This window comes from Aphelocoma coerulescens, chromosome 4, assembly GCF_041296385.1.
Source record: "Aphelocoma coerulescens isolate FSJ_1873_10779 chromosome 4, UR_Acoe_1.0, whole genome shotgun sequence".
Taxonomy (NCBI): domain Eukaryota; kingdom Metazoa; phylum Chordata; class Aves; order Passeriformes; family Corvidae; genus Aphelocoma; species Aphelocoma coerulescens.
The window spans coordinates 25,845,369-25,908,484 of NC_091017.1; the positions used below are offsets into that span (position 1 = coordinate 25,845,369).

Sequence of the window (63,116 nt, forward strand, 5' to 3'; positions counted from 1 at the left end):
CATCCTGTTACCTCTTACATAACAGCAAGGGCAGTTTTCAGTGTAGCAGAAGCACAGCATGAATCGGGGGCGGGGGGGGCAGCAGCACCTGTGAATGAGATACACACCCTACATCATAGTGCAGGAACTATTATTGTATTTCCTAATTCCCAGCTGCGTACACTCCTCTGCTCCAGAAGCCGTGGACACCAGCCACGGCTGCCTCAGGCCTTGCAAAAGTAACACACCCAATTTTCCGGTTTGCTCTGACCACCGTTTGCATCCCTGTGGCAAAAGACAACAGGTTGGGGTTTTTTTTTGCTTGATGCAGGAAAACACTGGCCTGAGGAAACCCTTTAGAGTTCCCTTTCCTCTTGCATTTGTTCAGCATAGAGGCACAGGGTACTTATGTTGGTGAGAGCAGGGAAAACCAGATTTGGGCAGAGGGGAAGACAGCAAGAGACTACAAATTTTCTAAGCCTCAGCAGAAGCATCATGTGGTTACAATGACTCTTCCCTCAGTAAAGGCAAGTGGCAAATGTCTTTTGACTATCTACCTTTGAATAAAGGTGCTGCAAGAGGAGGCCTGTGCTTGTGTCTGCTCTCTAAATAAACCAGCCTGAATGTATAGTTTACATTGCAGGGTCACAGAGCATGGGCTTTTCCCAGATGAGGGCATTTTATTAACTAAAGAAATGCCATGAGACCAACAGTAATCCACCCAGGATGCCTGGAGCAAACTCTTCTTTTGTAAATGGATAAGGAAGTTACAGGTGCTTTAATGCCCACAGCTATAGAGAGAGCACCTGGTTGCCTGTGGCCCAGGCATTCTGGTACCAGAAATCTGGGATGTGTCTGTAAAACTGATACAGCAGTGGCTGAAACTGCAAACAGACTTTGGGCACAAAGGAGACACAGGAGAGGGTACCCCAACAAGTCCCCTCTGAAGTCTGAAACTCAGGGAACTGTAAAGGCTGTTCTGACCATTCAGGTACTCATCTTTCAGTGCAAGTAATCTGTTCACACACAACAGCTATCAGAGGCACCAGGAACAGATACATCCATAGGTCCTTTCTCCCTCACAGGTACACCTGGCTGAAGGACCTCTGCTGAGAGGCAGGGACCCTGCTGATGTCACATTTCATTACTTGGATCTCCTGGTCACCTCTTTCAGCCTGGTTTTCCTCCTCCAATCCCATTAACCAGCCCACTGCCATACCTAAGAGAAGTCTCTAAAGCCGTAGCATGGCAGGATGTCATTTTGAGAAGAAAAAGCAGCGTGAAGGCCCAGTTTCTTGAACTGCTCTACCAGCAGGTTGCAGGGTAGATGCTCCTGCACAGGGAAGCCCTTTAAGAACATTACCTCATCTTTAAGACAATGAGTAGGGGATGAGTGCAGTGAATGTTGGAATTTCAGGAGAGTTTTTCTCTGCTTGATGTTCTGTTTGCCAAAAGAGAGGTGATGGGTGGTTCCTACCTTGGCAATGTATTGTTTCTGTCTTGTGAGCAAATCTCTCTTCTTTCCTCCTTTCTGATGGGCAAGGGCCATCGTGTCCTGCCCTCTCCAGAGGATGAGGAAATGAATTCAGTGTGAGAAGGTAACTGAAGGGCCACCTCATCCTGGTAGCCAGCTCAAACAACAGGATTTGTTTCTCACTTCATGGCATGAGGGTGCCTCATGCTGGTTTCTGCTCTCCAGTTCTGAGCAGGCTAATGTACTTCAAACTGAAGTAGGCTCCTCCAAGCTTCGCATGGCTCTGATTACATAGCCTCTGCAATCTTGAGTAATTATTATTGCCAAGGGCTCCTCAGAGTTCAGCACGAGGACTGCCAAAATTGCAGTGCTGCAGAGGAGTCCCCTCCCTCAAAACTCTTTCTGACCCCAAGTGCTGCTGGGAGAGTTGGGAAGGGAAGATCAGCTCAAAATAAGAAGGCTGGATAAAGAAAGAAGGCCTTTCTTCAGTTTCAAGGGTGCAGCACTAACACACCATTTTTTCGTGTTGCTTGCAGCACATCTCAACTCCACTGTTCATGAAGCAGCTTGACAAGGGAGGAGTTGTTGTCCCCACTGGCTGGGACTATGAAGCACGTCCTTGGTAGTGAGCAGGATTTCACACTGCAGACACCCTCTGTTGAAAACTAAAAGTGTAGTCTCAAGTGTCAACACAGACAAGTTCATTTCTTGAATCTAAGGGTAGGGCTATGCCAGCAAGCATAGAAATGAGGGTGGCAGAGGAGGCTAACAATTCATGGCAGTGCAAAGATCCAGCCCCTGCCAATGATATCCCACTTGAAGACACTGCTTGACACTAAAACCTACTTGCACTGGGGGCTGGGGTGGGGAGTGGGCACAGGATATTTTCCCATAGCTTGAACCACAGCTCAGCTATGACTCTTTTGCAGCAGCTCAGGAGAAAAAGGAGAATTGCTGGATATTTCAAAAAAATTGAAGAGAGAAGACAAAAAAAATCAGACACTGGTTTGGGGACAAAACCATTAGCTTGAGCTGTCAAAGAAGAACAGAGAAACCAACAGGGAGGCTCTGGAAAAAGCCAACAGAGGAAAGGTCAAAATACTGATGCTCTGCAGTGGAGCTAAGGGATGGATGCCCAGGGCAAAGCCACAGACATGCCTCAAGGCCAGAAGGCTTAATCCCTCTGCCACAGGAGCCGCCTTACACTTAGTCCTGTCCCTGAGCAGTGACAGGGAAAACTGCAGGGTCAGGAATGCCCCTCTCGCGAAGGGCATTCCTCTGATGCTGCCCCTCCATTCAGTGTCACTCCATGCCTACGGAAGCACCACTGCAGGAGTCTGCAGAGCCCTCCCACTGCCTGCGTCCTCCACTGCCCTCCGCACAGCATGCTGGAGCTAACTCGCCTTTGAACTGCACTTTGTTGAGCTGTGCTTCAGCAAATTAAACTATTTATTAGTCCAGGCTTAATGAAGCCATTCACCACTCAAAAGGTTCACCTGGAAAGCCCACAGCGTTACTCTTGTGGTGGGGAGGCTGTAGTCAGTGCTGAGAGCATCCCTGTGCAAGACCCAAAACACAAGCAGTGGCTGTGCCACTGCAGGCAGGGTTGCCACTGTCCTGGGTGCAATGCTCAGGCCCCATAGACATATTTGGGTTCTTCTGGTTGACTGGGGTTTTCTACAGGGTTCTTTCCTGAAAGTCTTTAGGCAGCCTGATGATTTGTAAATATTTTTCCACTGAGAGCCATTGGGGTAGATGGGTGGCCAGAATAGCTCCAAAAGAATAAAAAATACTAGTCCATGGCTCATTAAACTAACATTGCTGCTCATCTGGAGCACAGGAAACTGCTCCTCCAGACCAGGAAGAGAAAAATCCTCATTTTAAGCACCAAAAGGCTTTCCATGTTTTTTTTCTGGAATAACTGCAGCCACTAAGGAGTAAATTCACTTCCAGGAGAAAACACTCAGGAGCCCACAGGGATTCACAACTGCATTATAGGGAAACAAGTGCCTCAAAAATTTACAGGTTTTTAGGAAAGTAAATGTTTGTTTTGCCTCTCTCTTGAAGAGAGAGAGAGAGAGAGAGAAAAAAAAACAAACCCAAACATTCAGGCAAACAAGTCTATTAATATTTACATAGAACATAGGCATATATTTGCTCCATAATGTGTTAGCTAGAGAACAAACCATCTGCAGCCCTCCACCCAAAAAAAAAAAAAAAAGGACTCCCAGGTGCGAGTACCAAAAAGTCCTGCTAAAAGCCTCCTGACCTGGTACAGCTCCAGACCAAGAAGGAAAGAACAGAACCACCCTACCACTACTCCCTTGGAAATGGTTCATATTAGCAGTGGGGGCTTTGCTCCTCCCTGAAGCCACCTGTGGACAACTCCCATCAGAGCCAGCTGGTGCAGCTCACCTAATCACAAGGCTGGGTTTTTCCCCTTTATTTGAAAAACAGCTTGATTGGGCTCCACGTGGAGCATCGTGCTCCTGTTACTTATGTTATGGTTTTAAAGGCAGTCACAGTGATTCACCTGTGAATGATGTTTACTGTGTCCCAGTAGTCTGCCAAGGTTTCTGTGCATGACCTTGATCCCAAGAACAGAAGTGACAGGTAAAAATGCCCAAGGAAGAAAAACGGAGAGGTTTTCTTATTTTCAAAATATTTTTTTATTGTTTTTAAATAAAGTTTCTGCTTAAGCCAAGGGAAAATCTGAATTTGTGGCCTGTCCACTCACCTGTGTACGGCAGCAGCCCTGGCCCCTTTGTGCACCACTGGGCTCAGGACATGTGGCTAGCTGCAATGAAACACAAGATTCAGGAGACCTTGTTTACTTTCTGCCTTCCTCAAAAATTATTACTGATATTTTGTGGAGTTGGTTGAAGTATTTAAGAGATTGAAGGCATTGACCATGATTTCTGACAGTAGATTCAAAGCAGGTTATAGTCTCTCTCTGTGAAGTTTTGCACTGCTGAATTAGATCAAATGCTGATGCCCTTGGGGGCAATAAAAATAATTCCAGCTTGTGACAGAAAATGAATTATAATTCAGAATAATTCTTAGTAGAAATCATATATTGTTTAATTACAGCCATAACGGCTATTTGATTTTGAGATAAGAAGTGGTTACCACAGTGACCCAATTCTTAAAGATGATTTTTGCCTAACGCTGTATAAAACGCTTTATGATACCTGCCTTCACAAGAAAGCAATTTACGAAAATGAGTTTTCCTGGTGTTAGGCCTGGGGTATGAACAAGCAACATAGGCTATATATGGAAAAACATTCCCCATTTCGTTACTGCCTGAAAAGCCCATTTCCCTGCAAGCACACTCATAGATGTTGTCTCAGATTCAGAGCAAGCTACAAATCTTGCTCAGCTTTCAAGACCATGTAGACTCTGTGGAAGAATTTCAAACCTTTGAGGAGTATTAGAAAAAAATGAGCAAAGGAAATCAGAGACAGAGACATATTTGTTCTGCAGAACAAGCCATCCCCTACTGCCTACCATCAGGGAGGGTAAAAAATGTTTTTACTTACTCTGAACAGTCTTAATATGTATTTCTCTAATAGACCATCCATCAGCACTTTGAGGAAACATACCCTGAAGTCACAACCATTGCTAGAGTCAAGCAAAGGCACATTTTGACATGTGAAGTAAAATGCAATCCTCAGTGAGACTAGTAAAAATTATCATTATTCAAGAATATAATCTTTTTGGGGCTTCTTTTGGTAATCCTTGCTATTTCCCTGCATCCCTATGGTGGATTTAGAGGGACTGGTCTGCAGGGTTGCTCTAGAGAGTGCAGACCTGCTCCTGTGCCAACCTGTGTGGGAAGCCAGGTGTCTGGCTGCCTCCCACTAATAACCCACCATATGTCCCTGGCAGCCTGGGAGGGTGATGCATCCCATTTTCACTTGGGTTGCCTGGTAGTGAAACCTGCTTGCCCATGGGCAGGACCCCTGTGGGCAACCACAACCATGGTCATGGGACTGAAGGACTGGGCTCGTCGCTGGACCTCTGCTGCCTTGTGGAATCCAGTTATTTGTCTACCTTCAGATCAAAATAATTTTGGTTAATAAAGAGAGTGAGTCAGAGAGAGAGGCAGCATTGATCCAGCTGGGGTGGAAAGCAGGTTTTCTCATGCCATTGTAGGTTTTCTTGTCATCAGTGATTGCCCTGCAGTGGACTACTTTGATATACAATATCCTATACTACATTCACCCTTCTTAAATTACTTCATGACCCTTGCTCTGATCCTCAGGATAGCCCTGACTTGGGAGAGTACAGAGCTGACAACCCCTGTCCAGTGAACTCTGGGTTTCTCACTCCCTGAGGTGTCTTCTCCTGCCAAAAATTCCTGGCAAACTGTAGCTAATCATGTGCAAAACACTGATGCTGTACCTCCAGGTGATTAGTATACCAAGCCAGCTCAATTTGGGCTTAGTTTAGGCTGTTGGCTATAAATAATCTTTTATTTTTGGAAGGTAATAGATGAAAACTTCTTCCTTCCTGAAATGGAAAGGCAGTGGGTGTTTAAAGGTCTTACACCTTGCTTCAAAGCTGACCCACATGGGAGGAGATGAAACAGGAATGTGGCCTTTGCAGCTTCCCTGGGATGTGCAGTGAAGGGGCAGGAAATTTCTCTCCCTCTCACCATTGAGCGATAAGTATTTTCAATAGGATCTTTAATTAAAAAGTGTTGGGCTTGACAGTAAAGGTCTCCCAGCCCCTGCTGCCATTGTTCAGTGGGGATGAGGGAGATCAAGCCCTAGAGCCTTCAAATGTTTGACTTACTGAAAGCTGCCCCTCTTCCTCAGTGCTCCCCTGTCCCTTACCCATGATGACACATTTCTTCTAAAAGCCATCCAGTCCTGTCCCAAAATGCACATGGTACTGAGTCCACTCAGACAACCTCAGCTGTTTAAACACTTTTGCTTTCCAAAAATGTTGGGTCCAAAGGGCAGAGGATTAGACAAGAAAAATCCTAAAGGTGATTTAATACTTTGCATGAAAATGCTAATATGCTAAAGCAATTCCAAATATGAATTTAATACATAAATAATTAAGCAGCTCCTACTGGTCTCAAAGCACTGAGTATGAGAAATGAAGGATGCAAATATGATGACCGGAACAAGCCTGTGCTTCAGGTCCCAGACACTGGACTCAGAAAAGTGGGAAGTCATCCCCACCCATTCTTAAACACTCAATGTGTTGCCAATTACCTAAAACCAACAGTTATAATGGAAACATTTTTGTGAGAAATGATCTTCCTCATGTAAAGCATGAGCTTAAAATATCCTTATTCAGCACTGGATGCATTTCCACCCCTCTTCCCACACCAGAGAGGGCCCATGGGACCAATGGCTGAGGAGCAGCCCTGCCTCTGGCAGGCCTGAGATGGGTTCCCTGTTGCTCTCAGGAGCACCAGCCCATCCCTCTGAACACAGGTCCAGCAGCAGCATGGCAAGAAGAAAACTGAATATTAATTCTGTTTTTTTGCTGTTTTACCTTTCGTGACAGAGCAGGTCGGTCCCTGGGAGCAGAGCAAACCCCCTCAGCCCTATTACAAAATTCTGGCAGAGGAATAGTTGAACATTTGAAAATATCAAGACTTCAGAGACTTGAAATAACAATCTGAATGGCTACACTTCCAACAGTTTGGAAGAAACCCCACAAACTTTATTTTATTTTAATTGCTGTTTACCTGGGTTAAAGTTAAAACACTCTCATAAGGGTTAAAACAGCAACAGACTAATAAACCTGGAGGAGGAGGGTTAAGGCAGAGTTTAAATTTCTCTTTGTTTTGGGCAGGTGTGTTTGGGTGGGCTTTCTTTTGCCACCCAAGGGCTGCAGTGATCCTCAGGTTCCTGAGGCTGAAGGCGGAGGGAGGTGCAGGTCTGCCCCACGAGGCCCCGTGAGGCCCCACGTGCAGAGCTGTGTCCAGCTCTGCCCAGCAGCAGCAGGATGTGCCTGTGGAGCAGGGCCGGAGGAGGCCGTGGGGATGTGTGGAGGCCTGGAGCACCTGTCCTCTGCAGGCAGGCTGGGAGAGCCGGGGCTGTCCAGCCTGGAGAGGAGCAGGGTCCGGGGAGGCCTCACTGCGGCCTCCCAGTGCCTAAAGCGGGCAGAGAGCGATGGGAGAAGGGCAAGGGTTTCAGACTAGAAGATTGGGGAGATTGGGATCAGATGTTTGGCAGAGCTGTGAGGGTGCTGAGACATCGGAACCGGCTGCCCAGAGAAGCTGTGGATGTCCTGTTCCTGGAATGTTCCAGGCCAGGCTGGACAGGGCCCTGAGCAGCCTGATCGGGGGGGTGGCAGCAGAACCAGGTGATCGTTGAGGTGCCTCCATGGCGTTCTGGAGCTCCATGGGTGTGCGAAACGGAGACCCGTTACTGGGGCATGGAATGTTGGCACCGGTTGCCAGGGGCACTCCTGCTCCCAAGCTTCTGTTGACACAGAGTCTGCTGAGCCAGTTGACGGATTCTCTGCTGCGCAGCAGACGTGGAGCATCCGTCTTCTCCATCCCAGGTGGGAATAAAGACAATTTGCTGACTTTTGAGAGCCAAAATCTGGACTGACTATACAGGTGAGTGCAGACAATTCTTGAAAAGGCTTCTGATGCTGAGGGGCTGGTCTGGGCTGCAGGATGGGCTGCAGGTGGGCTCAAGTACTGGGGTCACGGACTTCCCCTCCAGTTATGGACAGAAACTGGAGACTCAAGAGTGGGAGTCTTGGGGCATGGGGGTATTCAAGAGAACAGGCATTCCAAATAGTTGATCTCTTCTTTTCTGATAGGTTTGGAAGAACAGTTTTCCGGAACTGTGAAAAATCTGCAGTGGGCTACCAGGAGGAACATAAGGGATCTCTTCCCTGACATTCCTTTTTTGGTGTTAGTCCCACTTGCTTTGCTGGTGGTTTTAGATCAAAAAACACCATGAGCTCAGTAAGTACTTTACTACTCAATGCAAATCTGATTCTTGAAACATTTTGCAAGGGACTTCTAGAAAAGAATTCAAGAGTTTGGAGCAAATGCACAGAAACAGAAATCTTTCCAAACTTCCTGTGAGTTCCCGCTTTTGGATACTGAAGGTTCTGAATCTCTGTGGGTGCTGGCAATAGTTCAGAAATGCTTACAGTGTGAGTAACAACATGATGGAATTGGGAACTGGTCTCCTCATTTTCAAGCCATTGGACAGGCTATTTGTTGGTGAGGCAACATGTAGGAGATGAGGGGCGATGTCTTTTCCCTGATGCGATGTGCTAAGGTGAAAATGGTCCATAGCACCATTTGATGCATATTCCAGCCTTTGCGGGAGTGTTTTCGGTATCCTCGTGTGCTGTCATTGGTGCTGCAGAACCCGAGGGCCGTGCTAATATTGCTGCCACAGAAAATGCTAAGGCTTTGTTCTCTCTCAGCATCAGCGAAAGCGCCCTGGAGGACCGCTTGATTCCACTCAAGCTCGGAAACGGAGCAGGCTGCTGCCCTCCAGTGCAGGTGGAACGTCGCAGGCAGAGATAGTAGACCTTGAAGGAAGTGGTACACTTGCTTTTGAGCCTGGTAAGAACAGCAGTTGCCTCTGGAAGGTTTGGGTTCATTTGAATGTGTGCTTTTGCCAGTTTCTAGGCCCTTTACTGGGGAGGAAGGGAAACCTTGGGGTTTAGGAAGCACCTGATATGGCATCCCTAACGGCAAGCCTTCTGACAACTGTTTTGGTTTGTTCCTGAGCTCAATACACTGGCTGCTCGTGGGAGATGAGCTCTGCAGCAAAGGTCCTCCAGTGCTGCTCAAACACCTGAATGTGTGCTCTGATGAGCTGGTGGTCACCATAGATGCCACAGGGGAGGGTGGCAAGCTGAGTTTGGGATCTCCCAAAGTGGATGAAGATAAGGAAAAGTTTGTCTTTAGCTGTGCCCCATCCCTCAAGGGAACAATCTACAGTATGGTAAAACTGTAAAAAAAAAGGATCCCCTCTAGTGTTGGTTGGTTGCTTTTTTCCTTTTGTGTGCTAAACATTCCCCTGTGTGAGATGAATCATTTCTTGCTGTGAAGCTCCCATAGCTGTTGACATCCCACAGAACTTGTGAGGGGCTCAGCTGCTCTTCCTCTTGCACTGCCCCTTCAGAGGACAGGGCTGGTAGTGCTCCCTGTGGACTGCTGGGGCAAAGCTTGAGTGCAATGTTGGACGTGCTCCTGAAAAAAAGAAACCCAGGGCACAGTGAATCCAACCTCAGCCTGCTCCGCACTGGCAGCCCTTTTAATTCCTCTGCAATCTCTGATCTTGATTCTAACGTTCTGTTTTTCAGCTGATGAAGAAGTCGTCATAGATCTCACGGGCGAATCTTCTGAGCCTGAAGTCATCGTTATCAGTGACGATGAGTCTGATGTGGTAAGTAGTGAATGGCACACTCCCCTCCATCTTGCAGTCAAATTAGTTTTCTTGCCTGTCTTCTGGCATCTTACTAAGTACCCTGGCCTCAAAGGTTGGAACATGGCTCTGATTTACCACATTAGACACAGTTCCCAGTCGAGCCCAAACACACTCATGAACACATCAGCATCCCTGAGAATCGCTTGCAGAGAGGGGATGAACAACCTAAGAGAGGTTGTTGCTTCAGTGATTTAAAGGAGACCACAGGAAGTCTTTGACTTCTCAAATGAGAAGTGTTTTAGCTGCAACATCAGTTTAAGGTACCCCTCCCACTGAGGTGTAAAACGCAACTGCACCTTACTGGGGTGCAAACTAGTTCTGTTCCTTATTCCAAGAAGCCTTTAACAGAGTCACGTTTGTTTGCTTTTTAAAATTTTCCCCTTCTATTTGGAAGGAATTGATTTACCAAAATATGGGTATTGATCTAATATCGACACCCAACTAAGACGGACATATACTCTCTAACAGAGTAGAGTCAGAAAGTGTATGTTTATTCCAGTGCCAGGCAGCTGTGCAGGATAGCTCCCTGATGTGCACTGCAAAATTACTAGCCAAACACAGAGTCTGTTTAATTAAAGAGGTCTTGAATATTCAAAATACAAATGCATATTTATAACATTGACACCTTCCATTCTCCTCTTCGTATGGTATTTAGTTTGAAAGTCATGAAGCATGCGTAGTTTGTTCTTTGAATTGCGTTGGTTGTCTCTTTATTTGGGGAGTGGTCTTAAAAGATGAAGTAAAGCTACTCTCCCTCACTTTGACCTTTCTACCTTTCTGATTTTTGACAATACAAATCACTCTTAGGGGACTTCCAGTTCCTCCTTTTGTGACTTCTGAATAGGCTCTCAGAGGTGGAAATTAGAAATTGTCTCCATTTCTTTGAATCTATTTATCAGGGTTTCTGTTTCTCGTTAAAAGCACAGCTAAACAAATAGAAAAGTGACAGGCAACTAGCTACCTACATCTAAAAACTTCTTTCAGGTCTGGCTCTCTTTAACTACTTATTAACACTTTATCAATTCCAGCTGGGCCATCTACTTTAACTAATTTCAACAAAGCTATCCCTTAACTAAAATCTTAATGTTTCTTTTAAAATCCATGTTTCAGAATATTTTTGATCCAGCCCACAGGGCAGTGTGTCTGCTCAAATTTGGGGTGCCGCTGCTGCTGTGCAAAGCAGAAACATGCAGCAAACATAGCATGGGAGCTATCTCCTGAAGAGCAGCTTTGGGTATGGGGTTTTATGTCTTCAGCAGCTCTTCATGTACTAAGCAGTGTTCAGGCGAATTAGCCAGTTTGGGGGAGAACGAGGGAAAGAAACAGCTCCAGCCCCAGTCCAAGTAGGGACTGAAACAGGGGAGCAGGGAGTACAGTGTTCAGGGTGGTTCCTAAGTGCCTCCATTTCTATCGCCCTGCAGGACAGGGAGCAGAGCCAGCAGCAGCCACATCCTTCCAGAGCATCAGAGAATTCAGCCAAGGCCCTGGCAAGGGATGATGAAGAGGAACCAAGAGAAAATGATGGGTATGTGAGAGAGAAAGTATCTACTATCTAAACTCCAACTTCAGATATGTGGTAGGAATAAGTTTTTACCAAGCTTTTGGCTTCTGTGCAAATACTTCAGACCCGGAATAGAGTGGCCTGCCTGGAAGAGAATTAAAATAAACCCAGCAAAATCCAGCAGAAGCGTTTCTTCTCTGTTTGTGAAGCCATAATTGTATAGAAGAGAAAGGCTCGACATGCTGAAATGCTGGCAGTACATAGAAATTGTTGCAGTGGTTGTGTTTCTGGGCTGGGATGTTGCTTAATCAGAATAGGGCAATAGGTTTTAAGTACCACCGTTTTCTTTGTTGGTAACCCTTGGTGCCCAGTGAAATAAATGGCTGCACGTTCTTTCTGGTTCTGTTCCCTCTAGTGCATGGCCAGCAGGTCCTGCTATTCCTGTGACGAGGGAGGACAACAACTCAGAGGTGCAGGACAGGGAGCAGAGCCAGCAGTCTCCACTTGGTTCCAGGGAGGCAGAGAATTCAGCTGAGCTGTGGGCAGGTTACAATGAAGAGGAGCCAAGAGACAACGATGGGTATGTGACACATGAAGTGTCTCTCCAAAGTGTAATTTCTTACATACAGTTGACACAGGATTTTGCCAAACTGTTGGATTCTGCTTGATTCTGTGTGAAGGATTCTGATTTGGAACATAGTGGCCTGGAAGGGAACTAATGGAAAAGAAAGCCCTAAACCCAGCAAAATCCAGGAGAAACCTTCCTTCTCCATTCAGGAAGTCATTCTTGAATGTTTCTTACATTATGGATAGCGACAGACTGAAATGCTTGCAGTACATTAAAGCTCTTGCACGGGCTGTGTTTCTGGGCTGGGATGTTGCTAACTGAGACTAAGGGGATGTTCTGATTTCTGCAATTTTATGTCTTGGTAACCCTCTGTGCACTGTGAAATTGACGGCTGCATGTTCTTCTGGTTCTGCTCCCTCTAGTGAACCGCCAGGAGGTCTTGTTAGCACTCCAACTAGGGAGGATGACAACGCAGAGGTGAGGATCCACATGTTGTTGTCTTTTCAGATTTGTGGGAAGGGAGGGGAGAGAAGGGGAGCTGCACAACTCAGTTGTCATAGGTGGGATGCTGTGGGCAGCTGGCTGGAAGCACAGCCCTTGCTCTGAAGCTCCAACTTGCACGTCCCTCCACGTCCCTTCTTGGTGGTATCCCTAGAGGGAGAAGCCCTTGTCAGGATGGCACCGGCAGATCTGTGTGTTCCTTGTAGTTCTAGCATTGACTGACAGACTGCACATATTCCAAGTTCTGTTTGCCTGGTGCCAATAGAGCAGCTATCTGCAATTCTTTGCCCCAAATTCCTGTAGTTGTGGTTTGCGTTCCTCAGGAACTGTTCATCTAACATGAAGTGTTTAGGGCTATGACTGCAGAAGTTGCCTTTTTGGGGGCTAACGAGGGAAAGAAAAGGTTCTAGCCCAAATCCAGTCAGGGATCTGAAACAGGGAAGCAGGATGGAGTGGCTTCAAGCAGATCCTAATCTGTCTCCATTTTCACCCCACTACAGGACTGGGAACGGAGCCAGCAGTACTCGCTCGGCTCCATCTCATCAGATACTTCATCCGAACCTCTGCCAAGATTCCTTTTTCTGGAGCCAAGAAATACTGAATTGTAAGTGACAGATAAAGTGTCTCTCCAAAGGCTAATTTCTTGTCGCTGTTGTCCTCAGGGACGGCGGCAAGAATCACGACATAATTCCAGGGAAGAATAGCTTCCTTTATTTGTTTACAGACCAGCTCATATACTTTGGTCCAAAAGAGTGGCTGGAGGTCATTGGTCCTTTGACCATCCACCTCCTAGAATGATTGGCTGAATGCTACAACACCCATTCTCAAAATACTATTCTCAATGAGCCATAACAATATCCACAGTATTCCCCAACAACCTGCACCTGCAAAAATAATTTACAAAATAGCAAACGGTTTCTCAGCTAGTTTGCGTGAGAACAGAGACTTTCACAAGAGGGTGCAAAAAGCTCAGAAAATATCTCTGCTAGCCTTTCTCAGCATCCATAATTTCTGATATACAGTTGACACAGGATTTTGCCAATCTTTTGGGTTTTGCTTGATTCTGCTTGAAGAATTCTGACTTGAACATAGTGGTCTGTCTGGAAGAGAAGTAATGGAAAAGAAAGCCCTAAACCCAGCAAAATCCAGGAGAAACCTTCCTTCTCCATTCAGGAAGTCATTCTTGAATGTTTCTTACATTATGGATAGCGACAGACTGAAATGCTTGCAGTACATTAAAGCTCTTGCACGGGCTGTGTTTCTGGGCTGGGATGTTGCTAACTGAGACTAAGGGGATGTTCTGATTTCTGCAATTTTATGTCTTGGTAACCCTCTGTGCACTGTGAAATTGACGGCTGCATGTTCTTCTGGTTCTGCTCCCTCTAGTGAACCGCCAGGAGGTCTTGTTAGCACTCCAACTAGGGAGGATGACAACGCAGAGGTGAGGATCCACATGTTGTTGTCTTTTCAGATTTGTGGGAAGGGAGGGGAGAGAAGGGGAGCTGCACAACTCAGTTGTCATAGGTGGGATGCTGTGGGCAGCTGGCTGGAAGCACAGCCCTTGCTCTGAAGCTCCAACTTGCACGTCCCTCCACGTCCCTTCTTGGTGGTATCCCTAGAGGGAGAAGCCCTTGTCAGGATGGCACCGGCAGATCTGTGTGTTCCTTGTAGTTCTAGCATTGACTGACAGACTGCACATATTCCAAGTTCTGTTTGCCTGGTGCCAATAGAGCAGCTATCTGCAATTCTTTGCCCCAAATTCCTTTAGTTGTGGTTTGCGTTCCTCAGGAACTGTTCATCTAACATGAAGTGTTTAGGGCTATGACTGCAGAAGTTGCCTTTTTGGGGGCTAACGAGGGAAAGAAAAGGTTCTAGCCCAAATCCAGTCAGGGATCTGAAACAGGGAAGCAGGATGGAGTGGCTTCAAGCAGATCCTAATCTGTCTCCATTTTCACCCCACTACAGGACTGGGAACGGAGCCAGCAGTACTCGCTCGGCTCCATCTCATCAGATACTTCATCCGAACCTCTGCCAAGATTCCTTTTTCTGGAGCCAAGAAATACTGAATTGTAAGTGACAGATAAAGTGTCTCTCCAAAGGCTAATTTCTTGTCGCTGTTGTCCTCAGGGACGGCGGCAAGAATCACGACATAATTCCAGGGAAGAATAGCTTCCTTTATTTGTTTACAGACCAGCTCATATACTTTGGTCCAAAAGAGTGGCTGGAGGTCATTGGTCCTTTGACCATCCACCTCCTAGAATGATTGGCTGAATGCTACAACACCCATTCTCAAAATACTATTCTCAATGAGCCATAACAATATCCACAGTATTCCCCAACAACCTGCACCTGCAAAAATAATTTACAAAATAGCAAACGGTTTCTCAGCTAGTTTGCGTGAGAACAGAGACTTTCACAAGAGGGTGCAAAAAGCTCAGAAAATATCTCTGCTAGCCTTTCTCAGCATCCATAATTTCTGATATACAGTTGACACAGGATTTTGCCAATCTTTTGGGTTTTGCTTGATTCTGCTTGAAGAATTCTGACTTGAACATAGTGGTCTGTCTGGAAGAGAAGTAATGGAAAAGAAAGCCCTAAACCCAGCAAAATCCAGGAGAAACCTTCCTTCTCCATTCAGGAAGTCATTCTTGAATGTTTCTTACATTATGGATAGCGACAGACTGAAATGCTTGCAGTACATTAAAGCTCTTGCATGGGCTGTGTTTCTGGGCTGGGATGTTGCTAACTGAGACTAAGGGGATGTTCTGATTTCTGCAATTTTATGTCTTGGTAACCCACTGTGCACTGTGAAATTGACGGCTGCATGTTCTTCTGGTTCTGCTCCCTCTAGTGAACCGCCAGGAGGTCTTGTTAGCACTCCAACTAGGGAGGATGACAACGCAGAGGTGAGGATCCACATGTTGTTGTCTTTTCAGATTTGTGGGAAGGGAGGGGAGAGAAGGGGAGCTGCACAACTCAGTTGTCATAGGTGGGATGCTGTGGGCAGCTGGCTGGAAGCACAGCCCTTGCTCTGAAGCTCCAACTTGCACGTCCCTCCACGTCCCTTCTTGGTGGTATCCCTAGAGGGAGAAGCCCTTGTCAGGATGGCACCGGCAGATCTGTGTGTTCCTTGTAGTTCTAGCATTGACTGACAGACTGCACATATTCCAAGTTCTGTTTGCCTGGTGCCAATAGAGCAGCTATCTGCAATTCTTTGCCCCAAATTCCTTTAGTTGTGGTTTGCGTTCCTCAGGAACTGTTCATCTAACATGAAGTGTTTAGGGCTATGACTGCAGAAGTTGCCTTTTTGGGGGCTAACGAGGGAAAGAAAAGGTTCTAGCCCAAATCCAGTCAGGGATCTGAAACAGGGAAGCAGGACGGAGTGGCTTCAAGCAGATCCTAATCTGTCTCCATTTTCACCCCACTACAGGACTGGGAACGGAGCCAGCAGTACTCGCTCGGCTCCATCTCATCAGATACTTCGTCTGAACCTCTGCCAAGATTCCTTTTTCTGGAGCCAAGAAATACTGAATTGTAAGTGACAGATAAAGTGTCTCTCCAAAGGCTAATTTCTTGTCGCTGTTGTCCTCAGGGACGGCGGCAAGAATCACGACATAATTCCAGGGAAGAATAGCTTCCTTTATTTGTTTACAGACCAGCTCATATACTTTGGTCCAAAAGAGTGGCTGGAGGTCATTGGTCCTTTGACCATCCACCTCCTAGAATGATTGGCTGAATGCTACAACACCCATTCTCAAAATACTATTCTCAATGAGCCATAACAATATCCACAGTATTCCCCAACAACCTGCACCTGCAAAAATAATTTACAAAATAGCAAACGGTTTCTCAGCTAGTTTGCGTGAGAACAGAGACTTTCACAAGAGGGTGCAAAAAGCTCAGAAAATATCTCTGCTAGCCTTTCTCAGCATCCATAATTTCTGATATACAGTTGACACAGGATTTTGCCAATCTTTTGGGTTTTGCTTGATTCTGCTTGAAGAATTCTGACTTGAACATAGTGGTCTGTCTGGAAGAGAAGTAATGGAAAAGAAAGCCCTAAACCCAGCAAAATCCAGGAGAAACCTTCCTTCTCCATTCAGGAAGTCATTCTTGAATGTTTCTTACATTATGGATAGCGACAGACTGAAATGCTTGCAGTACATTAAAGCTCTTGCACGGGCTGTGTTTCTGGGCTGGGATGTTGCTAACTGAGACTAAGGGGATGTTCTGATTTCTGCAATTTTATGTCTTGGTAACCCTCTGTGCACTGTGAAATTGACGGCTGCATGTTCTTCTGGTTCTGCTCCCTCTAGTGAACCGCCAGGAGGTCTTGTTAGCACTCCAACTAGGGAGGATGACAACGCAGAGGTGAGGATCCACATGTTGTTGTCTTTTCAGATTTGTGGGAAGGGAGGGGAGAGAAGGGGAGCTGCACAACTCAGTTGTCATAGGTGGGATGCTGTGGGCAGCTGGCTGGAAGCACAGCCCTTGCTCTGAAGCTCCAACTTGCACGTCCCTCCACGTCCCTTCTTGGTGGTATCCCTAGAGGGAGAAGCCCTTGTCAGGATGGCACCGGCAGATCTGTGTGTTCCTTGTAGTTCTAGCATTGACTGACAGACTGCACATATTCCAAGTTCTGTTTGCCTGGTGCCAATAGAGCAGCTATCTGCAATTCTTTGCCCCAAATTCCTTTAGTTGTGGTTTGCGTTCCTCAGGAACTGTTCATCTAACATGAAGTGTTTAGGGCTATGACTGCAGAAGTTGCCTTTTTGGGGGCTAACGAGGGAAAGAAAAGGTTCTAGCCCAAATCCAGTCAGGGATCTGAAACAGGGAAGCAGGACGGAGTGGCTTCAAGCAGATCCTAATCTGTCTCCATTTTCACCCCACTACAGGACTGGGAACGGAGCCAGCAGTACTCGCTCGGCTCCATCTCATCAGATACTTCGTCTGAACCTCTGCCAAGATTCCTTTTTCTGGAGCCAAGAAATACTGAATTGTAAGTGACAGATAAAGTGTCTCTGCAAAGGCTAATTTCTTGTCGCTGTTGTCCTCAGGGACGGCGGCAAGAATCACGACATAATTCCAGGGAAGAATAGCTTCCTTTATTTGTTTACAGACCAGCTCATATACTTTGGTCCAAAAGAGTGGCTGGAGGTCATTGGTCCTTTGACCATCCACCTCCTAGAATGATTGGCTGAATGCTACAACACCCATTCTCAAAATACTATTCTCAATGAGCCATAACAATATCCACAGTATTCCCCAACAACCTGCACCTGCAAAAATAATTTACAAAATAGCAAACGGTTTCTCAGCTAGTTTGCGTGAGAACAGAGACTTTCACAAGAGGGTGCAAAAAGCTCAGAAAATATCTCTGCTAGCCTTTCTCAGCATCCATAATTTCTGATATACAGTTGACACAGGATTTTGCCAATCTTTTGGGTTTTGCTTGATTCTGCTTGAAGAATTCTGACTTGAACATAGTGGTCTGTCTGGAAGAGAAGTAATGGAAAAGAAAGCCCTAAACCCAGCAAAATCCAGGAGAAACCTTCCTTCTCCATTCAGGAAGTCATTCTTGAATGTTTCTTACATTATGGATAGCGACAGACTGAAATGCTTGCAGTACATTAAAGCTCTTGCACGGGCTGTGTTTCTGGGCTGGGATGTTGCTAACTGAGACTAAGGGGATGTTCTGATTTCTGCAATTTTATGTCTTGGTAACCCTCTGTGCACTGTGAAATTGACGGCTGCATGTTCTTCTGGTTCTGCTCCCTCTAGTGAACCGCCAGGAGGTCTTGTTAGCACTCCAACTAGGGAGGATGACAACGCAGAGGTGAGGATCCACATGTTGTTGTCTTTTCAGATTTGTGGGAAGGGAGGGGAGAGAAGGGGAGCTGCACAACTCAGTTGTCATAGGTGGGATGCTGTGGGCAGCTGGCTGGAAGCACAGCCCTTGCTCTGAAGCTCCAACTTGCACGTCCCTCCACGTCCCTTCTTGGTGGTATCCCTAGAGGGAGAAGCCCTTGTCAGGATGGCACCGGCAGATCTGTGTGTTCCTTGTAGTTCTAGCATTGACTGACAGACTGCACATATTCCAAGTTCTGTTTGCCTGGTGCCAATAGAGCAGCTATCTGCAATTCTTTGCCCCAAATTCCTTTAGTTGTGGTTTGCGTTCCTCAGGAACTGTTCATCTAACATGAAGTGTTTAGGGCTATGACTGCAGAAGTTGCCTTTTTGGGGGCTAACGAGGGAAAGAAAAGGTTCTAGCCCAAATCCAGTCAGGGATCTGAAACAGGGAAGCAGGACGGAGTGGCTTCAAGCAGATCCTAATCTGTCTCCATTTTCACCCCACTACAGGACTGGGAACGGAGCCAGCAGTACTCGCTCGGCTCCATCTCATCAGATACTTCATCCGAACCTCTGCCAAGATTCCTTTTTCTGGAGCCAAGAAATACTGAATTGTAAGTGACAGATAAAGTGTCTCTCCAAAGGCTAATTTCTTGTCGCTGTTGTCCTCAGGGACGGTGGCAAGAATCACGACATAATTCCAGGGAAGAATAGCTTCCTTTATTCGTTTACAGACCAGCTTATACACTTTGGTCCAAAAGAGTGGCTGGAGGTCATTGGTCCTTTGACCATCCACCTCCTAGAATGATTGGCTGAATGCTACAACACCCATTCTCAAAATACTATCCTCAATGAGCCATAACAATATCCACAGTATTCCCCAACAACCTGCACCTGCAAAAATAATTTACAAAATAGCAAACGGTTTCTCAGCTAGTTTGCGTGAGAACAGAGACTTTCACAAGAGGGTGTAAAAAGCTTGAAAAATTTCTCTGCTAGCCTTTCTCAGCATCCATAATTTCTGATATACAGTTGACACAGGATTTTGCCAATCTTTTGGGTTTTGCTTGATTCTGCTTGAAGAATTCTGACTTGAACATAGTGGTCTGTCTGGAAGAGAAGTAATGGAAAAGAAAGCCCTAAACCCAGCAAAATCCAGGAGAAACCTTCCTTCTCCATTCAGGAAGTCATTCTTGAATGTTTCTTACATTATGGATAGCGACAGACTGAAATGCTTGCAGTACATAAAAGCTCTTGCACGGGCTGTGTTTCTGGGCTGGGATGTTGCTAACTGAGACTAAGGGGATGTTCTGATTTCTGCAATTTTATGTCTTGGTAACCCTCTGTGCACTGTGAAATTGACGGCTGCATGTTCTTCTGGTTCTGCTCCCTCTAGTGAACCGCCAGGAGGTCTTGTTAGCACTCCAACTAGGGAGGATGACAACGCAGAGGTGAGGATCCACATGTTGTTGTCTTTTCAGATTTGTGGGAAGGGAGGGGAGAGAAGGGGAGCTGCACAACTCAGTTGTCTTAGGTGGGATGCTGTGGGCAGCTGGCTGGAAGCTCAGCCCTTGCTCTGAAGCTCCAACTTGCACGTCCCTCCACGTCCCTTCTTGGTGGTATCCCTAGAGGGAGAAGCCCTTGTCAGGATGGCACCGGCAGATCTGTGTGTTCCTTGTAGTTCTAGCATTGACTGATGGAATTCTTTAGTCCCAAATCCCTTCTGTGGTTTCCATTCTTCAGCTGCTGATATTCCAATATGAAGTGTTTAGGGTTATCATAGCAGAATTAGCCAGTTTGGGGAGAAAGAGGGAAGGGAACAGCTCCAGCCCCAATCCAAGTAGGGACTGATACAGGGGAGCAGGGAGTACTGTGTTCAGGTAGTTCCTAAGTGCCTCCATTTCTACCCCGTTGCAGCAGCGAGAGCAGAATCAGTGGCACCCACTTATTTGTTCTCAGGGCAGCAGCTCTTTGTGCTACTGCTTTGAATGTTCTTAACCAAAGTTAGAGGGCGATACGCCACCCTTCCTCACCTCCTGTGCTATAGCTGCTTGCTGAGCTGAGGTTTGCCTGCAGCACGGGGGTGCGCACCAAAGCCTAATTGTATCTTCTTTTCTCTCCCTTCCCTTATGCATCGATGGAAGCTTCTTCAAGGTGAGTTGAAGTTTTACAGTTGAAAATGGATTTTATCTAAAGTGTTATAGGTATTTTTGTTGTTCTTTTCCAAGCAACTCGAGCAGCAGGGATTGAAACTACTTTTAGCAAACGGCAACGGCCAGGGCTAAAGCCTCTGGCCAGTGTCTTAGAGAATGGATCCAATGTGTGTGTGATGGCCTCTATCAGTCATGGCAGAAAATCCCTGCAGTAAAAGTTGTAGCGGAAGACTTATGCAGAAGGAACTTTAATTTGCTGGCTCTTTCTGCAGTTTTAATTGATTAGTGATTGATTAGTGTTACACGGACACTGGAGTTGCAGAGGTCATTGCTGCCTGTGGTTTCTGAGGGGTAAAAGGCAAACAGCATTTTGTGACCCTTTGGGTGTATCTGACCAGGCCATTAAAAATTGATCTCCCTTTAACTTGGTCAGTACGTTGTCCACAAAAGTTGAATTTGTTACTGGGGTGCAACAGGTCAATAATTATACACTTGAGACAGACAGTGATTGTTTATTCCAGCCTTGCACAAGTCTGGGTGCTCAGTGGTATTTCACAAGTCAGGCACACCCACTATCAAAACTTTTCATTATTTATAAATTTTAGCAAACAAAGGAATGAGTATTATTGGTTACAAGTTACATGGTTATCTTATTAGTTAGTATTCTGTCTTCTCCTGGTTAATGATTGTCTCACTTCTCCTGGTAATTAGTCCGCATGCTCAGTCTCTCTCTTCTTTTGGGCTGGGGAGTTTCTTGAGTTGCTGCTCCATGAGTCGGTGGTTGCAATCTCCCCCTGCCAGAATTAGTTTTCCCGGCCAGAGCTGATTGCAGGACAGCTGGGATTTTTGCTTTCTTCAGTTTCTCCCTTGTCTCGGGAGCTGTGCCAGGTGTCCTTTTGGCGCAGCAATTCTGCATTCTTTGTGTCCACTCTCAGTGGGCATCCTTTTCGGCAAGCTTTGTTAACCTTCCCCTAGGTGTGAGCTCCTTGAAGCATGACAAGCCCTGAACCTTTACAAGGCACCTCTACCAACAAGGAATTTGTTTTTCCAACCCATGGAATCACTTAGAGCTTGCCTCTTAGTTGCTGTCTATTTCATGGATTAAATCTCCCTTCTAGTTGATTTGGCTTGAAAGTATACAAAGATCCAATATATCTATACAAACAGTATCCTTCCTTAAGAAATCTTTTACATATTCTACATTTTGCATGACATATAACTTCCGAAAATTAAATTACAGGGCATGAACAGCAAAGGGTAAATGTCGCACTGAACAGCCACGGGCAGGTGGATGGCTCTGCTGATAGAACAGGAGCTAATGATGCACCTGTGGCTGATGCAGCCCCTGCAGAAGAGGGAGCAGAGGAGGAGGCCACTGCAAGTTCAGAGTACGTATGGCTCATGCCCTACCAAACACGGAATTCTGTGCCTTTTTTCCTTTTCTGTACAGGACTGAGTTATACTGCTGTGCCTGGTTTATCTGGGAAGCCTTCCCTTACTCTAGTTATTTCCCTCCTTCTCCCGTGTTGCATGATGAGTAAATGAGACCTTTTGCATTTTGGGAGAAAAGGGCAGCCCAAGGCAGATGTACAACTTTGCACACAACCTTAGAGACGAGTGCGGGGGTATGGCAAGGAAGGGGGATTGGTCACAGCTCATAATGTATTGCATTTACTTTTTCTGACCAGCTCTAGTAGCGCTGTTAGATATGGAAATAATTCCATTGTTATCGATGAGGCTTGGCATCATGGGACCGGCAGGCAGCAGCTGGGCAAATTCCAGCAGAAATTCCCTGCTTTTTCACACGTGGCATCAGCTGGCTGCCTCTCTCCTGGAGCTGGAGCCCTTCTTCCCAGGGCAGGCTTGCACAAAGGCGGTTGTGGAGGTCATGCTTTTATGGCCAGTCCTGGCTGTCACAAGGCCTGATTTGTTTGCATGTGTGATGGGGATCTTGCAGCCCAAGCTGGGTGCCTGCACAGTAAAAGCCCCATTCTGCAGGGGGAAACAGGAAAGTCCTGCTGTAGGAGAACTCCATTAGGATAAGAAAGGTGCAGTGCATTAGACTGGTGAAATTAAATCAGGTGTCCATGTCACTAGGGGAGACAAAGGAGATGAGAATGATGGTATAAGGTTTTCTGAAGTGTTTCTTTGGGGTGGGGGGGAAAGACACAGGTTTTAATGAAGCTGGTGTGCTTTGAGCCTTTTGGCAAGGCAACGTAGGAGAGCACTTGAGTATGGAACTTTTAGGTGTCAGGTCTTAAATATGCCACCTCAAGGGCTTCTTCTATTCTAAACCATAATGCATTTTGCTATTGAATTTGTAGATGTTTAAGTTTTGGTTGTTTAGTCTGTCGGTGAACAAATCCCACCACTTGATTAATATAAAAAAGGAATACTTTGTTCCTTCAGTCTCAAGCTTCTCTGTTACTGAATGAGCCTTCCTGCTCTGTTTAGGTAAGGCTGAAAGAGCTCAGTGCTGCAGCATTTAACATGGACCAAGGGCTCCTTCCTGGGGCTGGAGCTGGCCAGAGCCGTGTTACTCTGTAGCGTTAGACCTGGGTCCTGGAATGAATATTCTGGGGTGAATAGTTCCCAGCGGAAAGCTGGATGCTGTAGTTCCAAAGCTGTTATTGATGACCTGGTGGAAGTCAAAGCTGCCATACATAAACTGCTAGAGACTGCTGTTACTTCAAATCCCAGAGCAGAATGACTGGCTGCACCTTTCTCCTGGTGAAAGACCAGGACACTCTTTCTGTCAGGGCAGGGAGACCCTAACTGCTCATCATGTGCAGCAAAGAGAGTTAAAGGCAGCAGGGTTTTTCAAAGGAAATGTGTCATGGCTGGTCAGTGCAGTTGCAGGATTATGTGAGCTTTTATGTCTCAATAAGCACTGCAGTGTGGTGATATTAACAGCTGCATGTTCTTTCTCGTTCTGTTCCCTCTAGTGCCCAGAGAGGAGTTGTTATCAAGTGTCCAATTTGCATGGATACTTACTCAGAGGTGAGGATCCACACAGTGTCATCTTTTCTGCTTTGTGGGAGGGGGAAGGGGACAGAAGGGGAGCTGCTCAAGTCGGTGGGCTGATGTGGGATGCTGCGGGCAGCTGCTGGAAGCAGAGCCCTTGCTGTGAAGCTCCACAAGTCCCTTCTTGGTGGTGAACGTACAGGGAGAAGCCTTGGCCAAGATGGCACTGGCAATCTGTGGGTCCCTCATTATTCTGATTGCAGGTGCTCTAAAGTCTCATTTGCCTGGTGCCAATGGAGCAGCAAACTCAAATTCTTTCCTCCCAATACATGTTGTGGTTTTCTTTCTTCCAGATTGTGCAAAGTGAACGACAGCTTGTGTCAACTCTTTGTGGCCATGTTTTCTGTAGTCGGTGCCTCCCTATTGCCCTGGAGAATGCTGACATGTGCCCAACCTGCAGGGTGGACCTCAGTCCAGGACTGTATCATCCCATTTATCTATGAGTACTTCTGCTGCTCAGAACAGACTCAGATGGATCCTGGAGAAGAGGCGATGTCGAGACTTGTTTCTTCATGTATATAGTTATTCCTGTATATAGTTTCATTTAATTCAATGAGAAATGATTGATTTAAATATAGTCTGTCTCCTCCTCTATGCTGGACTCTGCTGACACAGAGATGTTGTTTAACAGGTGGAAATAAGGCTCTTGGTTTGAGCAGTCAGAAGCTCGTTCTTTTCATCCCACTGTAGTCATTGGTTTGGGGGAAATGTGCTAAAGACATAAGCTTTGTAGTCCTTGTGGCCAGTGTGTGTTGTATGGGGAGAAAGAAACAGGCCCTGCTGGGGTGTGAGGCCTTGTATTTCTAAGGACAGACTCTGGTGGATGTTTTGGTGAAAATGTCATGATTTCGGTGTTCTGAAGATTGAAAGAACAGCAGGTTGTGCACGCATGCAAAGAAAACAGTTTTCTTTGAGAATAGGTATCCAGACAGCTTTTCTATGGTCCAAGCTGCTCCATTATGTTGTGGTTAGCATCCCATTGATAACTGCCAGCTGATGACAGGAGCACTGCCAGCTTCTCTGAAGCTCTTTGCCCTTCTAAAAAGCCTGTAAGCTTCAGGGCAATCACAAGAACATGGATGTGTAGACTGCTGTGTTCCACACTTAGCCTGCAAAACAGAAGACAGAAGTAAGTAGTGAGGTAAAGAAATAAAGCAACCACCATCAGCGTCACCATCACTATCATCATCATCTTCATCCATTACCATTTACCTTTCCCACTGCAAAAGCAAATTGTCTCCAGGGGGGACAAGGAGCCAGTAGCAGCTCCTAGACCCAGGGTGCTGATGTGGGCTGGCAGCAAGTGGCCCCATTCATCACAGGGAGTTACATGGGACATGGCCAGCAAGTGCCAATGGCATGTACCTGTCCATATATTTGGGAGAAAGCATCATGCTGAAGGCACAGCTCTTTAACTATCTGCAGGGCTAAGTGAGACCTACACTTCCCAAGCTCTGGTTTCAGGGCTGGTGAACATCTCCATCTACCAGCTGGCCATGGTACTTCACAGCTCAGGGGCTGCTGCTGCTGCTGCAATATCCTTCCCTGCATGGCAGCCCTGCACAAGGGCTCCTCTTGCATTTCCCCTTGAAAAATTCTTCAGTTTATAAGCAGACTTTTCACTTCCAGGGGACGGAAACCCCAAGGAAAAATAAACCACCACAGGCTTTGCTACCTACCCACCACCACTGCAAGTGGGGCACCCAGGGTTCATCTAAGGGCATTTGCAATCAGAACACCAAATTTCTTGCTGCTTGAGGAGGAAGAAAAGAAAAAGATGGTTACTTTGTTACACTGACATTTCTAGTCTCTCTGGATTAAAAGAGAGACATGTGCTGCAAGTTGTCCAATACAAAAAGCTCTGCTTCCTTTTGTAAATGAACTTTTTAACAGGTATTTTTAGGATAGAATTCTTTAGTTCTCTATTGCAAGTTTATAGATTTCATAGGTTGTGTGCTGAGCATTTACTTCTTCCAACAGATCCAAACCACTGCTTTGATTTTGTTTGCTTGTTTTACACCTGCCCCAGAAGTTTTCAGTATTTCTCTAGCAATTTGCTATGGTGTGCTGGAGATTGCAAGTCAGCTTAGCTAAAACCAATTTTGATTAATGTGGGAGATGAAAGCAAATGGCATGGGAGTGGTGGTTGGGGCATTGATGCTCTGAGGTGGCAAGAGGCAGTTTGGGGGCTGATGTAACAAGTTTGATTGCCAAATATTTCTGGTAAGGCACCTGCTGTCATGTAGCTTCAGGTAAGCCACAAAAACATGGAGGGGTGAACAATTAAAAAGTTAAATTACATTTAAATTAAAAAAAACAAAAATAAAACAGGGTGGGTTAACATTATCCCACTATTAGCCTGGATGACTGGCCCTTGCAGCTTCCCTTGGTTTCTATTTCACTTGCAGGACTTCAGGCTTGAAAGGTGTTTCCCTGGACATGAAACCTGCACAGCAAAACAGGAGTCACCTTTGGATGGCAGCTGTCCCTGTCCCCACCACAGGCACCTGTCATGCCTTGGCAACGTGATGAACTTTCAGTCTTGTTTTTTCCCTTGGTAACGTGAGAATAAGGTCACTCATTTTCTCTTACAAAACACAGACTCTAAATACTCATGTGCTCTATTGGAAAGAGTTCTCTGAAAGCCATGAGATTATTTGATCCATAGTAGGGTTTCTTCTTCCCTGAACACAACCTTGAATACTTAAAATTCTTCAGTACTTGTGGTCATTAACTTTTCCTTATTTCGCTCTACCAGGTATGTTGTTTAAACTCTACACTAATTCCTGCTGCTTCCAACACACAGGGGCAAAATAACTAATTTAATATGTCAGACACAGCTATGGAAAATAGAAACCATATGTGCCTAATGACTGAGGCTCAGCTGAAGTTAGTGCATTGTCTTTGTGCTGCAGCTGAATCCTAATGATTCTGTTCCTAAAACTGGTACAGTAAACCAGCACATTAGGTGTCCTCATTTAATGAGGAGGGAAATAAAAAAAGTCTGGAATATTTTAAACCAAGCATTTCTGGATCTAGAAGTCACCTCCACTCTGCAATCAATGGCAAGGCTCAGAAAGCTGCAGTTTTTTCAGACAAGTTTTTTCCAAGTGCAAGAAAGCAAGGCTCTTTATCTCCCCATCAGACCCACGCATCTGCCTTGCAGTCCCTCAGAGACAGCTACAATCTTATCAGATCACCTGGTGCACTCCAGGAAAATAGAGGGCGACACACTTTAATTTCATTCCCCAAGACGATGCACAGGTACATAAATTCACACCCGCTTGCCCCAGGGATTCAGGACCCCACTGACTTTTTCAGTGTCAGGATTCCTCCTCCTTATACTTTAATTTATGACCTGTGTGGAGGTAGAAAACTGAGTGTGTGCACAAAGCACCATCACAGCTGACCCAGCCCTGCTGTGTTGAAGAGGGCAGTATTTAACAAAGCCACGTGGAGGAAGGCTGGGATGTGTTTTCCAGACTACAGATGGCACAGGGATGACTTCTGTGGAAGTTCCTCCAAGGAATATGTGGGGCACACCTCACCAAGGGGACAATCCCCAAACAGCTCATTCCATTATTGATCTGTAGGCACAGGAGAATTGGTTTTTTTTGGAGCTTTGAAAGCCCAGAAAGCAGAGATGCAGCATATTGGCATTCTTCATTTATCAAAAGCCACCCCTTACCTTTGCTCTCAAGACATTGCATGAAGCAGCAGGCTGGCCCCTCCCCACCTGCCCAACTCCTGTTTATGCTTCTCATTCCACATTCTTCCATCACCTTCACTGTGTTGCGGTCCTGTGCATGCTACTGCTTCAGGCCAGCAAAGTTTCAAAGAACCGCTAAAATGCTGTCTAAAAGAAGTCTAAAAATTATGAGCTGTGAGGAACTGTTTGAAGGGGCAAGCATCACTCTGGATTGCATCATGTACAGGTTTTGAAGCTGGGCACTGGGAACAGGGAGTTGGGTACCCACCTTGAACACCAATCTTAAAATGGAGTTTTGAACCGTATGTTTTTAGGTAAAGAGCTTGATGCTGGCCGTGTGGAGGGGGCTCTTCTCAGTGTGCAGACACCTTCATGGCTGTGTGAGGGCAGCAGGCACAGCCTGGAGAGGGGTGGATGTTTTGTCCTTTGTAACACTGTGGTTTTTTAGAAGAGGCCTGCCTGAGGGAGCAGATGAAAGCAGCACCTCTCCAAAGGGAAGGAACACGGCAACAGGACAGTAACAATTTTCCCCCTCACTGAGACCCATCATCATCCCGTGCCAAGCACTAGGAACTGAAATGTACTGAACTACTGCACAGACCCCCAGCAAACCCCTCCTCCCACTGCTCAGCCTTCCTGCTCCTAAGCTGGCAGCCAAGCTTGGGCAACTGAAGGGGACCCAAATATGTCCAGGTTTTTGGAGGATGGAAGATGCCCCAAAGCCTCCATCCTCTGCCAAGAGAAGCATTTAGGAGGGTGCAAAGCAGACCCAACAATAAGAAACCTACCTGGGAGAGAGGGAGGGTGAGATGGGAGGCAAAATCTTCCCAGTTAATACACAGTAGTGGCACCTGAAAGAAATTATTGGGGTGATGGGGAACACAAGTGCCTCAGGGCCAGCTTCCCTGTGGAGTGGGCCCCTGGTGTCTCTCCCAGCCCCTTGGCCATGCACAGTCTGGCACAGGTTTGTGACAGCTTGCCATGGCTCCTAAAAGCACCTGGCTTAAGCAGCATGAAAGTGCAATCTGGTTCATATCCTGGCCCCTTTGATCTCCATCTTCCAGAGGTTTAGGCCAGGCCCTTCATGCCGAGCACTGAGCAGAACTAAAACTATAGTGCAGTAGGATTAAGTCTTTTCTATCCCTCTCTGCAACGAATGCCCACAGGTTTGGGGATGTGAGGAAGCGACCTAGGGAGAGTGTGGTAAGCAAGCCCAGCAAGCCTGGGGCTGATAAGGGGTTTGTACCCAGTAGGTGCTTTTCCTCCCATCCTGCCTCCTGCTCCCCATTCCATAAGCAGGGGCTCTGACTGAGGGGGGGTGGGGGGGGGGCATTTAGACATTTCTGTAACTCACCTTCGGGATTTCACCTGCAACTCCAATCATCCCCGATTGTCAGCAGAGCAGCTGCTGCTCTCTGCTCTTTCCATCAGGTGCGTGCTCCACTGAGGTCAGCTGCTAAATCCCAAGGGAAAAGTCTCCCTCCGATTACTTTTTTTCTAGTAGCAGCTCTTTGTTGAGCTTCCTAGTACCGAGTCTTCTTTGGAAATGCGCACGTGGGATTTGTGAAAATAGGACTGAAAGATTCCGAGTGTGACCAGCTTGGCTGGCATGGGACAGCTGCAGCCTGACCTGCAGCACACAGCACTTACCATACTCTGAGGGCTGAAGGTCTGAGGTGGTTTTCTCTCTCACATGCAGCTTTTCTTTGGATGATGTGGCAGCAGAGTTCAGCTCTGGCTCTGAACTCCCCAAGCTATGTGGATTTAGTTTGGTATGCTCTTCCTCACCCTTCCTTCCTCACTTTGCCAGCTAAATTCAGACAAGGTGCTTGTATGCATAAGAGTTGTCAGAAGAACAACTTACAAGTACAGGAGCTAGAAAAGTCTTGAAGTATGAAGCTGGCAGCCCCCGAAGACCTGCAGGGACAATCCAATCCATCTGGTACTCCAGGGTGCAGAGCAAACAGACTTTTGACTAGTTCATAACCGCAGCATATGCAAAAGGCTCAATTATTGCTTCTTAAAAAGCCCAAATTATCTCCTGGAGTTGGAGACTGACAGCCACACAGTCTCCACAGCGTTATGCACGACTGAATTTTTGCTGGCTTATTCTCTGCTGTTCTGTACTGCCTCTAATTGCATTGCATTTTAACTGTTTAGCATTGTCAGAACTTCAGCCCCGGGGGCAGCGGAGGTGGTGAGAGCTCAATACATCAAATTACTACCCAAAGAGCAAGCAGACAAAAAGCAGAGCGGGGAGGGAGGGAAACAGACAAATGAGCCACATTCATTAGAAAAACAGCAGCCCTGACCAGGGAAGTGTCCTACTGATGACATGAGAAAGGTGAAAGTTGTTAATAATAATAAAGAACACAGTAACACAGTTGCTTTTCTATCAGAAAGCACCAAATCTGGAGAAAATAAATGCTCTGTGGAAAGCAGAGATGGAAACCGATGAAATGCTCCTTGCCCACATAGCACTACCTTTCTTCCCAGTTTTATTTAGCGTGGTTTTTTGTGGTATTGAGTTCTGTAGCTGCACTGTTTAGTGCTGCTCCTTTGAGTGCCATGATGTGGCCCCAAAAGCTGACATTGCTGCTACAGAAGCCCCTCCATGCAAGGCAGTGAGGCAGTTTCCCACAGGCAGGTTTGTGTTTCACTCTTGACCAGCCAGAGGTCCTGATTGCTGCTCCTCTCTTTGGAATTTTGCCACCCACGCAGGTCCTGAAGTGCATCAGAACTCTTGATGAGGCTACCCTATTGAGGCACCTCAGTAGCTTTGACCTCAAATAACAGACTAAGCTCTATGCAGCTTAACACCTTTAAATTACAGGATATTGTTCCAGGGAACAGGCCCAGCACAGCGCAGCGGCCACAATGTGACAGCCGCGGAACGAAGGGGTTACCTGTGGATGCCTGAAGAACAGCCCCAGAGCTGCCCACCATGGCACAGGGTCCCCAGGACCCAGCAGGACCTGCTGGGTGTCCCTTGTAGGCCACCACCAGGCTACTTGTGGGTCTTTGTCTTGCCTACCTGCAAAGCCATGGGGGGAGAAGATCACAGAATGATTTGGGTTGGAAGGGACCTTTAAGGTCTTGTCCAGCCCTCAAGATGAAGCAAAGACAGAGGCACATCCACAGGCACGGCCAGCACAGCCAGCAATAAACATGTTTGTGGTAGCAGAGAGGTTTCTGTCCTTGTTCCAGTGCAGCCTGATAGGGAAGTGCCTCTACTGTGGCTCTCCACCCAGGGAACATGCAGAGTGGATGTGAGGGAGCTGAGAAGATCCTTCAGCTGTCTATGCTGAAAATTTTGAGGGTATTGACATTTCATGTCAGCTGCACTCACCAGGGTTAATTAAAGTCTGTGTTTTATAGATTGTCTATAAACGGAAAGCTGCCTCAACTGGAAATCAATAGAGCAATCTTTAAGCTCTTTTATTTTATTACATATAGGGTTCTAATTGGAAAAAATTGAGGGCCGTAATTAATGGTGCCAGAGAGGTCCTGAGATGTATGTTCAAAGCGTCCTGAGGAGAGTGCTTTGCTGCAGGCAGCGTGCTGGAGATGCCCAGCATGCCGGGGCACAGCATTGAGGCCAGGCTCACTCAGCGCTGGTGAGTGAGCTCCCAGGAGCACTGCAGAAATCCAACAGCAAATCAATAGCCAGCACTCTGCCCAGAAATTGAGGGGACGGCTGTGAAGGCAGTGCTGTCACCACAGGGCACTGCAGAAAAGCCATATCTGCTGGCTGCTGACAACCAAGGAGTGTCACAGATGCTGCCAATGGCCTCCCTGTCCCGAGCCAGTGAGACTGATGTGCTTTATGCCTTTCTCTAAGTCTACTGTGCACTGGTATGCAGTGAAATGGTTCACCCCTCTTCAGTGGGGTGGAGTCATTCCAAAACCACAGGTGCCTTTGGGGCTTATGGAAGGTGAAGTATCCTGACAGGGCTACTGCTTTCCCTTGCAACAGCCTTGCTGGCAGGCCATACAACTTTCCCACAACAAACAGGCCAAGGAATATTTTTCATTTAAACAACTTTCTGAGCAGTGCCTGTGAAATAATTCTGTCCACAAACAATGGAGTGTCAAGGATCAGAATCATTCCTGTGATCCAATAAGCAGAATAAACCCCAGAAGACTGGCCCATTCACAAGCAGCCAACATGAGGCCCTCGGCCAAACGTGTGAGAATAAAATGTAAGTACTTAGAAGGCTAATAAGCTGCTTGTGCTTGAAAAGCATTTCATGCCTACCTCTTCAGCATTTACCTTTTAGAAATAATTATTTTCAACTTTTCTATGTTGTTTTTCTCATTTCTAGACCTTTTCCCTGTAAATAATGACAAAAGCATTTTTCTGTCTGTGAGTCAGATAAGTTACTTGATACAGCATCTTAGGGTAGAAAGCCAATAGTCAATAGACTGTGCCACATGGGGTTTTTTGTTTGGTTGGTTCTTTTCCTTCAGTGCCCACTTGTCTTGTTTAGAGCTGGGTCCAAAATCCCAGCATGCTGCAACTGGTCACTCCCAAAATATTGCAAAGCTTTTTACTGAGCAGGGTTAGACTCTGGGAAGAGCCCAGGGAAACTTTTCTGTGCTTGAAAACAGTGACTTGCTTTCCCAAGTTGAGCCTGAGATAAGCAGTGCTGAAAACACTTTCTCCTGGCAAAACTGAGCCCTGCACACTTTGCTGGCAGTGATTAATGATACCCCAAAGTCTTTGCCACCCAAATACGTTCTTTAGTCTTGGATTGTAACATGTAGATCAGAATTATATACTCGACCTACAAACTTGTTCAACAAGTAACTCACGAGCTGAACTAATTTGTAAGCAGATCCAGTTCAATATCATTTCTGTGGGCATGTTCATTCCACAGTGAAGTGGATGTCATTTACTGCTTTAGCAAATTAGGACACAGAAGCTGAAGAACACAAAATTTAAATAGGACTGTCCACAGAGGATTTAACCAAACTTTAGTGAAAAGACTTTTACAAATATAGATCCATTTTCCTGGTATTCTCATACAGACGAAACTCACAGTGGAGAACCAACTTTAACTTTTGGGGCTTTTTTTGCCATACTAGTGGCTAGAAAAACTGTAGTGGCTCTTTTAGACATGTATTACAGTGGAGCTGTTGAGCCAGACAACCTGAATTGATTTTTCATTTCTTTTTCATCTACCTGATCCATTGCATGTAACTTCTTTAAATACTGAGCTCTCTCTGCAGACAGTTCATCACTTCCCATTAAAGCCAATTCCAGCACCTCCAGCCCTGCAGAAGTGCCCCAAATATTCTTTCAAATCCTTTCTGTGCTTTACAGATATCCTTCAAGCAAATCTGTCTTCTCTCCTTCATACCAACATTAATTCCCTTGTGATTTTTAACAAGCATGGAAGTTCATATGTCTCCCTTTACTACAAGTTTTGTAATTTCAGGGGTTAAGAGGATCTCAGGCTCTTATTTCCGCTCTCCACTAAACTCACCTCTTTTACTTGATACACACTCAGCACAAGTCAGTCCCTTTGAGAGATGTTTCCCAGCCTTCTGATGAGTTGGTTGTCTGCCGTGCCCCTTATCATGAAGGGCCCAAACACCTTCCCTGTTTTGGTGTTTTTCACTTTTCCAGCATCAGGATTTGCAGAGGCCTGCTCTCTCCCCATCACTGATTGTAATGAGGAGGAGTTTCCACTTGCCACCTCCAGCATGCCTTCTGCAAGGTTTCATGGCGCTCCTGCCACCACCATGCCCAGAATATCTAATGCCTGCTCTCCAGGCTTGTCAGAAAGGGTCCAGCTCATTCTGTGATACAGGAATGTGGAGTAATGGACAATAGTTGTGCTAGACACGGGTAACAGATTACATTTCTGCAAACAGAAAAGGATAGCTACTTAATAAAGATAATACATTTTAATAGGCAGTACATTTTTTTTTTCTTGACGCAACATGGTATTTTCTGAAAGTATTTTGCACAAAAACACAAACAGGTATTTCACAATCTTTCTCTGCTTTTTTCTACTGTCCTTTCACTGTACAACATACCACAAAATATCTTGGGTTTTTAATCAACATGAAAATCCACAGTGACTGCTTTTTTTTTGAAGGAAACTTCATCAATCAGGAACCAGAATAGTTGTAGATGCCAACTAGCATATTTCAGATGGCCTGACCTTTCCAAAGTAGGCATCCAAGACTCCTCTGCTCCTGAAGAACACAAGTGATCCAGGAATACCTGAATGAACCACGTAAGTTCAGCTGAAGCATGGACACTTGTTTGTTCCCCATCTTTGATCAAGCTTCATCAAAAGTCTTCCATGGTGCCACTAAGACAGAAGATTGTCAGATCCAACAAAGTGGAAGTAAGAGCAATGGCCAAGCACAGGGAAAAAAACACTTTTCAGATTTGTCTATAGACATGAACTAATAAATCTGCTCAGTCTCTTACCATAATGCTGGGCAAGTTTTAATATTTCAGAGAAGGAAATTGGAGAGAGAAGTTCCTCAAAAGTGTTGCATCAATAGGTAACAAAACTTAGATGATCATCCTGGATCGTGGTCCTACACTTAGACCAACAGTTGTCTTCTTTCAATTTTCAATTTAAAAAAAAGTAATTCTTGGAATGCTACCAGTCAGTGGATTGAGACTGAGCAGATGCTCACAGTAATATAACTTTCAAACATTTATAGTTCTAGAAAGGTAGGGTACATGCAGATAGAAGCACTACTTGATATTTTGGAACTGCCAGCTCTGTACAAATTAAGAGCTACTGTAATTAGCACTTGAAACACTCTCTAAACTTCCAGAGTTATTCAATAACCCACAGGAATCCAATGCATTACTCAGAACACAGGGACGAAGGTTCATCTGTGAAATTGCTTCCCTTGCTGATTCCCACTGTGTGCCCCAGGCTATATGGGAGTCATATTTGTAGCACACATAATGCAATTAGCCAAGGAACAGGTGAAAACCAACTATTGCCTGCTACATTACAAGGATTATATTCAGTAATTTACAGAATTTAAAAGAGCCTCAGTGCAAGGTATATTCCTCCCTTCACAGAAAACAAGCACACACTTCAGCATCTCAGCCGGGCATCCCACCCTGTAAACATTTGTGACAAGCAAAGCATGTGCTACAGTGAGGAGTCTCATGGAAAACACTGAATTAATTTTCATAGTGGCTGTTTGCCCAGTCCTGTTTCAAGGGTCAGGCCCTGTTTGTATTCTGCTACATACAATTAAAAGATCCCTAGCTACCATAAGTTCAACAAAGTATACTGACATATTCCTTCCTCTGTGTGCAGAAAACATTTTTAGTAGCTACTATGCAAACATCACCTAATTTTTACATTATCTTCACCCTTCTTCTTTTTACATTCTCTTCAACCTGTTTCCCTGCTTTTACTATATGTGAAAATAATAAATATATATGATATACCAGTAATTAAGCCATCAAAAAATTACATGTCTTTCCAGAAGGGAAAGGAGATGCTTGAGATTTAGAAGTCAAAACCTGGCCATTAACACAAGTGCCCTGATGGTAAAAAGCTTCAGCTGCTCCACATTTCCCATTGAAATGCAACTTTGGTGGGATGTTCCTGGATATCGTGATAAAACAGGCTGCTTCACATCTGAAATGACAAGAGTATCTCAGGATTATTATTCCAGGTAAGGTTGTTCAGGAACATAAGAGCAAGCTAAAATGGAAGACACAGAATAAATCCAATATGGGTTAGACAATAAGGATTAAATTCATTGTCCAGGCCATTGTCTTGCATCCACACATACTGAACCACCTCTGGGTTTTCAATAATGTAGGCAAAACTGCGTTCTGCTGCTCTAATTCAAGGAACAAAGGAGGTAATTTTGTCCTTTTTATTGGCATCAGGAAAGCTCGGTCTCTGCATGCTAGAGGAAATGAGAATAGGTCAAAACCATCAAAGATGTTCCTCACATCTCTGATCAGCCAGGTATTTCTCAGTGGAGGGTGATGGGACCCATTCTAGAGGGGCTTCATCCTACAGTGCTGGTGGGAGGCTGGGCTTTGCCAGAGCCTCTGTTGGGTCCATCCCACACATGCTGGGACACCCAGCTCCTCAGAGCATCCTTCTCCCCTACCTCCTGCTCTACCCTGGTCACATAGGACCCTTCCCACAGCTGCTTCCTTCTCCCTCAGCAAAGGACCACAGCTCTCCACAAGCGAGAGAAGCAGCTCCATGGGAAGTGGATATTGTGGTGCCTGAGAAAGCTTCATACATGAAGGACAATGCAGTGCCCACATCAAAACCTGGGTTTCAGAGGTGCTCTGATGGTCTCTGCCCTCTCACACATAAAAATAGCATCCAGCACTTGCTGTGTATGTTAACCACCAAGGATTTCAAGAGGTAATAAACTACCTCAATCAAAGTGCTGGCTTTTTTCATGAAGTGAAAAAGATTCAGATTTTTCATGGAAAAAAAAAGGAGCAAAAAATTTCTGGGTACCAAATATTTTTTTTTAATAGGTATCTGCCTTTAAAAATCTATTCTTTCTCACACAAACAGAAAGAAAATTCACTCAGGGATTTACATCCAGGAAATGCTGAACAGTTAAAGTCACATGCTCTTGCCTATATAGGTCTGTCTCTGGAGCTGGAAGCTTCTTCAGTTTGCCTGTGAATCTGGTCACGATGGTGTGCTCAAGCTGAGCTTTCTTTAAGACATTTTTCCTTGAGGCTGCTGCCAACTTAAGTCATTGCTCTTTTTGGTTTGCATTTTTAACCCTTTTTTTTAGTTATGTGGCACAATACTGAGACTAAAAAGTATTAAAGGGACTGACAATCACTAATGTTATGGGATGGAAAACAAAGGCTATGAACTTACATATTTATTGCTGAGATGTGAAGAGTTGCCGAGTTTTATTCTTCCCATGAGATGAGTGCTCTCCTAAGAAACAGAAAATATATTTGCATCAGATAAACATGGAAAGACAAAAGGACCAATGAGTCTAGCAGGAACACATCACTGACCACTGTACAAACCAGCCAGTCTCCTTGTCAGATTTACTTAATGCCAAAAATTGTTCACACGATAGATTTTTAGTACTCTTCCTAGTTTATCGATTATCTCCCCTGTGATTTGCTCAAAAATGGTGGGTTACTACCACAATGTATTTTCCAAGGTTGAAGAGGAATAAGACTTTAATTAATTTATAGCTATGATTAGAACATTGAACTATAAAAATAAGAAGATAGAACTATAAAATTAATTTTTGCCAGTAACACTGACATCAGCTCAGTTCCTCCAAAGCAGAAGGATGAATATTTAAGAACTTCACACAGTTCTCAATCCTCCTTCCCTGGAGAAGCAGAGGCACTACCAGCAGTTACAGGCAGGCAAATAAGAATCCAGATGAGGACGTGTTTACAGATGTCCCGTTTCCAAGGGCATGACTCAGGAATGGCAGTGGAATTACTTTGTGTCAGAGATTTGTACATGGAGATGAACAGGGAGTGGCATTCACAGACTGTCCAGAGCCACATGGAGATAGGCATGAGGGTGGGAAAACCCAAATGCCTCCAGGAAACTGCCTTCTGCCTCCCTGCTCACCTGCAGGAGACAATTTAATTCCTCATGCACACATGAGAGGCAAGGAAGTGATGTATTACATTCCAGGAGAAGTGAATATGTGTTAAAAAGCTACAAATGATCAAGGGCCTGGGGTTGCAAATTGTAATACAAGTTAGGATTATAGAAAAATTCACTGATTAGGCATTTAAATGATTAGCAGCCAAATTAAATAGTTGCACTCCTGAAGAGAATGGAAAAGACTTATCAATAGTTTTCCAACAGCTTTTCTTCACAGCAAAAAAGGCTCTTTAATTTAGTCCAGCTTTTTGGAGATGAGTACAAGACTTGGTATCTGCTAAAAACTGTTCAACAATAATGTGCTGGAATTGTGTTCACTTCCCAAGGGTTCAATTTTGGAAAAAAATATTTTAAAGTAATTTTGAAGTGTTGCTAAGATAGAGCTTCAGAAGTTCTGATCATGTCACATTTCAGGTAGAGAAAAGGGAATCACAGGTTTCTTCTAGGAAAAAAACTGAAACATCTTAACAAGGCATATTTTTTGTTAGATAAAAATCTTGTTTTGAAAAGCTAAAATAAAGTGAACCAGTTCAAATATTGCACAGTTTTATACTAACAAAGGAATGATATTTTCAAGAACGCTCATTTCTTTTTTAGTTCTTTTCCCCTTCTGCATGTCTCTACTTTCCTTGCTTAATATGTAGAAATAGAAGATTAAATAGAGAATGAAAGAGAGAAGTTGGCAAAACTATTTAAAAAAGAAGGCGATGGAGAAATTAATTGTGAAATATATTACCATGCAGAAGATACTCAATAGTGGTAATAAATATCAGTACTTTTCTATCAATTCCACTCTCAGCTGTTTTTTCTGCAGACAGATTCACATGGAAGCACCCCAGGAGAATAACATGTCTAAGGGCAGGCTCCAGAGTCAACGTAGCTCCCTGATTACATCCCATTTATGCCACTAGACCTTGGATCAGAGTATGAAATGGGCAAGCAGCGTTGGCTGCAGAAGGCAGAGTGTTTGAGTGGTACCTGCCCACAGCGGTAGCCAGGCCAGGGAGGGTGACTCTGCCTTTCTGCACACCCTGAGACTGCAGCACACAGACACTCACGCCCTATCCAGATTTCCTGGTGCTACACACTTTATCCCTGGAACAGTGAACAGTGTCCCCCTATAATATCAATGTCTGGTGAGGAATGGATGCAGGCAGGGATGCTCTATGTTGCTTTGCACATCCAAGAGGGCAGGAGCCTGCAAGACTTGTGAAACGAAACCAAGTTATGGCTGCTCCATGGTTGCAAATATGCCTGAAGATATTTTTGTCCTAAGGTCTGTGATCATTAGTGCCAGCCAACAATTCAGTGACGATGAGACAATGATTATACACTGGAGAAGAAGTGGTCACAGATGCTCTCTGTTCAAGAGATAAAAGGGTAATGGATGGATTTAGATACAGGGCTGCAGTATGCCCGGAGACTGCACAGAGACGTGTCCAGATCAGTTTGGGAGTTCAATGGTTCAGCAGTTTGATGTTCTGCTAAATATCCAGATGCAACTCAAAGAGCAAACCAAGAAGAACATTCAGACTAGGTGCAAGTAAGAAGACATTTATATTGATCTCAAAACAGCCTTAACTGACACAAACAGGTTCCAAGACTGAAAAAAACCCAAACTTGCCCCCAAACCATCACCCACCAAAACAAATGGGTTAAACCTTGCTTCCCAGAAAGGAAATGAAAACTAAATACTTGTGTTCAGTAGCTTGTTAGAACAGATGGCATTTTAATAGATTGAAGAAATTATTTCATACTGAAGTTTTTGGTGACTGAGAAAATAGAGGGTGCACTGGAGGTGCTCAACCAGTCCAGATAGATTACCTGGATCCTTTGAAGGCTGTCACAGAATCATAGAATTGTTAAGTTTGGAAAAGACCTTTAAGATCAAGTCCAACCATCAACCCAGCAACATCACCATGTTCACCACTAAACCATGTCCTCAAGTGCCACATCTACACATTTTTGAACACTTCCAGGAATGATGACTCTGTCACTGCCCTAGACAGCCTGTTTCAACAACATCCCTTTTTGTGAAGAATTTTTCCCTAATATCTAATCTAAACTACCTTGGTGCAACTTGAGGCCATCATTGAAAGAGAAAGGGTGCAGTTCCACAAAATATACCAACAAGAGCAAAATTGCTGCACAACATCGTCAGTGAAAAACTGGGATTTTATTTATTCTGAATTATGCATTTAGAGAAAGATGATACACAAACTCTAGTTTTGTGCAGCAGGAGATGGAAGGTATCAGGAGAAACCTGAACTGTCAGCTGCTCACTATATAGGTATTCAGCATCTTGAATAAAGGTATTGGTTGCTGTTCTGATATTCTGATCCAATTTGATGGATAGTATGGCAATAACTTTCTGATAATGGGTTGAAAATTCACTGTACATTTGTCCACCTTGAAAAGTAAGTGTGCAGCCTCAGAAAAATGGGAGATGAAGGGAACTGGAAGAAAGTATTTGGTGCATTTAAAGTGCTACCAACTGCACAGCTGCAAGTGCTACGTGACCCCCTTTACCTGTGGTCCTGCCTTGTGACACCTCTCCTGATGGAGGAGGAGTTGTGGGCTCAGATAGGTTGGCAGAGGGCAGTGAGAAGCCAACCTCACATATATCACGCACTTCTACAAAAACTGAAAGAAATGATGCACAGTTTGAGAAAGAGGCCTTAGGCAGAATATTTGGAAAATGAAGTCAGATACTGATGTGGAAGTTTTAGCTGACATGCAAAGCCTCACATTACCCCTTTTATTCTCCCTCTCATACTCCAGTGTTGCATCTGTTTGTTGATTTTTGTCTGAAATTGGATTGCAAAAACAAAGACATAGGCATCATGAGGTCTCTAACTATTACTGTCATATAACAGACAGATCTCTAGTCAAACTATCAGGTTCATTGCTGCAGGAGGCTGCAGATATCACAGCAAACCAGACAAATTTGTGGAATTAATAGCCACTGAAATCTGGGAAACACCAAGGATACAAAGTCTGATTCAGGATGTCTCCAAGCCACGGACTGCTGAAAGACTATGGTGGAGGACAGGCTATTGGAGTCCTTTCCTGTTTGTCACGCTTCCTTTCACACCTCATGTGATCCACCCTCAGTGACAGGATTTGAGGCTACATAGATCCAAGGTCCGAGCAGGTACAGCTGGCTCAGATGATGGTTTCTTAGCCTCAGTACTAAAGGAGTCAGTGCTGCAGCAACCACTACAATACAGCACAGGTCTTTCATACACACAGCCTCCATGTGGCTACCCTTTGAACACTTCTGCTAGAGCCTTGGTCACTGATCCACCCAAAGAAATTGGCAGCGTAAGCACTGGGCCTGATCCGATACACCCTGCACGCATTCTCCTCTAAAACAAGGCCGTGGTTCAAAAGGATAAAGATAAGGAAGACATAAAAGAAAAAAAAAACAACTTTTGTACTCATAAATCCTCATCCTTCAACGTACTTGTTTTGAGTTCATGGAAGGTAGACTGAGTACATGGATACTGAGGGCTGTTCCAAGCTGAAAGATAGCCAGGAAAGAAATAGTGCTGCAGTGAAAATGCAGGGTTTTATTCCTAATTAAAATTTCACTTGTGCAGTATTTGTTTTGATTTTTCCCTCACAAATATATCCATTTCTAACTATTAATGTTGCATCCTGATGCCCATGTACCTGAATAAGTAATGGGTACAATCAACTGAAATTACAGATTACAATAAGGTCAGTTTTGAAGCTCTGAAACAAACATTTCTTTGTCTCACCATTGTGGAAGGATATTGGATTAATCTCACTACAACTGGCCCTCTTCCCCTGCCCCTCCACATTTGATTCAGAATCTGAATATAGTATTCAGAATACACACACACTGCAGAACATCATGACATAAAAGAGAGTACAGACTGAGTACTATGAGTACAGAAAGCCTTTGACCTGGGTAAAGCCCTCTGACATTATTGGGAAAGCTGGAAGAAAAAGGATGTAAAAACAGTCTTTCACATAAAAAATAGGTTGTACCGCATCTCAAATTACATTGTCTGTAAGAAAGAAATTAATTGTGCTGTTATTTCACTGTAATATCTGCTGCTGAGAAATTGCTGGTAAGTGGCACTCAGGTTTGGAGCAAAGAATTAAAGCAAGCTTTCCATAAAATCTGATTGCAGAAGCCTATCTTTTATAAAAGTATAAAACTACCTCTGCAGACACAGGGGAAAAAAATGTCTGTTTTTACCACGCTGAAATAAAAGAAAGAGGGGTGTATTACAGATGCTGGAGAACAGCATTAACTGGGAACCAGTAGCTAGGTTTGATGTGGGCCAGTGGGTCCAGCACCTGCAATGTACTGCAGCTCCCCTGCCACACACTTCACCATTTCCCTGCAAACTGCTCCTCGCTATGGCTAGCACGACAGAAGGATCTGAAAAATTCACCATGGCAGAGAGAGGGTGTGTGGAAAAGTTCAGGTGAAGGACAGGAAGGCAATTGCTGCCGAATGGGCAGCAAAGAGTGGGAGGTGGCTCCCTCATGAGGAGCATCTCAGAAAACTGCAGGCTGTAAAGTCAGCAAATGCTTCACAGGGGAAAACATCACCTGACCCTCAGCAGTCTGAATCTAAGACTGCTTTAAAAACCCTTGAAAATATGCACAGCTCACAAGTCAAATTAGAAATACAGCAGGAAGCATATGCTGTTTTGACTACAGTTTGACTATGTTTTTGACTATGGTTTTGTCCAAAAGTTTCAGCTGGAAGTGTGTGCAGTCAGAACTTGGTGGTGAGAGTAAACACAAACAGAGTCCAACCACAAGCTGTAAGGAGCTAAGAAAGTTTATTCCACAGTTTCTGTGAAGAAAGAAACACAACTTCAGGCTATTATACAATACAAGGTTAAAAAAATAGAGTATCAGAAAGTGAGAAAGAAAAGGAAAGGGAGGGAGGTACTTGACATCTTTCTCTGTTGCAAGGCGAACCTTTCCTACAAAGCGGCATCTAGGTGTTCTACCTGCAGGGGGAAAAACATAAGACCCTGAAACTACATCTCAGAATAGGAAACAGAAAAAATCAGTATCATATCCTACATTAGCAGGAACACCCACTCTTACTGTTCCTAAGCATGCAGCATGCCAGCAGACTGCTCTTCACTGACCTACACTGCTTATCTTGCAAGTAATTGGAAGAGGGAAGGGAATTTCCATTGACAGAGTGTCTCATCTAGGGGGTCAGATTCTTCTGCTCCTAAAGACATCTGGATCCTAGATATAAAGAAAAAGAGGTCAAAGTCCCAATGCATGTTGAGAAACCTCATGGCCCACTATGGAACTATACCCCCTCACAGGGGTAAATTTCCCTTGGTTGGGTCCATAATGAGGTAAGCACCAAAGATTTCTTACCTTCTTAAATGTCACGGTCTGTGCTTAGATGTACTCAACATAACAGGAAACAAGGTCTGCACCAGCTCCTGATTTGTCCCATTGTTCCAAAACCACATCTGTGGTTTGATGAGTGAGGCAGAACAATTAGTCTCAGCATTTGGAGGGTTGTGGAAAGCAGTGACAAAGACAATGTCATCCCACCACATTGTTTCAGAACATCACAGGATTTTCCATGTCCAAGCCCTAGCACCACAGTGGGTTGTCTTGAGGTACATTCAGTTGAAGCAGCAGATAACAGCTCTAAGGCCATCATTCCTGTTGAACAGCAGCAGCTTTTGGAAGAGATGTGGAGCGTATGGAGAATGCAAGTTTTTCTGCTTCCTCGGTTCATGCTATCGTGCACTGCACTGCCATCTCAGAGCACCTCTAGGTATTAAACGGTCTCTTTCCCCAGCATGATTGCAATAGGTTAAAGGGGTTTCAAATGGACCAGGTTAAGTGTCTCCCAAATATCCATCTTTGCCTGGTACATTTTCTCATCTCTGTTTAGTAGCAACACTTGAATTTTCATTTTTGTCCACAATGGGTATCCTTGGAAGCCCTAATGCAGACAAGTACCACAGACCCTTCTCCAGCCTCAGGTGCCTTTCAGCAAACTCAGTGCAGAACAGGCAATACCCCTACAAGCCAAGTAAGTCATATCCTACCCTTTCACCTCAAAACAGCTCAGTCTGGTCATAAATCACGCTTTATTGGATCAGCTTATGCTTAGGTGCCAAGATTATACCCATGCCGGAAATATTATGTCACCTGCACATCCCTACAAGACTTTACATTGAATATTGAACTGGTGTGCTTCCATTAAAAGGCCTTTCATACATTTTACCTGCTCTAGAATAGTTATTCCAGGCAAGGGCCATAAAACAAAATTGTCAAGTCATTACTCAGGTATCAATACTTCTATCACGCATCATACACCTGTATGGAGTAGCCTTACCCAATTTTCTATTTACTATCCTTTCTGTAACTGAACAATTTTCATTCCTTGATGTTTTTCATCAGTCCTAAAAAGGTGATCAATACCCTTGCTGTTTCTCAGTGTAATACACAAGAACCCTTACAGAAAAAGTTAGGTCTGTTTTCAAGACAGGCAATACTTTAACCTCATGCCTGATGGTATTGATCTCTTAGTCATCAATTAAAACCCTTCATCTTATATTCTCAGGAAATATAACTGTCACTGACAAGCAAAATGTGCAGTTCTGTGGGCTATGTTGAATCTCAAATAAATATTTTTGCAGGTAGATTTTCTAGAATGCTGTATTGTAGAAGACCATTTATTCTCCCTAGGGAGAGTCACCCTAAATTTGCCTGTACAGCCAACATGAAATGGCTGCCATAAGTCCTGCATTTGTACTTTAGTGTAAAACTTCTGAGACGATTCAGCATCCTGAGCATTTTTATCCAAGACGAGTTTTCAAGTTAGATGCAAGAAGAGGCACTTATCTTGCATCAGGTGTTGCAGTTCACTGACAAACATGCATGAAAAATTTACTGAGTCTAGTTTAGTTTTCAGGTTTTTTTACTTTACATCAATTCTACACCAGTTGTGCCTTAGAGCTCAAAGCCATTAGCAATTCCATCTTTCTAAGAAGACTTATAAAAAATGAGAATATTAAAGCTCCATTTTACCTAGTGTAATACCATTAAAAACATTACATAAGTCCAGGCTTAATTGAAAACCATTCTTTTCCTGTACTCTTTTCACATTAATTGTAGGTATTTGAAATAATACTCTTGAATTCAGCTGTGTCTCTGAAAATGGAGTCTTTCCTTTTCCTTTCATTTCATATTCAGAACCTAATTTTAGAAGTCCTGAAATAGGATCCTTCAGTAGTCCATGGACTGCCACAGGTCAGCCCGTTCCAGCTCAAGGCAGATGGGATAAACAGCCCTCTGGACACATACATCTCTTTCAACTATGTGCAGCTGGCATAGTTTTTAGACAGATAAAATAAGGCAAGATTAAACTCACCATAACCTTTGATCAAGATCTATGCACAACACTGACACAGGGTCCTTCTAAGTTGCTAGCTTGAACAGTTTGTAGGTCCGTATTTGTCCTGTATATATTTTACAAAATTATATAATCTCAAAGTCTTCTGTTTGGAATAAAAAGCAAAAATGAAAAAAAACCCCCAATGTATACTTCTAATAAAGCTTAATTTGAATACATATCAAAGCAGAATTGCACTGTATATATGCTTGACCTTAGGGAGGAGCTGCCTATTGATAGTGAGAGGATGATGTAGCCCTGCCTGTAAAGTTTAGGCTGCTCTTTAGATCTTTCTTTAGATCTGCTTTTTAGGTCTTTCTACTCACAGCTCCTTGTAGTTTTGCTGGTATGTGCAGAGACAGCCACAACACACACTTTTTAAACAGCTGGACCAAGGAAAGAACACAGGCAAAGAAGTTTTATGCAGGGCAATTGTTGTCAGTAGCTGTGAGAAGGCCCATGAGTCAGACAGTTCTTGTGTCTGTACTATAAGAAATATTTGCCTTTATGCCTGAGCTTTTAACGAAGCAAGTAAATCTGATTCCAATGGGGAGGCATCCTAACATATTTGAAATACCTGTATGAGTGACAGATATTTCTGGAAGAAAGAGACCCCTCTGCCAGAGTGCTTTTAATTTAAGAAGTAAGTGGGTCTAAAAACCTGGGCAAAGCAGGACTTCAATTTCTGTGAAAGCATGTTTAATTTTGAAACATATGATGATGTAAGAATTCAAGAGAAAATGGCAGCTAGTTTAAATATGAATTGTATTAATGAGAAGAGGGCAAGAATCTTGTCTTCTAAGTGGTTATGACTCAAACCTTCTAATTATAGCATGCACAAATCATACTTCAGTATAAAGGAATATCAAGCATCCTCTGGATGGAAGATGCTCAGATAATCCGTGAGCCAGTAGCTGATTAACAAGCACCAGAGCTCATCTGGGGAAAAAAAAAGTGAGCCTGTGTCTTTTCTCGTTTACCCTGCTGTAAGCCACAAACATTTCTGCTACTGTCAATGAAGTCACTTTATTTCTGAAATGGCATGAGGGCAGAATCAATCAAAAAATGTCCATTAATTAGTTTCTAACTTAATTCAGTTTAAAAAACAAGCAAACAAACAAAAAAACCCAACAGTGGGGCAGAATTATGTGTCCTGTGGTGGAGCAGGCCCTTCCTGTGCCACTCTACCCCTAGCTCTGTGTCATGAGGCCATGGGGAGGGACCTTGCCCGACTCTGATTTGTTGCAACGGCTGCCAGAGATGCCCTGTAGGTGTTTTAGACTGCATGAAAAGTTCTGGGAGTTGCAGAGAAGGCTGGAGAGTCTAAATTGTGCCTCTCCAGCAAGCAGAGGATAGTTCAGATCAAGTGCTGTATTTCAGAGGACTTCCCAAGGATTTGGACAAAAGGAGAAAGCAGCGATTGGTCAACCTCAGAAATGTCAGTAGGAGAAACAGATGGCCAAAAAGCTTAAAGACAAAAAAAGAGCTTTATACCTAAAAAGTAGGAAGTAAGCGATGGAAAGACTTCTGCAGATGAGGGGGGACCTACATGACTGAGAAAGCATTGGGTGAAGGTGTGAAGTATCACCATGGCTAGCTCTACCATGAGAGATTTAGGGATTTTGATTGATTAGTCAGAATTTTGTTCTGCCTCAGTCTTATTTTGTGCTACTCCATTTTTTTGCAGAATTTATTACTCCATCCATCTCTTTCCTTTGAGACTTTGCTTTCTTTTGTGCATGTTATGAATAACCTTTGCTCCTTTAGGCTTTATATCACTTATTTTGTAAGAACCTGAAGCACAGGACAGAGGGATTTGCAATGAGAGTAGGATTTTGAATGCAAGGGGTGACTGAGTACAGGGCTCAGTCACTGTACACTGACTGACACCAACTCCAACAGAACCCTGATTACATACAGCACTGACTCCAAACCTTTTGATCCCTGGGATATTAGCTTAGTTGGTTGGAGCATGGTAATAACCACATCAAGGTTATGGGTTTGATCTTCATGTGGGCCATTCACTTAAATTCACCTGAGGGTCCCTTCCAGCTCAGAACATTCTGTGATTTTGATATTACCAGTCCTCAAACCTCCTTTTACAGCCAGATCTAGCTGATAAATACTGTGATCACTGTTACTCCTGAACATGCCTCGCTAGATCGCTTACCATCAATGATTTTAAAAAATATTTTCCTAAACCAGTCCTACTTCTCATTCCCAAGTACTGACAGCACACACAGAACAGCTGAACTGCAGCTCTACAGGCTCCCAGTCTGGGCATTTGCACTATAGAGGAATTGTTTGCAGCGACTTTGACCTGACAGGAAGTGAACATGGGCTTGCTATAAGAAATGACATCCCAAAAACTGCTCTTCTCTGAGCTCAGACAGGGAAACAGACATACACACAAAGGCAACACTCACCAGTCTCAGAAGAAGTTGTCTTCACAGAAAGAAGTTTGACTCCTTCTTTGTCTGACTGGGCCCTGTTGAAGTCAGAAAACATTTAAGCAGACAGACAGCACACATGTTGGTCAGCCAAACAAAACTCTAAAATGATGGTCCCAAGGAGGCAGCATCTACTCCAGTCTACACTGGCAGGCTTAAAAAAGGCTTTGCATGGGGTCATGAAGTGGAAATCTTGGTGGTGGAAAACACCATATAACAGTATCTCTGAAAATACCTTTCTCTTACAATATGTAATAAATCACGTTTAATGACTCCAGGCTTAATCTAGGACTTCACAGAGGAGATACATCTGGGGAAAAGGAGTCATACTTTTTCTGTCAATGCAAGCCCTTTAGACATATTGAATTGCAAAGAAGGACCACTTCAGATGCCCAGGGAGTCAAGGCTACCAAGTAAATCAGCAGCCCAAATGTTGCTTTTGGTCATAGAAGTGGCCACTGCCAAGCTCAATGGCCTTTAGCACGTATCTTCTAATGGATCTTTCTCAGTTTCCCTCTCCTCACACTCCTTATGCCGCTACTATTTCAACTGAGCCTACGCAAATGGTCTAGTGGAAACAAGATGGGACAGAGGAACATGATATAATGGGGACCAAAAGAAATATAAATATAAATAAGTAAATATAAAAATAACCCACAATAAAAAGGAAACACAATAAAAAGAAAGAAAACATGAACAAAAGAAGGGGAGTGGGAAAAGATGTGGGGGGAGAGGGGAAGGATCAATGGGGCAAAAAGTGGAAAAAAAAAGAAAAAGACTGGGCCAATGAGTCCTGTGGCACAGTATAAGCTGTTTATCCATTTCAAAATGACCACTTGCAAAACAGTTGAGAGTCACCACATTTCTACCCATGCTGAAACAGCTGCTTATCATGCATACAGGTCTACAATAACTGCAAGTGCAGCACTTTCAACAGGATATTTCTCTTTGGGCTGGCAACTGATTATTATGTTTAAACAGAGAAAGATGAAAGAAGATCCTATGCAAAATCTGCTACATTTACAAGTGCCCTGTGATAGATCTCAAAGCAATCAAAAGGATTCAACTTACTGTTCAGCACCGTTCTCTTGTCTCTCTGGAAGAAGAAAAAAAGTTAATACCATTTTGACTGCTGGAACTCAAACCCCAGACATTTAGACATGACTATTGCAGCTGCTGGCACAAGGCTCAGTTCTAATTTTGCAGTATTGCATTAAGTTCTGAAAGGCAGGAAAGGACTCCACTACTAGAAAAAGTAGTAAAGTAGGTGTGTTTTATTCCAGCGCTGGGACGCATGGGGGATCGCTCCTCCAAAATCATGCGTGCCTACAGCTGTTTTCAGCTCGGTATTTATTGGGTTACAAGTTCCATATTCATTATGTTTCCTAACAAACTCATACATATTCATCACCTAGCCCCGCCCAGCCTCGCTTCGTATTATAATGAACTCAAAAGTCATTTACATCCGCATTGCGCTTGCGCAGTGTTGTCTGGTGGTTGTGGTAGGGGTCTCTCGGGGGTCTTGCGACGAAGTCAGGGGAGTCTTCCTCGTCTGAACTTTTCACCTTTCTCTCCTGCGCATGCTCTTTTATACCTTTGGCCTGGGTTTAAGCTTTGGGACTGGTTTGAGCTAGTTTTGGGATGAAGCAGGATGCCTGTCTGAGACTCCCCCTGGTTTTATCAGCAGTCTCTTATCTTCTTCTTCCTGCTCTGGTATGCTGACCAAGCTAGATGCATTGTTCCTAACAACCGAATTCTTTTGCTCCCCATCCCCCTGATTCAGTCCCCCCTTTTCTAAAGAGTTAGTAAATTCTTTTACTAATACTTAAATTCTTTTTCTAATGAATTTTTTGGTAGGCATCTCTTAATGTTTTCCCGTGTGCGTTTGACAAAGTAGTTAGAACTGATAGTCTTTTTAGTACTCTATAGTTCCAAATAAGTAACGCGATAGACAGCGCGAGACAGGTGCTAACCAAGGTTAATAAGACAATTATGGGGTGACATAACGTATTTAGGATACCCGTTGCGGTAGGTGACCACCCGAAAAGTGAGTCCCACCAGTTATGACTTGCGTCTTGTCTCACTCTTTGCAAAATTCTGCTGATTTCTTGTGTGTCATAATGGACAGTGACTAAGGTCTTTTCCCCGTTTCTTTGGATTTCTTTCAAAATCTCCATGAGGTCCTGATGTTTTACTAATTGCTTTACTAATGTTAGGTCCATCCCAATAGGTGTGGGTAGCAATTTATGGTAAACGGTATAGTTAGACCTTATTAATTGATGAGATACGACTGGTGCTAAATACAAAAAATCACACCCAACAATCATGGCAAAATTACAAATACAAAAATTAGAGTGATTCCTGGCAGTTACATTTATAACATTGTCATCTATCATCATTGAAGTGCAGGTAGTTCTTAAGCACACACAGCCTTGCCCAACATATACGAGTACAGTTTTCGGTGAAGTGTCTGGGTGGATCTCAAAGTGACATATGCCTTGTTCTGTATCAAGACATATGTCTCTGGCATCAAGTGTATTACTTTCACAGATAAATCCTTGTTGTTCCCGTGTAATACAAGATTCTAAATTCACTGTTTGCCATTTTTCTCTTACCATCCGAGCCCATACTCTATGTTCAGAGGGGTAGAAAACTGTCCCTTTATGGTTTAATCCCAATGCGACAATAGGATGAATTACATAAACTGTGGCATTCCATATCGTAAGCACAAAGGCAGTAGCTATGTTAGTCATTGGGCTATAGGTGAAATTTACCAAGGTCCACCAGGATTGGAGTTTTCTTTCTAATTTAGTAGCATTGTTCCAAACAGCCTCTCGGATCTCAATAGGAAATACACCTTCATTACCCTCTCTTATGATTAAGGAAGCTGTGGACTGCATCCATAATTGAGCCTGTATGCAGCTAAAGGCTAATGAGACATTGTCCTGAGCTGTGCCAAGCGTGTTTAATATCAGTTCGTGATCCAGGTTGCTGATTTTTGCAAGGTCTGGGAGTATTTTTGAGACTTGCCACTGGCTGTTTCCTAATGCTAATAGGGAAGATTGTAGGGGCTGTTTTAATTTGGTCAGGTCACTGGTTGCCGTGGCCAGTTTATTCATCAGTATCTCTGAATCAATTCCATTTATAACTCCCAGCCCTGTTCCTAGCATGCCACTCAGGTCTCTCCGCATTCTGCTCTTGAGGGGGGTTTGCTTCTGCAGCCAGGCTGTCCACCCTTCAAGGGATGTTTGAATTAAAGGGGAGCAGGCTGGTTGGATTTCAGAAATGTTAATTTGCATTAGTAGTTCTACACGCTTAAGAGACCATTCTGGGTTAAACAGCAGTAATTGTTGGCCTGTGTTCCTTACTACATAAGGGCCAATCTCATAAACCTTTGGCTCAGATTTAAGTGGTGTGACCTGGGTTTGGATCTGATTGCCAGAGTAGGTCATAGTGGGCCTAGCCATGGCATTTATCTGGAATTTGAATGAGAGTCCATTACTGCCTTGGCCCCAAAGACAAACCACTTCAACAGTCTGTACTAATGTAAAATTATACCAACAGTCTGCTTCACTTGCGTAACTACAGATTTCACGGTGTTTGTCTGTAGAAGTAGTTGAGACACTGATTTGGGTTGCTTTTCTGTGAGTAGTCCCGTTAATCATTCGGCATCCAATCTTGATTTTTTCTCCTACAGTCCCCTGGAGCTGCCAAGTTCTTTGTTTTTCCCACTCTTGCTTTGTATACACTTGGTTTCCGTGTATGACTACAGTCAACAGGTTTAAATTTTTTAAATCAGAATATTTCCCCATGAGTCCAGTAACCCGCATAAAGGCTTGAGACCATATGTCTTCTCCCCTAGGAATAATTTCCTGGCTGATGGTTACAATTATAACTGTGAGAAAAACAATTTTCTGGGTTATACTTGCGTGCCACCCTAACATTTTCATTTTGTTCGAGTAAACTTCAATTTCAGTTCATCCCCAGGGGTCACTTTCCAAGGGGTCTCTGGAGCCTTCTTTACTCGGGTATGGTGAATCCAGGCACTCTGTTCTCTGATCTTAATCACGGTGTAAGTGGTGAGGAGCACCTGGAATGGTCCTTCCCACTGTGGTTCCAGAGTCTTTTCTGTAAGAGACTTAACATATACATAATCTCCAGGCTGAATGCCATGTACAGGACCGTCTAGGCCTCGACTTCGAGTTCCAGCCACATGTTTTCCAATTTCTCTAAGCTGTTTATCTAAAGCAATCATGTAGGTGGTTAGCGTTTCTTCCTCTGTTTGCGTAGATATTCCTTTCTGTACCCCATATGGTCTCCTATAAAGTATTTCAAAGGGACTTAGCTTCTCCTTAATCCTGGGCTTGGTCCGAATTCGTAACAATGCAAGTGGGAGAGATTGGGGCCAGGGTAGGTTAGCTTCTTGCCCTAATCTCACAATTTGCTGCTTAATCATATGGTTCATTTTCTCTACTTGGCCACTCGACTGGGGATGGTATGGAGTGTGGAGTTCCCAATCTATGCCTAAATGTCGGCTAGTTTGTTGTACCACCCTTGAAATAAAATGTGGTCCCCTATCTGAGGACATTGTGGCTGGAACTCCGAAGCGCGGTATTATTTCTTGTAGTAACACCTTGGTTACTTCTCGAGCCTTAGCGGTCCTAGTAGGAAAAGCTTCTGGCCATCCTGAAAAAGTATCTGTTAGCACTAACAAATATCGATACCCCCCTTTTCTTGGAAGTTCTGTGAAATCAATCTGCCACTGCTGTCCTGGCCCATGGCCTCTCCCAATTTGGCCTAATTTTGGTTTAGGGGTATTTTTGGGATTAGTCTGGAGGCAAAGGTTGCACTGTCGGGTTACTTGCATAACAGTTTCGTATAAGTTTCTGGCGATAATTTTCTCAATTAAGTAATTATATAAGGCATTTGTTCCCCAGTGTGTTTTCTGGTGTTCCTCTCTAACTACGGCCCATAGCAAATGAGAGGGAACAACTACTTTTTCCCCTGCAGTGATAGCCCATCCCTCTTGATTAAATGTTCCCTTTTCATCTTTAATCAATTTCTTGTCTTTTTTATTATATGTTGGCTTACCCTCTAGGGAAAGTTGTCCATCTGGGATCAAGGCCCCAGTTGTTGTTACTTCACCTTTTGCTGCTTCTTTTGCCTCTCTGTCCGCCAGTTCATTTCCTTCTTCCAATTCTGAGCTCACCTTTTGATGTGCCCTTATGTGCATGATTGCTACTTTCTCAGGTAGCTGGACTGCTTCCAACAGCCGCATTATTTCTTCTGCATGTTTGATGTTCTTTCCATGCGAATTTAACAGTCCTCTTTCTTTCCAAATGGCCCCGTGTGCGTGTACAACTCCAAACGCATACCTTGAGTCTGCATAGATGTTTATTTTCTTTCCTTTTGCCATCTCTAAGGCACGGGTTAGGGCGATTATTTCAGCCTTCTGCGCAGAGGTGTTTGTTGGCAGAGGTCCGGATTCTATCACCTCCTGGCAGGTGGTAACTGCATGCCCAGCATGTCGCTTTCCACTGATGATGTAGCTGCTCCCATCAGTAAACCAGGTCTCTGCGTTGTCTAAAGGGGTATCCTTCAGATCCGGGCGGCTGGAGTAGGTGGCTTCCATGGTCTCCAGGCAATCATGGCGTACTGGTTCTCCTTGATTTCCACTGAGAAAGGAAGCTGGATTGACAATGTTAGTTACCACTATTTCTACATCATCTTGTTCCACCATGATGGCTTGATATTTCAGGAACCTTTGTGGGGAGAGCCAGTGCCCACCTTTCACTTCCAGCACCGCAGACACCGTGTGGGATACCAGTACAGTCATTCTCTGACCCAAGGTGAACTTGCGTGCTTCTTGGATGTTTAGCACGACTGCTGCAACAGCTCTGAGGCACCCAGGCCATCCTTTGGCTGCTGCATCTAGCTGCTTAGAGAAATAAGCAACTGCCCGTCGGTATGGGCCCAGGTCCTGTGCTAGTATTCCCAGGGCGATCCCTTGCTTCTCATGGGAAAATAGAAAGAATGGCTTACTCACGTCTGGGAGTCCTAGAGCTGGAGCTGACATGAGGGCATTCTTTAGCTGGCTGAAGGCCCGCGTGGCCTCCTTTGTCCACTGGAGATCTCTGCTTTCCTTTGTAATGAGTTCATATAATGGTTTCACGAGCAGCCCGTAATTGTAAATCCACAATCTGCACCACCCCGTCATCCCCAGAAAAGTCCGTAACTCTTTCGCTGTCTGGGGCTTTGGGGTTTGGCATATCGCTTCTTTGCGATCTTGCCCCAAAGTTCGTTGCCCAGCACTGACTTCATAGCCCAGATAGATCACTTTCCGTTTCACCACCTGAGCCTTTTTCTTGGATACCCTGTACCCTTGGAGTCCCAAGAAGTTTAAGAGGCTTACCGTCCAGGCTGTGCAAGCTTCCTCTGTTCGGGTAGCTATTAGGAGATCATCCACGTACTGCAATAGCTTCCCTTCTCCTGGTGGGGCTTCCCAGGACTCTATGTCTTTTGTGAGCTGTTCTCCAAACAAGGTGGGACTGTTCTTAAATCCCTGAGGCAACACCGTCCATGTGAGCTGGGTTTTGCGTCCACTCTTAGGGCTTTCCCATTCGAATGCAAAAATTTTCTGGCTGGCTTCATGGAGAGGGAGGCAAAAGAAGGCATCCTTTAGATCTAAAACAGTAAACCAGGTTAGTTCTGGTGTTAAGCATGTTAACAGAGTGTAAGGGTTTGCCACCACAGGATAGAGATCCTCAGTTATCTTATTAACAGCCCGTAAATCCTGGACCACCCGGTAAGATCCATCGGGTTTACGGACAGGCAGGATAGGAGTATTAAAATCAGATTGGCACTCTTTTAACAATCCCAACTGTAAGAATTTTTCAATTATTGGGCCAATTCCTTCCCTGTCTTCCCTTTTAAGGGGATACTGTTTAATTCTAACTGGTTGTTTCCCTTCTTTGAGTTTGATCTGTATTGGGGTTGCATTTTTGGCTCTCCCAGGTACATCTGTGGCCCAGACTCCTGGGAACACCTGGCTTATTATCTCTTCCCTGATTTCCTCCACAGGGCCTTTGGTTGTTAATATTAGGCTCAGTATCTCTATGTACTGTTGGTCATTTACCTCCAGAATAACTTCCCCATTCCTAAAAATAATGGTTGCTTGTAATTGTTCTAATAAGTCTCTTCCCAAGAGTGCTTTTGGAGAATTGGGTAAATATAGAAACTTGTGAATACCCCATTGTTTCCCAATTTTATATTTCAATGGCTTACAAAAATAAGCTTTTTCAGATTGGCCAGTTGCTCCGTGTACCACAATATAGTCATCCTCCACAGGCATCAAAGCTTTATTTAAAACTGAATATGCTGCCCCCGTATCCACCAAAAATTCTATTTCTTTTTCCTTGTCCCCTAGCTTCATTATAACCAGTGGATCCGCTAGGGTGGAATCCCCCGGTCCTCTTCAGTCTTCTTTCACATGTGCAACCACCCTCCCCCTTCCTCGGTTTCCTCTGTTCTGGCAGTCTTCTTGTCTTCTTTCTGGGCACTCATTTTTCCAATGGCCGGACCTTCCACAAATCGCGCATTGGTCTCTACCTAGCGGGGGTGGGCCCTGTCTGGGAGGTCCTCGTCTGGGGGGTCCTTGTCTAAGTTTTCCTCTATTCCCTTCTTCTACTACTGCTACTAATCTCCTCATCCCTTGCTTGTAGCTTTCTTCTCGATTACTGAATACCCTCCAAGCTGCATCTAATAGAGTTTCTAAATTCCTCCCTTCTGGCCCCTGAAGTTTCTGTAATTTACGTCTGATATCTCCTGTGGATTGCCCTATAAACAAAGATACCAGCTGTTGTACCCCTACCTCGGTCCCAGGATCCAGCGATGTGTTACGGCGCATTGCATCCCTCAGACGATCCAGGAATTCGGATGGTGACTCGGAAGGACCCTGTCTTATTGCGTACAAAGCTGACCAGTTTAGGGTCTTGGGAATAGCCCTTTCCACCCCTTTTGCTATCCATTCTTGATAACTTTTTAATTTCTTTAATTCAGCTGTTCTATTCGGATTCCAGTGTGGTTCCTGGAGTGGGAAGTAATCTTTTACATCTAATTGTTGCGTTTTGTAATAGTCCTCTGCCAAGTCTCGAGCTGTTTTCAAAACTAACTGTCTTTCTGTCTCTGTTAGTCCACCCAATAATAATTGTATATCAGCCCAATCTGGATTATGCTGTTTAATTATAAGTCGCAAGCGCTCAGCAGTACTTGCTGGATCATTTCGGTAATTTTTGGCAATATTATACCATGCATCTAGGTCAGCAGTAGAGAAAGGTACTCTAATCAACATTGTATCCCCATCAGGTGCCACCGCCTCTCTCAGGGGTGCCATCAGTACCTGTTTCCTGGTTCGGGACGAGACAGGACTGCCCGGGGGAGAGGGGGTTGGCGCTGGTGTTCCTTCCGAGTCCGCATCCTCTTCCTGTCTCCTAAGGGGAGGCTTAAGCAAATCGGTTAATTCATCATCATCTTGTCCCTGAGCTGCTGTTTGATAGACTTTGTCTGACCTTGTGCATCTCTGGCCTATGCTGCACGACGAGCAGCAGCGCTTAATTCTTCTTTGGCCCTTTTTATTTTCTTTTTCCAGAGCTAACACCATAGGATCACTGGGGGGTTTGATTCCACAGTGTCTCTGCCATTCAGGGTGTTTTCGGAGAGAGAAAAATGCATCAGCGTAGGAAACTTCTTCCCATTTACCTTCCCGCCTCAAAAACAGCACTAGCTGAAGCAAAGTATTATAATCTAAAGTTCCGTTAGATGGCCATTTAGCTTTATTTTCTAATTTATACAGTGGCCACCACTGGGTATAATATTTTATAAGGGTTTTTTTATTTTCTGTGCCTCCAGCTCCTACTATCTCCTTCCAATGGGCTAGAATACAGCCGAGCGGGCTTGCTCTGGGGATTTCCTTACTTTGTCTGGTTCCCATCCTATTTGAGCTTACTCAAATACTGTGCCACCCCCTTCGGGTCACCTGTATCCTATGCCTTTTGCCAAGGCTGCTTGAAATCTTCCTTTTTTTTTTTTTTTTTTTTTTTCTTTTTTTTTTTTTTTTTTCTCCTTTCTCCGACTTCCACAAGATCTACACTGAACTTACACCCACACACCAAGCAGGGAGTCCTCTCTATCACTCGAGCAGATAGGACACATGAATGGAGAGAGTTTTGTCCCCTAGCATTATCTCGTTTCCACCCAAATCTTTCTTCACACTTTCTCACAATTCTTTCCCAATTTTCTTCCCGAACCTCCCAAACCTCAGGCACCAAATGCGACTTCCCACACACAATCTTTAAAATCTCAGGCTCAAAATACAAACTTTACACTGCATTAATATCCATGCAACTTGCTGCCCTCCCGTTGAAAAAGGTTCTGATACATCCACAAGAGCAAGCTATTTCTTGTACTCTTTCAAACTTTAAATTCTCTGCTGCTGGTTGTTCTCAATCAAAAGCCACTAATATTCCTGCAGAGGTTCTTCCAGTCAAGATTCCAAATTCAACGAACAAGCACTCTTCCAAACAAATGTCTCAATATCACACTCTCAAATATCACACGGCAACACGCAAGCTTCCTGTTTTACAAACGAATAAGCGACCTGATACACATCTGCACGACCGAATACACATCTGCACGACCGAATACACATCCACACCCATAAAAAGCAATCCCACAACAACCAATGTCTGCACAAACATATAAACAACATTCAAACCAGCTACTAGTAGCAAAATGTTCGTGACACTCGCTTGTAATAGTTTCAGGATCCCGCTTGTATTTTTCCAACACAGTAACAAGTTCCACCGGGACCCCCCCTTGGAATCACCCAATCCGCCCCCAGGATTGCTAGCGGCCGCTCTATTGGTCGGTGATTGCCCCTTGCCGGCCCCACCTTTTCCCTCACAGGGACTACGCTGCGCGTGGGACGTCTCCTCACGGCTTACCAGCAGCCCTGGCCACGCGTACGACTTACAGGCACCTTAAATGCAAAACATACCGTTTGTCTGCAGCTTTAGCAGGTCGTTGTCTGTCCGCTGCAGTGAGCGAGCTGAGGGGAGGAGATCCGCCAGGAAAGGCCTGGGGCGCGCATAGGATGTCCGCTCCTCAGCCGATCCTGCAGCCGGGCAGAGTCTCTCCTGCCTGGCTCGCCAAATGAAAGGCAGGAAAGGACTCCACTACTAGAAAAAGTAGTAAAGTAGGTATGTTTTATTCCAGCGCTGGGACGCATGGGGGATCGCTCCTCCAAAATCATGCGTGCCTACAGCTGTTTTCAGCTCGGTATTTATCGGGTTACAAGTTCCATATTCATTAAGTTTCCTAACAAACTCATACATATTCATCACCTAGCCCCGCCCAGCCTCGCTTCGTATTATAATGAACTCAAAAGTCATTTACATCCGCATTGCGCTTGCGCAGTGTTGTCTGGTGGTTGTGGTAGGGGTCTCTCGGGGGTCTTGTGACGAAGTCAGGGGAGTCTTCCTCGTCTGAACTTTTCACCTTTCTCTCCTGCGCATGCTCTTTTATACCTTTGGCCTGGGTTTAAGCTTTGGGACTGGTTTGAGCTAGTTTTGGGATGAAGCAGGATGCCTGTCTGAGACTCCCCCTGGTTTTATCAGCAGTCTCTTATCTTCTTCTTCCTGCTCTGGTATGCTGACCAAGCTAGATGCATTGTTCCTAACAACCGAATTCTTTTGCTCCCCATCCCCCTGATTCAGTTCATTCACACAATCAATCAGCTTGAATAGTAATTGTTATTTTTCTGGTCATCTATGGAAGTGAACTGATGCTGCTCCTACTGATGCTTCTGGAAACCAGGGAGAATGACAGAGGACTTGCCCAAGAGCACAACAGAAGCACGTTTTTTTCCCTGCAGCTCCCAAATCCCTGGGTAGCTGGCACAGAGGACATGAGCATGCGATGGTTCTTGAGTACACAACAACTGAGCTAAAAGATACGGGGTGAGGGGACTGAGGGAACAAGGGTGTTCCTGAGGCCGTACCCCCTGTGGGGTACAACCTGGCACGACATCCGAGAACAGAGTTTGTCATCCCCATCGATGAGGAACAGGTTTGTCTCCAAAATGAATCATATGCTGAATGTATTTTATGCTTACGTGCAAGTGTGGGCAGATACAAGGGGCCGGGGGTTACATCAGAGACACGGCACCAACTCCATGGCACCAAGTACAGGGCTTTCCATCTGCAGGGGAAGTGCACTGGATGGGTCTGGGCAAATCCTACAGGAAGCACCACAGGTATCTACTCTATCTTCAAAATGAATTTGCTAATACAGTGCCTGATGACATTTGCACAGAGGGGAGGCTGGTAAGGAAATGTTCTCCATCTCACATCTTTCTCTCCCGACTCTGAATATTCAGTAATTTCCTAAGTAAGGATCATACCTTCCTCTGTTTATCTGGGTCTGTTTTGCCATGTCATTGGCTAAATTGGTTGTGACACACTGTTTGTCTTGGTTTACAGTTTCAATACCCTGTTGTGATTTTGTATTTCCAAGGCCGGGTGATTTCACAGCTCTGCACAGGTCTCCTAACTCACACCAGCTCACAGGGACAGAAAAACCACAGTCTGGATTCAGATCTGGGTTTTCACTTAATGGAGATTTACACTTACCTGTGGCCTGCCTGGGCAGCCCTGAAATATTCGTCAAATGGACTCTGATGGAACTATAACCCATTATTTTAAGTATTTAATGGACAACAAAGAAAGAGATACTGACTTTAGCTGCTCTGTCAAAATGACTATTTCTGCAAATACTGTTTGCTCAGGGATTTTGTTCCCTGCACATTATACTGTAACTGGAAAATTTTACTCATGTGTCATGTGCATGTGTGTGTGTGTGTATGTATCAGGTATATCCCAAAAGAAAACATTGATATTTCTTTGCCTGTGTCTAGAAGAAAGATAAAATACATAAAGGGATTTTGTTGAACATCTTCAAATTTAGTTTTCACTGTCTATTTCTATCTGATTGATTGTGTTAGCACAGGTGTTTGTTAGCTCTTTGTAGCTGCAAAATCATGAACAAAAGGCTTTACAGCATTATATGTTCTCCAAAAATCATTTTTGCTCACTCTGCTCTTCCTACTGATTTTGAAAATGAAGTGTTAGTTTCCCACATTAGGCAAAACACTTCAAAATACAAAAGGCTTTCCCACCAGACTGCCACAACAGTGATGGTTAAGGTAATCTAAAAGAGATCTTTTAATAATGAAAAGCACATTGATTTCCCCCCCCATCCCCTGCAGAGAAAGCAAACCAAATACCTGGAGTTTTCTTCTGGCACATCTTGTACAAAGCCACCAGTGAGAAGACAGAGAGGGTAATGACTATCAGGGTGATGACAATTGGCAAGATAACATCTGCAAAAGAGGGAGAACAATTTTGGCTGCTGCCTCTGACTTACACTGCCTCTGTGTATAGGCACTTACACACACTGAGAGGCACCTCCAGCTCCATTTCACCAAACATTACCCATTTCTCTGGAGCAGGGTAACCTGCTGCTCCTGTTACTCTTCCTGCAACCACTGAGCCTCAGGCTTGGACTCTCTGGGGAGGGAAGACTGAAGCATCTTCCTTCTCCCACCCTTACCCCTTCCCTGACACTCATGCTGCCCTGTGGAACTGCTTTCACCCATTTTTCAGTAAAAGAACAAAGTTTCAGCACCTGCTCCACTGGGCCCATCCTAATTTTGAGGAAAACACTCGTCATTCAACCCCAATGCTGATGGCCTCCAAAGGTTTTGTGAGAAAGTCGTGTTCCAGAAACAAATTTTTTGAACATGCAATTTATTTTTTCCTCTTTTTCAAGGAAAAAAAAAAAAAAAAAAAAAAAAAAAAAAGAGAGAGAGAGACCTGTCTGAAATTCAGCAACTGAAGTGATTGTTTTGCTTTTAGCATTGTGCACCCAGAAAGACACCAAGGAATTACATAATTCAGTAACATTCCCCACAGCACTTACAACCTGGGATAGAAAATGCAAGATCTCCTTTTAAAATGAGGACATTTCTTTCCTTTTATTATTTCCCACCATCTGCCATTTCCTGACAGGTGTTTCCCAGCCAAGAAGCAAAAAAAAAAAAAAGAAAGAATTATGTAATGAAGAAGAGCTTTCCCAGGGAAACATATAAACCCAGCTTCTCCCTTTTTATCTTTTCTCTGGCAGCAACCGGCCACATTCAAACTTATCAGGCACTGTTCCACCTGCTGGCCTAAGCCCTGTGTCAGGGGGAGGCTGCATTCAATGGCTCTCAATGCAATTAATGTTTAATATTCATATAGATGTGTCTGTGCATCTATGGAACTAGAGGGAGACCGTTTACAGGGGGAAAACATCAAACATATTTTGCTTAGTCAGTATGCTGGGTAGGAAAGAGCAAATCTGCAGCAACACTCTTGCCCCAGAGATGCATAATATTAAAATGAAAGATTAAGTAGCATGCATCACACAGATATCAAGTGCTTAAAGGGTCTGCAGAAGACTGCCTCCTGGACCTTCCCTCCCATGACGATAGGAATAGTATATGCGTATCGTACATTCACAACAACACGCTCATATAATATGTACAACATGTATATGAGCAACTTTTTTGTATGTTCCCTTGTGTCTTCTCTCACAGGGGATGACTCTTCTTCTCTCTTTTTTCTTTTTTTTTTTTTTCAATTTTACCACTCTGAATCAGTCCTGTGCTGCTCTACAGTGAGAGTGGTATCAACTTATCAAGCTCTGTTTTTCTTTGAGAGGAGTTTTGTAACCAGCATTTAAGTGGTTTGTGATAGGGCTTAAGTCCAGTAAGGCTACAAATAAAAATGCCAGTTTAATTTGTCTGCTGTGCCAATCACTCATCAAAAGCAAAACTGACCAGCTAAAACTCAAAAGCCATACAGTTAAGTAAGAATACTCACTAGAATAGCGGATATCACTCCCTGTCTGAGTCTGGTTTCCAGAACTGCTTTTAGGATTTCCAGAAGCTAGACATGCAAAAGAAATATTGCCTTTCAGGTAAACGTGTATTGCCAGAATTCCCCAAACAACTCCCTCTGAAAGAATCACCCTCCCAAAACAACTTCTGTGTCCCCAGTTCTGGAGCTTCAGCTTGGTGCTTCACATCTATATTTCTTCTCAATAATACTTGGAAAACTTGGCAAGAGGGGTGGAAAAGTTTATCTAGCATGGCCTAGAAGAAACACACACTTTGTATGGGTGCAGATTTCCCTAGGATCATCTGCTTGTCCACTTACAGGTTGTGAGCTACAAAGTTTTTCACTTTGAGGAGGTTATGGTACTGTTCAACATTGAAAAGAACTTTTAACAAGTAAATAAACATGAAAGAGAGTGAAAATTAGACCTGTCTCCAACAGAAGAAAGACCAAAATATTCACTGCTAATTAAAAAAAAAAAAAAAAAAAGTGCTAATAGTAGATGAAGAATTCCAAAGAGGTTCAATATTTGTAGATAGCAAGTTTCTTGAGTGCTGTTATAGATGAATGTGTCTGCTCTCTGCCACATTTGGAGTGACTGTTGTGAGCCTCTGGGACATTTTTTAGGGCTGGGTTTAAAGGAATACATTTCTACCTTCAGGTGCTAATGTGAATTTGAGTCAGGTATCAACAACACAAAATATTTATTACCTGTCTGCATAGAGCCTATGAAAAAACAATGACTAAACTTCCAGAGAGAAAACAGAAACTGCATATATCGGTGTTTCCCTGGGTGTAATGTATAACACATGGGATTGCATTCCATATTGGATGGAGGCTTGAGCAGACAAGTGCTCACTGCCACTGAAGGAGCTGACTGGCTGGACAGATGCGATGCAAGGTCAAGCATTTCCCTTGCCCAGCTAAATATCAGAAGTGGCTCTCAAACAAAGGCATCTGGGGAAGGTGATCTCTTGAAAAGGGGTCCTAGCAGAGGTTATAGCTCCATATATAAGTGGTGAGGACATGGTAACAGCCACTGAGGTTTTGTTACTCAGGTACCTACTCACAACCCACACCTGTAGGATTGCATGGTTCCTCTTCCAAAGAACAGAAGAGGGCTCAAATTGTTGGGTGGAAGCTATGAAATTAGTTAAGTCATTAAAACCAATTTCTTACGGCCATTTTGAGGTCTAGAATACAATTTTGTTCTACTAAGTCTCTGAAAGACACGTCCCTGTTTTTACAGAAACTTTTGTATAGGCAGTACATGTAACTCTAATCCATGGAGTTACAGTAACAAATAAGGTTTGTTTTTCCCAACCGTGTAGGAATTCCCCTTCCTTGCAAAACTGATTTTAAACTCATGCCCACTATTAAAAAATGGTTTTGTGGTTGTTTTCTTTCCCCCTTCCCCACTCTTCTACCCTTATTTGTCTGGACACAGTCAGAAACCTCCTGGGGAAAAATTATCACTTACTAAGTGCTTGTGTGGTGCCTAAAAAATACAGTCATAACTGAGACATTCTGATGCTATAGTGCAGGAAACAATCATTGCCCAAGACTTTATCTCTGAAAAATGACTGTTTCTTTAAAGCAGAAATTCTCTTTCCCTCGGTGCCTGTCTGCTGAGGGGTGATAATGTAAGGTTGGAAACTGAGCCATCATCAAGTGACTAAAATAATTCCTATGAATTCTTAATTCCATGTGATTGCTTCAGATTTCCCAAGGAAATACTACTGCCTTTTTTTTACCTTATCTATTATACTACATGATATAGAGGGCAAGCAGGCAATTATCACAGCAATGAGTTACCCTGGATACTGACTGGAAATGCCAACAGAAACAAACTGCACTGAAAAACAGGAATACGTATCCCTGCATTTGTGCAGGAGATGTGTGCCTCTCCTCAGGAGAAAAACTGAGGACTGAAATCCACTGGGTTTTTTTTCCTGGTTATGTGTTAATGGACCAAGATGTGAGTAATGAAGGAAAGAAAAAAACATAGGTCAGCATTTTAACTACTTGTGACCATCAATAAGAAACATGACAGCTGAAAAGAAACATTACTGAACAAAACAGAGTGAGGAACTAAAACCTTAAGCTCATTTCCCCACTTCTTTCATTAAAGTGTCTCACAAGTCAGCCACTCCTGTCTAGTTTCTCTGAATCTCAAAGGTATTTTCCAGTTATGGAATAATCTGGGATCAGAATAAAAATGAATTGGAGAAATACATCCATCATGGTAACAGGAGGGCCAAGATTCTGCAGGCAGCAGCAGCAAGAACTGCAGAGACCAGTACAGAAGAGACTGTTTCCTGATAAGCCCAGAGAAAGGAAAATAGGACAATACAGGTTCATTAGCACAGGAAACTTGCCTTACTCTGGGACTTGCTGCTTCTAACTACAGGGTGAGGAATGAGAGCCTG

The 63,116-nt window shown here is 44.2% G+C and overlaps 2 protein-coding genes across 6 annotated transcripts; both read right to left on the minus strand.

The window, feature by feature from the left end:
• Positions 1 to 33,082: 33,082 nt before the first annotated feature.
• On the minus strand, positions 33,083 to 60,739 carry LOC138109553 (endomucin-like). Of its 5 annotated transcripts, XR_011150563.1 has the most exons (7): positions 59,242 to 59,368; positions 59,034 to 59,129; positions 47,765 to 47,789; positions 46,670 to 46,731; positions 42,206 to 42,303; positions 41,962 to 42,067; positions 41,627 to 41,817 (listed from the first exon to the last, which is right to left on the minus strand). XR_011150563.1 is itself a non-coding variant. In XM_069013166.1 (6 exons), exons 1-5 carry the CDS (start codon positions 59,243 to 59,245, stop codon positions 36,057 to 36,059), a joined length of 246 nt encoding a protein of 81 aa, XP_068869267.1. In that variant the 5' UTR covers positions 59,246 to 59,364; the 3' UTR covers positions 33,083 to 34,822; positions 36,053 to 36,056. The 5 variants fall into 5 exon arrangements, 2 of the variants coding, with proteins under 2 accessions (XP_068869267.1, XP_068869266.1); XR_011150564.1 differs by lacking the exons at positions 41,627 to 41,817; positions 41,962 to 42,067; positions 42,206 to 42,303; positions 59,242 to 59,368 and adding exons at positions 33,083 to 34,822; positions 36,053 to 36,115; positions 60,673 to 60,739; XM_069013166.1 differs by lacking the exons at positions 41,627 to 41,817; positions 41,962 to 42,067; positions 42,206 to 42,303 and adding exons at positions 33,083 to 34,822; positions 36,053 to 36,115 and having other exon boundaries at positions 59,242 to 59,364.
• LOC138109220 (uncharacterized) lies at positions 48,532 to 50,681 on the minus strand. Its single transcript, XM_069012297.1, has one exon. The coding sequence runs from the start codon at positions 50,641 to 50,643 to the stop codon at positions 48,532 to 48,534; it is 2,112 nt and encodes a 703-aa protein (XP_068868398.1). The 5' UTR covers positions 50,644 to 50,681.
• Positions 60,740 to 63,116: the final 2,377 nt, after the last annotated feature.

What these genes read in the sequence shown, in the direction of transcription:
- LOC138109220 (XM_069012297.1), bottom strand. Translation starts at nt 50,643, where the DNA reads ATGAAAATGTTAGGGTGGCACGCAAGTATAACCCAGAAAATTGTTTTT.
- LOC138109553 (XM_069013165.1), bottom strand. An exon ending in CAAGAGAACGGTGCTGAACA is followed by an intron (nt 46,732 to 47,764) that starts GTAAGTTGAATC and finishes TGACTTCAACAG; the next exon opens with GGCCCAGTCAGACAAAGAAG. An exon ending in GACAACTTCTTCTGAGACTG is followed by an intron (nt 45,711 to 46,669) that starts GTGAGTGTTGCC and finishes TTTGTCTTTAAG; the next exon opens with CTTTTTGGCCATCTGTTTCT.